This window comes from Podarcis melisellensis, assembly GCF_964234715.1.
Source record: "Podarcis melisellensis genome assembly, chromosome: 4".
NCBI classification, from domain to species: domain Eukaryota; kingdom Metazoa; phylum Chordata; class Lepidosauria; order Squamata; family Lacertidae; genus Podarcis; species Podarcis melisellensis.
Window position 1 is genome coordinate 16,676,009 of NC_138531.1, and position 72,089 is coordinate 16,748,097.

Sequence of the window (72,089 nt, forward strand, 5' to 3'; positions counted from 1 at the left end):
GTTCCTGCACCCAGTTCCTCCACCCAGTTACCCCTACTCCCTCCTAGTTCCCCCACCGTTCCTCACTCAGTCCCCCCTAGTCCCCCCTAGTTCCTCCACCCAGTTCCTCCACTCAGTTCACCCTAGTCCCTCCCAGTTCCTCCACCCAGTTCCCCCTAGTTCCTCCACCCAGTTCCCCCTAGTCCCTCCTAGTTCCTCCACCCAGTTCCTCCACCCAGTCCCCCCTAGTTCCTCCACCCAGTTCCTCCACTCAGTTCCCCCTAGTTCCTCCACCCAGTTCCCCCTAGTCCCTCCTAGTTCCTCCACCCAGTTCCTCCACCCAGTTCCCACTAGTTCCTCCTAGTTCCTCCACCCAGTTCCTCCACTCAGTTCCCCTAGTTCCTCCACCCATTCCCTCCTAGTTCCTCCACCCAGTTCCTCCACTCAGTCCCTCCTAGTTCCTCCACCCAGTTCCTCCACTCAGTTCCCCCTAGTTCCTCCACCCAGTTCCCCCTAGTCCCTCCTAGTTCCTCCACCCAGTTCCTCCACTCAGTTCCCCCTAGTCCCTCCTAGTTTCTGCACCCAGTTCCTCCACTCAGTCCCCCTACTCCCTCCTAGTTCCTGCACCCAGTTCCTCCACCCAGTTACCCCTACTCCCTCCTAGTTCCCCCACCCAGTTTCTCCACCCAGTTCCCCTAGTTCTTCCTAGTTCCTCCACCCAGTTCCTCCACTCAGTTCCCCCTAGTCCCTCCTAGTTCCTCCACCCAGTTCCTCACCCAGTCCCCCTAGTCCCCCCTTGTTCCTCCACCGTTCCTTCACTCAGATCCCCCTAGTCCCTCCTAGTCCCTCCACCCAGTCCCATTAGTCCCTCCTAGTTCCTCCACCCAGTTCCTCCACTCAGTCCCCCCTAGTTCCTCCACCCAGTTTCCCCTAGTCCCTCCTAGTTCCTCCACCCAGTTCCTCCACTCAGTTCCCCCTACTCCCTCCTGGTTCCTCCACCCAGTTCCTCACCCAGTCCCCCTAGTCCCCCCTAGTTCCTGCACCCAGTTCCTCCACTCAGTTCCCCCTAGTTCCTCCACACAGTTCCCCCTAGTCTCTCCTAGTCCCTCTACCCAGTTCCTCCACTCAGTTCCCCCTAGTTCCTCCACCAGTTCCCCCTAGTCCCTTCTAGTTCCTCCACCCAGTTCCTCCACCCAGTTCCCCCCTAGTACCTCCTAATTCCTCCACCCAGTTCCTCACCCAGTCCCCCTAGTCCCCCCTAGTTCCTCCACCCAGTTCCTCCACTCAGTTCCCCCTAGTTCCTCCACCCAGTTCCCCCTAGTCTCTCCTAGTCCCTCTACCCAGTTCCTCCACCCAGTCCCCCCTAGTTCCTCCATCCAGTTCCTCCACTCAGTTCCCCCTAGTTCCTCCACCCTGTTCCCCCTAGTCCCCCCTAGTTCCTCCACCGTTCCTTCACTCAGTTCCCCCTAGTCCCTCCTAGTCCCTCCACCCAGTCCCATTAGTCCCTCCTAGTTCCTCCACCCAGTTCCTCCACTCAGTCCCCCCTAGTTCCTCCACCCAGTTTCCCCTAGTCCCTCCTAGTTCCTCCACCCAGTTCCTCCACTCAGTTCCCCCTACTCCCTCCTGGTTCCTCCACCCAGTTCCTCACCCAGTCCCCCTAGTCCCCCCTAGTTCCTGCACCCAGTTCCTCCACTCAGTTCCCCCTAGTTCCTCCACACAGTTCCCCTAGTCTCTCCTAGTCCCTCTACCCAGTTCCTCCACTCAGTTCCCCCTAGTTCCTCCACCAGTTCCCCCTAGTCCCTTCTAGTTCCTCCACCCAGTTCCTCCACCCAGTTCCCCCCTAGTCCCTCCTAATTCCTCCACCCAGTTCCTCACCCAGTCCCCCTAGTCCCCCCTAGTTCCTCCACCCAGTTCCTCCACTCAGTTCCCCCTAGTTCCTCCACCCAGTTCCCCCTAGTCTCTCCTAGTCCCTCTACCCAGTTCCTCCACCCAGTCCCCCCTAGTTCCTCCACCCAGTTCCTCCACTCAGTTCCCCCTAGTTCCTCCACCCTGTTCCCCCTAGTCCCTCCTAGTTCCTCCACACAGTTCCTCCACCCAGTCCCCCCCTAGTCCCTCCTAGTTCTTCAACCCAGTTCCTCCACCCAGTCCCCCCTAGTTCCTCCACCCAGTTCCTCCACTCAGTTCCCCTTAGTTCCTCCACCCCGTTCCCCCTAGTTTCTCCACTCAGTTCCCCCAGTTCCTCCACCCAGTTCCCCCTAGTCCCTCCTAGTTCCTGCACCCAGTTCCTCCACCCAGTTCCTCCACTCAGTCCCCCCTAGTCCCTCCTAGTTCCTCCAATCAGTTCCTCCACCCAGTTCCCCTAGTCCCCCTTAGTTCCTCCACCCAGTTCCTCCACTCAGTTCCCCCTAGTTCCTCCACCCAGTTCCCCCTAGTTCCTCCACCCAGTTCCCCCTAGTCCCTCCTAGTTCCTCCACCCAGTTCCTCCACTCAGTTCCCCCTAGTCCCTCCACCCAGTTCCCCCTAGTCCCTCCTAGTTCCTCCACCCAGTTCCTCCACTCAGTTCCCCCTAGTCCCTCCACCCAGTTCCCCCTAGTCTCTCCTAGTTCCTCAACCCAGTTCCTCCACCCAGTTCCCCCTAGTTCCTCCACCCAGTTCCCCCTAGTCCCTCCTAGTTCCTTCACCCAGTTCCTCCACTCAGTTCCCCCTAGTTCCTCCACCCAGTTCCTCCACTCAGCCCCCCTAGTCCCTCCACCCAGTTGCCCCTAGTCCCTCCTAGTTCCTCCACCCAGTCCCCCCTAGTTCCTCCACCCAGTTCCTCCACCCAGTTCCCCCTAGTTCCTCCACCCAGTTCCTCCACTCAGCCCCCCTAGTCCCTCCACCCAGTTGCCCCTAGTCCCTCCTAGTTCCTCCACCCAGTTCCTCCACTCAGTTCCCCCTAGTCCCTCCACCCAGTTCCCCCTAGTCTCTCCTAGTTCCTCAACCCAGTTCCTCCACCCAGTTCCCCCTAGTTCCTCCACCCAGTTCCCCCTAGTCCCTCCTAGTTCCTTCACCCAGTTCCTCCACTCAGTTCCCCCTAGTTCCTCCTAGTTCCTCCACCCAGTTCCTCCACTAAGTTCCCCCTAGTCCCTCCGAGTTTCTGCACCCAGTTCCTCCACCTAGTTCCTCCATTCAGTCCCCCTACTCCCTCCTAGTTCCTGCACCCAGTTCCTCCACCCAGTTCCCCCTAGTCCCTCCTAGTTCCTCCACCCAGTTCCCCCTAGTTCCTCCACCCAGTTCCTCCACCCAGTTCCCCCTAGTTCCTCCACCCAGTTCCCCCTAGTCCCTCCTAGTTCCTCCATCCAGTTCCTCCACTCAGTTCCCCCTAGTCCCTCCACCCAGTTCCCCCTAGTCCCTCCTAGTTCCTCCACCCAGTTCCTCCACTCAGTTCCCCCTAGTCCCTCCACCCAGTTCCCCCTAGTCTCTCCTAGTTCCTCAACCCAGTTCCTCCACCCAGTTCCCCCTAGTTCCTCCACCCAGTTCCCCCTAGTCCCTCCTAGTTCCTTCACCCAGTTCCTCCACTCAGTTCCCCCTAGTTCCTCCTAGTTCCTCCACCCAGTTCCTCCACTAAGTTCCCCCTAGTCCCTCCGAGTTTCTGCACCCAGTTCCTCCACCTAGTTCCTCCATTCAGTCCCCCTACTCCCTCCTAGTTCCTGCACCCAGTTCCTCCACCCAGTTCCCCCTAGTCCCTCCTAGTTCCTCCACCCAGTTCCCCCTAGTTCCTCCACCCAGTTCCTCCACCCAGTTCCCCCTAGTTCCTCCACCCAGTTCCCCCTAGTCCCTCCTAGTTCCTCCCCCCAGTTCCTCCACTCAGTTCCCCCTAGTCCCTCCACCCAGTTCCCCCTAGTCCCTCCTAGTTCCTCCACCCAGTTCCTCCACTCAGTTCCCCCTAATTCCTCCTAGTTCCTCCACCCAGTTCCGCCACTCTGTTGCCCCTAGTCACTCCTAGTTTCTGCACCCAGTTCCTCCACCCAGTTTCCCCTAGTTCCTCCACTCAGTTCCCCCTAGTCCCTCCTAGTTCCTCCACCCAGTTCCTCACCCAGTTCCCACTAGTTCCTCCACCCAGTTCCCCCAGTCCCTCCTAGTTCCTCCACACAGTTCCTCCACTCAGCCCCCCTAGTCCCTCCACCCAGTTCCTCCACCCAGTTCCCCCTAGTTCCTCCACCCAGTTCCCCCTAGTCCCTCCTAGTTTCTGCACCCAGTTCCTCCACCCAGTTCCCCCTAGTTCCTCCACCCAGTTCCTCCACCCAGTTCCTCCTAGTTCCTCCACCCAGTTCCTCCACTCAGTTCCCACTAGTTCCTCCCCCAGTTCCCCCTAGTCCCTCCTAGTTCCTCCACCCAGTTCCTCCACTCAGTTCCCCCTAGTCCCTCCTAGTTCCTCCACCCAGTTCCTCCACTCAGCCCCCCTAGTCCCTCCACCCAGTTGCCCCTAGTCCCTCCTAGTTCCTCCACCCAGTTCCTCCACTCAGCCCCCCTAGTCCCTCCACCCAGTTGCCCCTAGTCCCCCTGGTTCCTCCACCCAGTTCCTCCACTCAGTTCCCCCTTGTCCCTCCTAGTTCCTGCCCCAGTTCCTCCACTCAGTTCCCCCTTGTCCCTCCTAGTTCCTGCCCAGTTCCTCCACTCAGTCCCCCTAGTCCCTCCTAGTTCCTCCACCCAGTTCCTCCACTCAGTTCCCCCTAGTCCCTCCTAGTTCCTTCACCCAGTTTCTCCACTCAGCCCCCCTAGTTCCTCCACCCAGTTCCTCCACTTAGTTCCCCTTAGTCCCTCCTAGTTCCTGCACCCAGTTCCTCCACTTAGTTCCCCCTAGTCCCTCCTAGTTTCTGACCTAGTTCCTCCACTTAGTTCCTTCTAGTTCCTCTCCTAGTCCCTCCTAATCCCTCCACCTAGTTCCTCCTAGCTCCTCTCCTAGTTCCTCCTAGCTCCTCTCCTAGTTCCTCCTAGTTCCTCCTCCTAGTTCCTCCTCCCCTTGTTCCGCCTAGTTTCTCTACCTAATTCCTCCTCCTAGTTCCTCCTTGTTCCTCCACCTACTTCCTCCTACTTCCTCCTCCTAGTCCCTCCTAGTCCCTCCTCCAGATGGACTTAACTTGGTAGGTTTACCTTTGAACGGAAATTGTTCATGTCACATGGTTTCCCTTCATGGTAACTCCTATGCATGTTCCTTTTCTCTTTCTACACCAACCACATTGTGTGTTGTTTCCACCCTTCCAGCTAACAACTGACCTGGCCTCCAATATTTTGACCGCCATTGGCTCAGTGAAAAGGAAAATCATCCCTTTGTTAAATGAAATGTGGAAAGCTTCCAGAATTGTGGGTGGGGGTGTCATAACTTTATTTCTGAAGTCTAATACAGTTGGGTGAGAGTTACCAGGATGAGGGTTCTAAATACACACATACACAAACAGTGTCTCACGCTTCATTCCAATAGATGTGACTAGTCTCCGTGCAGAATTCTTTTTTTAAAAGAATATTTATTAAAGTTTTCAATAGTAATACAGTAAAAATCAAAAAGAAAAAAGAAAAGAAAAATAACAAAAAACCAAAAATGAAAATAATTAAATGCACACAAAATTTCCATTACTTATTTCCATTAACTTATTTCCCAGACCTCCTCATACCCCCCTTTTTTGTATTCCAATTCAAATTGTTAGTTCAGCAAATCCTTATCAATAAATTTTAACCTAATTCTAAACCTTATTTTCCATATTCTCTTAGGGCATTACAGCTGGAAACCACTTAGTTTCTATCCAACATCCTTCTAACATTCATTAATTTCCCAATATTTCTGTAAGTAATCTTTAAATTTCTTCCAATCTTCTTCCGCCGACTCTTCTCCCTGCTCTTGGTTTCTGCCAGTCATTTCTGCCAATCCCATATAGTCCATCACCTTCATCTGACATTCTTCCAGAGTGGGTAGATCCTGTGTCTTCCAGTACGTTGCAATGAGTATTCTTGCTGCTGTTGTAGCATACATAAAGAAAGTTCTATCCTTCTTTGGCACCAATTGGCCGACCATGCCCAGGAGAAAGGCCTCTGGTTTCTTCAGGAAGGTATATTTAAATACCTTTTTCATTTCATTATATATCATTTCCCAGAAAGCCTTAATCCTTGGGCATGTCCACCAAAGGTGAAAGAATGTACCTTCATTTTCTTTGCATTTCCAACATTTATTTTCGGGCAAATGATAATTTTTTGCAAGCTTGACTGGGGTCATGTACCACCTGTAAATCATTTTCATAATATTCTCTCTTAGGGCATTACATGCCGTAAACTTCATACCTGTGGTCCATAACTGTTCCCAGTCAGCAAACATAATGTTATGTCCAACATCTTGTGCCCGTTTGATCATAGCAGATTTCACCGTTTCATCCTGAGTGTTCCATTTCAGCAGCAAGTTAAACATCTTTGACAAAAACTTAGTTTTAGGTTCTAACAACTCTGTTTCTAATTTTGATTTTTCCACCTGGAAGCCAATTTTCTTGTCCAATTTATATGCCTCCATTATCTGGTAATAATGAAGCCAATCTCACACTTTATTTTTTAATTTCTCAAAACTCTGCAGTTTCAATCTATCTCCTTCTTGTTCCAAAATTTCCCAATACTTCGGCCATTTGGCCTCCATATTGAGCTTTTTCTGAGCTTTTGCTTCCATTGGTGACAACCACCTTGGGGTTTTATTTTCCAATAAATCCTTATATCTTATCCAAACATTAAACAATGCTTTCCTGACAATATGGTTTTTAAATGCTTTATGTGCTTTAACCTTGTCGTACCACAAATATGCATGCCAGCCAAAAACATTATTAAAACCTTCTAAGTCCAGAATGTCTGTATTCTCAAGAAGCAACCATTCTTTCAGCCAACAAAATGTGGCTGATTCATAATAAAGTTTAAGGTCTGGCAGGTCAATCCACCTCTTTCTTTTGCATCAGTTAGTATCTTAAATTTTATTCTGGGCTTCTTGCCTTGCCAGACAAATCTAGAAAAATCTTTCTGCCACTTCTTGAAACAGTTCATCTTGTCCACAATTTGCAGAGTTTGAAACAAAAACAACATTCTAGGCAATACATTAATTTTTATAGCTGCAATTCGACCCAACAAGGAAAGCTTCAAATTTGACCAAATTTCTAAGTCTTTTTTCACTTCCGTCCAACATTTTTCATAATTATCTTTAAATAAATTCCCATTTTTAGCTGTCATATTAATCCCCAGGCAGTCTCCGTGCAGAATTCATACAGTAGACAGGGGTCAGCAAACTTTTTCAGCAGGGTGCCGGTCCTCTGTCCCTCAGACCTTGTGGGGTCCGGACTATCTCTCTCTCTCTCTCTCTCTCTCTCTCTCTCTCTATATATATATATTTGGGGGGGATGAATGAATTCCTATGCCCCACAAATAACCCAGAGATGCATTTTAAATAAAACAGCACATTCTACTTATGTAAAAACACGCTGGTTCCTGGACTGTACACGGGACAGATTTAGAAGGCGATTGGGCTAGATCCAGCCCCCAGGCCTTAGTTTGCCTATCCATGGAGTAGAGCCTCCCTTATTCAGAGTCAAATATGGGGCAGCAATGAGGGAATCTGTGGCCTTTCAAATGTCATAAGACTCTACTGCTCATCATCTCCAGCTAACATAGCTAATGACTGGAGATTATGGGAGTTGCAGTCCAGCAATATATAGGGGGTGGGGTGGGTAACCAGGTCCCCCCCATGCCTGATGCATAGGGGTGGGGTGCATCCTTAAGTTTTAAAAACAAGCCTCATGTCCCCCAAGTTAGCAGGCTTATCAGAGATGGAAAACAACCCAGAGGTTAAGCCTAGTTTAAGCGCAACGTATTGGTTTGTACCCTAGTTCCTCCTCCTCCTCATTCCTCCTGCTCCTCATTCCTCCTCCTCCTCGTTCCTCCTCCTCCTCGTTCCTCCTCCTCCTAGTTCCTCCTCCTAGTCCCTCCACCTAGTTCCTCCTATTTCCTCTCCTAGTTCCTCCACGTAGTTCCTCCTAGTTCCTCCAAGTCCCTCCTGTTTCCTCCTCCTATCTCTCCTGGTTGCTCCTAGTCCCTCCTCCTAGTCCCTCCTAGTTAACCCTCCTAGTTCCTTCAAGTCCCTCCTGGTTCCTCTTCTAGTCCCTCCTGGTTCCTCTTCTAGTCCCTCCTGGTTCCTCCACCTAGTTCTCCTAGTTCCACCTAGCTCCTCCTCCTCCTCCTAGTTCCTCCTCGTTCCTCCTCCTAGTTCCTCCTCCTAGTTCCTCCTCCTACTACTGTTCCTCCTCCTCCTAGTTCCTCCTCCTACTACTGTTCCTCCTCCTCCTAGTTCCTCTTCCTCCTCATTCCTCCTCCTCCTGTTCCTCCTCCTCCTAGTTCCTCCTCCTCGTTCCTCCTCCTCCTAGTTCCTCCTCCTCGTTCCATATTACAAAATATGTAATAAAACAAAATAAACCAATAGCCCCCACAAACACATTTAAAGACCATAGATTGGCTAATCAGCTCAACGTTCCCTAAAAAAAGGGGGATATAATAGCAGTGTAACAATCCTGCAGATGGATAGTTAAGAGTCACATGTGATTTACTCCCAGGTAAGTGTGGCCAGGTATGTGTGCATAGACTTGTAGCCTTCGGGGGGGGGGGTTGAATCCCTTTCACAACCAGTTTTTCTGTTGTCCCCCTCAAGACCTCACTGATTTTGGCCGCCATGGCAAACAGAAAAAAATAAATGGAGACAGTGTTCTGGTGTGTGCAACTGTGTGGCATGTGATTCTCCAGAGGGTTGACCACTGTGGATGAAGGACTCAGGCCAGGAAAGGCTAGGCATGCTGGTATGTGATTCGACTGCCAAACCTTTCAGGGGAGCATTTGCAACCGTTTGGCGCCATTTTTGAGTGAATTGGCGAATGTCAGATTTTTTATGAAAAAAATCTTTTTCTGCCGGTTAAGTTGTCAAGGACTGATTTCGTTTCCTGTGATAAAAAGCCTTCTGTTTCTACCGCCAAAACTCTCAGGGGAGCATTTGCAACCATTTGGCACCATTTTTGAGTGGATTGGCCAAAGTCAGATTTTTAATGCAATTTTGACCCCGGGGCTTAGGGATTTTTTTAAAAAAATCTTTTAAATTTTTTTTAATTAAATTTTAACTTATTTTAACGTATTTTAACTTATTGAACTTCCCTCAACTCCTCTGACAATCATCCATAATTAATTTTCTATCCTCGCATTCCTTAATTATAGTATCGCCTATCAATAAAATATTTTATACTCATTTACATTTATGCAATATTCCTTATTTTTTCACAAAGCTTCTTTGAAGCACATTAGCGTTGTGTGTTCCACACATACAGTCGACCCCCAAAACTCTCATGGGCGTATTTCTTGTCCTGTGATAAAAAGCCTTCTGTTTCGACCGCCAAAAATCTCAGGTGAGCATTTGCCTCCATTTGGCACCATTTTTGATTGAATTGGCCAAAGTCAGAATTTTTATGAAATTGTGACACCGGGTATTAGGGATTTATTCAAAAAAATCTTTTTCTGCCCGTTAAGTTGTCAAGGGCTGATTTCTTTTCCTGTGCTAAAAAGCCTTCTGTTTTGACCACCAAACCTTTCAGGGGAGCATTTGCAACCGTTTGGCGCCATTTTTGAGTGAATTGCCAAAAGTCAGATTTTTGATGAAATTGTGACCCCGGGCCTTAGGGATTTTTTTCCAAAAAATCTTTTTCTGCTGGTTAAGTTTTTGAGGGCTGATTTTCTTTACTGTGATAAAAGGCCTTCTGATAGGATCGCCAAACCTCTCTGGGGACCTTTTGCAACCGTTTGGCAACATTTTTGAGTGAATTGCCTAAAGTCATATTTTTTATGAAATTGTGATCCCGGGGCTTAGGGATTTTTTCAAAAAAATATTTTTCTGCCCGTTAAGTTGTCAAGGGCTGATTTCTTTTCCTGTGATAAGAAGCCTTCTGTTTCGACCTCCAAACATTTCAGGGGAGCATTTGTAACCGTTTGACGCCATTTTTGAGTGAATTGCCCAAAGTCATATTTTTGATGAAATTGTGACCCCGGGCCTTAGGGATTTTTTTCAAAACAATCTTTTTCTGCCGGTTAAGTTGTCGATGGCTGATTTCTTTTCCTGTGCTAAAAAGCCTTCTGTTTTGACCGCCAAACTCTCTGGGGACCTTTTGCAATCGTTTGGCACCATTTTTGAGTGAATTGCCCAAAATCAGATTTTTGATGAAATTGTAACCCCGGGGCTTAGGGATTTTTTCAAAAAAAAATTTCTGCCGGTTAATTTGTCAAGAGCTGATTTCCTTTCCTGTGATAAAAGGCCTTCTGATTCGACCGCCAAACCTCTCTGGGGACCTTTTGCAACCGTTTGGCACTATTTTGGGGGTGAATTGCCGAAAGTCAGATTTTTTATGAAATTGTGACCCCGGGGCTTAGGGATTTTTTCAAAAAAATCTTTTTCTGCCGTTTAAGTTGTCAAGGGCTGACTTCTTTTCCTGTGATAAGAAGCCTTCTGTTTTGACCACAAAACTCTGTGGGGACCATTTCCAACCGTTTGGCACCATTTTTGAGTGAATTGCCCAAAGTCAGATTTTTGATGAAATTGTGACCCCGGGGGTTAGGGATTTTTTCAAAAAAATCTTTTGTTGCCGGTTAAGTTTTCGAGGGTTGATTTCTTGTCCTGTGATAAAAGGCCTTCTATTCAACCGCCATACCTCTCTGCGGAGCTTTTGCAACCGTTTGGCACCATTTTAAAGTGAATTCCTGAAAGTAAGATTTTTAATGAAATTGTTACCCTTAGGGATTTTTTCAAAAAAATCTTTTTCTGCCGGTTAAGTTGTCGAAGGATGATTTTTTTTCCTGTGAAAAAAAGACTTCTGTTTCAACCGACAAAACTCTCAGGGGAGCATTTGCAACCGTTTGGCACCATTTTTTAGTGAATTGGAGAACGTCATTTTTTTTATGAAATTGTGACCCCGGGGCTTAGGGATCTTTTCAAAAAAATCTTTTTCTGCCGGTTAAGTTTTCGAGGGCTGATTTCTTGTCCTGTGATAAAAAGCCTTCTGTTTTGACCGGAGAAACTCTCAGGGGATTATTTCCGACCGTTTGGCCCCATTTTTGAGTGAATTGCCCAAAGTCAGATTTTTGATGAAATTGTGACCCCGGGGCTAAGGGATTTTTTCAAAAAAATATTTTTCTGCCGGTTAAGTTGTCATGGGCGGGCTTCTTTCCCTGTGATAAGAAGCCTTCTGTTTCGACCGCCAAACCTCTCTGGGGCCCTTTTCCAAACGTTTGGCACCATTTTTGAGTGAATTGCCCAAAGTCATTTTTTTTTTAATGAAATTGTGACCCCGGGGCTTAGGGATTTTTTCAAAAAAATCTTTTTGTGCTGGGTAGGTTTTCGAGGGCTGATTTCTTGTCCTGTGATAAAAAGCCTTTTGTTTCGACGGCCAAACCTTTCAGGGGAGCATTTGCAACCGTTTGGCACCATTTTAAAATGAATTACTGAAAGTCAGATTTTTGATGAAATTGTGACTCCGGGTCTTAGGGATTTTTTCAAAAAAATCTTTTTCTGCCGGTTAAGTTGTCGAGGCCTGATTTCTTGTCCTGTGATAAAAAGCTGTAATTGTGACCCTGGGGCTTAGGGATTTTTTTTCAAAAAAATCTTTTTCCACCAGTAAAAAGTTGTTGAGGGCTGATTTCTTGTCCTGTGATAAATAGCCTTCTGTTTCGACCGCCAGACCTCTCAGGGGAGCATTTGCAAACGTTTGGCACCATTTTTGAGTGAATGGCCGAAAGTCAGATTTTTTATGAAATTGTGACCCCGGGGCTTAGGGATTTTTTCAAAAAAATCTTTTTCTGACTGTTAAGTTGTCGAGGGCTGATTTCTTGTCCTGTGATAAAAAGCCTTCAGTTTCGACTGCCAAACCTTTCAGGGGAGCCTTTGCAACCGTTTTGCACCATTGTTGAATGAATTGCAGAAAATCAGATTTTTGCTGAAATTGTGACCCCGGGGCTTAGGGATTTTTTCAAAAAAATCTTTTTCTGCCGGTTAAGTTGTTGAGGGCTGGTTTCTTGTCCTGTGTTAAAATGCCTTCTGTTTTGACGTCCAAACCTCTCAGGGGATCATTTACACCCGTTTGGCACCATTTTTGAGTGAATTGCCGAAAGTCAGATTTTTGATGAAATTGTGACCCCGGGTAGGGATTTTTTTCAAAAAAAACTTTTTCTGCTGGTTAAGTTGTCGAGGGCTGATTTCTTATCCTATGATAAAAAGCCTTCTGTTTCTACCGCCAAACAGAAGCATTTCCAACCGTTTGGCACCATTTTTGAGTGAATTGCCGAATGTCAGGATTTTGATGAAATTGTGACCCCGGGGCTTAGGGATTTTTTCAAAAAAATCTTTTTCTGCTCGTAAAGTTGTTGAGGTCTGATTTCTTGTCCTGTGATAAAAAGCCTTGTGTTTCAACTGCGAAACCTTTCAGGGGAGCCTTTGCAACTGTTTGGCACCATTTTTGAATGAATTGCTGAAAATCAGATTTTTTCTGAAATTGTGAAATTATGTGTTTTGATCATTTAAAACCCGCTTCAACTGCTTCCAAGCAGTCTGAACCGGTTCCAACTGGTCTGAACCAGTTCCAATTGGTCTAGACCGGTTGCAACCTGCTTGGACTGGTTCAAAGTGGCTTGAACCGGTTCAAACCTGTCTGGACCGGTTCCAACTGACTTTGACTAGTTCAAACCGGCCTGGACCAGTTCTAACTGTCTTCAACTGGTTCAAACCGGTCTGGACCAGTTCCAACCAGATTGGACCGGTTCCAACTGTTCTAAACCGTTTCAAACTGGATTCAACCGGTTCCAACTGGCTTCAACAGGTTCAAACCGGCTTCATTCGGTTCCAAGCGCTCTGAACCGGTTCCAACTGGTTTGAACCAGTCCCAACTGGTCTAGACTGGTTCCAACCAGCTTTGACTGGTTCAAACTGGTGTAAACAGTTTCAAAGCAGTGTGGACCGGTTACAACCAGCTTGGACTGGTTACAACCAATCTAGACCGGTTCCAACCAGCTTGGACCGGTTCTAACTGGTGCAAACCGGTTCAAACCGGCTTCAACTGGTTCCAACTGGTTCAAACCAGTTCAATCGGTCTGTACCGGTTCCATCCAGTCTAAACCAGTTCCAACCAGTCTAGACCAGTTCCAACATGCTTGGACCAGTTCAAACTGGCTTCAACCGGTTCAAACCTGTCTAGACCGGTTCAAACCGGCATGGACTTGTTCAAACCTCTTTGGACCTCTTCTAACAGACTTTGACCGGTTCAAAGCAGTCTGAACCAGTTCGAACCAGTCCAGACCGGTTCCAACAAGCTTGGACCGGTTCAAACTGGCTTCGACTGGTTCCAACCAGTCTGAACCGGTTCCAACCCATCTGAACCGGTTTCAACCAGTCTGAACCAGTTTCAACCGGTCTAGACCAAATCTGGAGCTGGGACGAAAAGGAGAGATCCCAGGGCCGCGCCGGCCTTACACGACCCAGGCCACGCCCCCAGAGGCAGCTGATTGGCTGGCTCTGGGCTGACGCGGCCCGAGGATTCCCCTGATTGTGCGGGGCTGCAGCCAGCCCCGCGCGATTGTTGGGGGCCTGAGCTCGCAACACTACCTCCTCCTTATGTCAGAAGTGGCTTTCCCAGTGCTATGGCAATCTTTGACCACACTGAGATTCTGAGGGCAGGAACAGCTAATGCAGGACTCCCACCTCCCACAGGATGTTTTGGATTACAACTCCTGTCAGTCACAGCCACCGTGGCCTGAAGTTGTGATGGATGATCGAATTTGTAGTCCACTGGAAAGAGCCACGTTGGCTCCTCAGAATCATAGAATTGTAGAAGGGACCAAACAACTCATCTAGTCCAACCCCCTGCAATGCAGGAATCTCATCTGAAGCATCCATGGCAGATGGCCATCCAACCTCTGCTTAAAAACTTCCAAGGAAGGAGAGCCCACAACCTCCCAAGGGAGACTGTTCCACTGTCAAACAGCTCTTGCTATAAGGCATTCCATTGTCTCTTGAGACAGACAGATGCCAATAAGTTCTGGATGATGATGAGGAGGAGAGAGAGAGAGCGCATTTTTAAAGGATTCAGAAACTGAAAGCTCTACAGGACTAAAGAGCATTCCCTAAGCATCACCGTCTGGAAATGGCTATCGAAGTAGAACCACTGCAAAGCAGTGACACCCGCACCTAACAACTTGGACACCCTCTCCAGAAAGACACCATGGTCGATGGTACTGAAAACCACTGAGAAGTTGAGGAGAATTAACAAGTACACATTCCCCCCTCTCGACAGAGGTCATCATACACGGCAAACAAAGCAATTTCGGTACCAAAAACGGGCCTAAACTCAAATCAAAATGGATCTGGTAAACAAATTTCCTGCAAGTGCACCTGGACTTGGTCCACAATCACCTGCTCAAATGCCTTGCCCAATGAGAGATTGGCAACTGGCCAGTAATTCTTTTTATTTTCTCAATCCAGCGATTGTTCCAAATCTACATGACCACCTCCCCCCCAAAGAATGCATGTCATTGTTCCTCATGGGCAAGATCTCCCAAGTGGGAGATCTTGTGACATCACCTGTTGAACTCTAGAGGATCAATCATACTCTAAAGTTGGTGGGGATGAAGCATTTGACATGAGTTGGTGCCCTTATACTACTTGGTCTTATTACAAAAGAATTTCAGAAATAGACTGGAAAGAGAAGTTGCTGAATTGCAACTTATTACCAAACTTAAAACCATGGAGAGACCTGGTCTGAATAGAGACATTGGATTCTTATCTCATTATACATGATAAAGCTATTTTTAGCCATCTCACCCCTTGCTTTTTCCTGTAAGACCAATTGCAGTCATCAACAGGTTTACCACACCTATCACCCATTCCCACCACCCTTCTGAGTAATACCCCACCCCACCCTCTGGGTCTGGTGAATTCTGTTTCAATGTATCTGAAGAAATGTGGAAGCACACGAAGCTCATACCAATAACGAAACTTAGTTGATCTCTAAGGTGCTACTGGAAGGAATTTTTTATTTTATTTTATTTCGACGACAGCAGACCAACACAGCTACCTACCTGTAACTTATACTACTTAAGTAATTTATATTTAGATGGGCATCTGAATCGTGAAATTAACCTGGGCCTCAATGAATTTGATGGGCAGATTTGTTGAAGTGGACCTGGATATCAATTGTCACAAACAATTAAAGAAAGACAACTTACTTTAATTAGAGCTGCATCCTTTCCCTCCTCCTCCTTTTTTCTTTCTTTCTTTGGTTGTATTTCCTTTCTTTTTCTTTGCATTTTTTTTAAAGAACTTGACTCATTGTAGATAACTCTAGAGTTAGTTCAAAAATATTATTGTAATCCATCCCTCTCAAAACCAAATGTGAATTGTAATGGATGTGAGGGGTTACTTGTGCGTAACCTTACTTCAGTTCAGTTATTTTGCTTGCCCAACCATGCTTAGGGTCAGAGCTCGCCCTCCGTGACCTGTTAGTCACTTGCAGAATCCGAGAGTGGGCGTCTCTTGAATCTCTTCCAGCATAGAAGCTGTTTGACCCCGAGTCTCCGCCTATGTTCTCTGCGCGGAATGCATCTGCGCAAGTAAGGGGAAGGCAGGGGCATCCCAGCGCTCTCTCCACTAGATTCGGGGGAAGGGTCTTGGAGCCCTGTCACCAATTCCTCCATCTCCCTCTCTGCTCTATGGGTGTTACGTTGAAATCCTTCCCCCCTGCTCGTCCCCTCTCCGGCATTGCTCGGGAGCCCTGCCTCCGTTTCTTGCTCTGATGGCAATTCCCTGACATGAATTCACGAACATTTTTTCCCCTTCTGAAAGATGTCTGTATAGTAATAAATATAGACTTTCTTATTCCAACTCAAGTAGGGAACTTTACAGTAAGAAGTGTAAAATGGAGACTATTATTTGTCCCAAGAAAATGGGGAAAAGGTATTCATCTGTTTTGTTCTTTTTTTTAAGTTTAAGTATTGTAAGGCATGTTTAATATATTCTAAGAGGGACGTCGTGCAAGGTGAAACTATTTTTCAACCCCATAATGTTCCTGGCTTACCATATTTATCAAGCTAAGCAAAACTGTAACCATTAAACTTTGGAAAATTTCCCAGCAAACTGTAATGAATTTGCTGGATGCAACCATCAATGTCATCAAAAATATAAACTGTAAAAAATGTAAACATTCAGAGTCCACAAGCCATTTCAATGGCAAGGTAATGTCTATTTTATGTCTAGAACGCCTTCTTCAGGTGTTAGATTTAAGAGTTAACTAAAAACATGGTAGGGAGCATGCTTCCTCTTTCCCCTCACCGCCATTCCCATTGCCCTTCAACTTGTGGAAGGTGACTTTCGGAAGTGGAGAGCCTTCTGTACTCGTGACAGCTCTCCCCCCCCCCCACATTTTAGGACCCTGGAAAATTGGGATTCTAAAATGTGTAGGAAGCCAGTGCACACTGTATGTGAAGTTGGCCCTTGCTGTAGTCCCAAAGGATACAACTCATCGTTAAAACCCTGTGTGCTTGGTCCTGAAGTGGGAGAATAGTGTTGGAATTCTGCCTGGGTCAGAGGAATGTGCCAGATATTCCTTGGCGACCTCCCCGGTGCTACTCCCGGCAGATAAGCAGGCGAGGTCTCGGCGATTCTTCCCAGATGTGAGAAGAACACACCGTTCCTTCTCTCTCCCCTTTGGTGTCCCCCAGGGAGGGGAAAGAAGCAGACAGAAATCTATTTACATCTTTTATTTCTGTCTCTTACATCAGTACAGAGAAACATGTCTGCACTCCACAGCAGTAAGAATAAACTCCACCCATGTACTTCCAGTACGGGTCATATGACACACACACTGAGCTAACATCCGGTGCTCAGTACAGAATGGACTGCCCCTTTGTTCCCATGGCAACAGTCACAAACATCCTGTTTGGCTTTGCAGTCACAAGCAGCTGACTGAGCTGCTAGAGCCTTTGCTTGCTGCAGCATTGGTGCTTTATGATAACAAATAACATGGTTTATGACATATAAGTTGATGCTGTTGCAATGCTCTGATTCATCACAACTAATTTCGCTGGAAGGTTTGCAATGGATTGTTTATTTGGCAAAAAAGAATAAAAAAAAAGTTGCCAGCACAAAATCCTGGGTGAGATTTGACTCAATTTAAGTGTTGTTGTAGACCAAGTTTCCTCAACCTCGGCCCTCCAGATGTTTTGAGACTACAATTCCCATCATCCCTGACCACTGGTCCTTCTAGCTGGGGATCATGGGAGTTGTAGTCAAAAACATCTGGAGGGCTGAGGTTGAGGAAGCCTGGGCAAGATGAACCTAGCTCATATATCTGTATAGCATTGGCAGTGAAAAAAGTCATGTGCTGTTGTTTCCAGTTGCCCAGAGGCACATGGACATTTCCTCTCCTCGTACGGTGTCTTCCTAAATTTGCCTTCCTGGATGGCTGAGGGGCCAGGACATAGAATTTTAGGTAAGTAACAAGGACAGGAAACCTATTGATTGGAAATGTTGCATTAGAATATCCTTGTGTAGTGTGCTATCCAATCTGGTGTTAGAGGAAGTCATGTCAGAGTTACACAGCTGAATTGTTCATTGTGTCCCTAGACTGGAATGCTGTACATAGAACAATTAAAGCCGGACCCTAAGGAAGCCAGACTATCCTCCACCAGGGCCAGGGCTTTTTCAGTGATGGCTCTGACGTGGTGGGATGCTCTGTCCCACAAGACTAGGGCCCTGCAGGACTTGATCTCCTTCCGCAGGGCCTATTCCGCCTGGCCTTCAATTTGAATTAGCCTGATCCTCTATTCCCTTTCCCCCTTTCCTCTTCTATGAAGAAACCCTTTCTGGGACCCCACACTTAAATTCTTCCTTGGTTTCCTTGCTGGACCTAGTAGGACCAACTTGGCCAGTTAGCCCTGGCAATCATAAGACTAGGGCCCTGCAGGACTTGATCTCCTTCCGCAGGGCCTATTCCGCCTGGCCTTCAATTTGAATTAGCCTGATCCTCTATTCCCTTTCCCCCTTTCCTCTTCTATGAAGAAACCCTTTCTGGGACCCCATACTTAAATTCTTCCTTGGTTTCCTTGCTGGACCTAGTAGGACCAACTTGGCCAGTTAGCCCTGGCAATCATCTGATGTCTACTAACTGGGGTTTTTTTTCCCCTTCCCAAAATGACCCCTCAATAGTTTTTATTATTATTGATATTGATGCTGCATTTTATGTTGTATTTTATGCTGTTTTAAAGTCACATTTTAATCAATGTTTTTAAACCGGGAAGGGCAGGGTATAAATAAAATTATTATTATTATTATTATTATTATTATTATTATTATTATTATTATTAATGTGCATTGTAAGAATTTGCCACAAATGGGTTCCTTTTCCTTTTTTCCAGTTAGCATTATCTTTAGTCATTCATTCATTACATTTCTCTCCTGACTTTCCTCCCAAAAATTCAGTTGCTGCATATACTGTATGAACATAAGAAGAGCCTACTGACTCCAGCACACTATTCTCACAATCAGATGCCTGTAAGAAGACCACAAGCAGGGTCTGAGTATGACAACACTCTCCCCTCTTGAAGTTCTGAAGCATACTGCCTTCAGCTGTGGAGCATGCCAGTTTAAATCCAAATCCATCAAGTATATGAACACTAATGTAGACCAGGCTTTCTCAAACTTGGGTCTCCAGCTGTTTTGCGACTACAATTCCCATCATCCCTGGCCACTGGTCCTGCTAGCTAGGGATGATGAGAGTTGTAGTCCAAAACCAGCTAGAGATCCATGTTTGGGAAACTCTGATCTAAATAGCTGGATGGAAAGTGCTGCAGTACCTTTATGTGTGGAGTTTTGGTGGCTTTAATCTTTTATTGGTGCTTTTATTGGAGCCAGTATGGTGTAGTGGTTAAGAGCGGTGGACTTGTAATCTGGTGAACCGGGTTCGCTTCCCTGCTCCTCCTCATGCAGCTGCTGGGTGACCTTGGGTTAGTCACACTTCTCTGAAGTCTCTCAGCCCCACTCACCTCATAGAGTGTTTGTTGTGGGGGAGGAAGAGAAAGTAGATTGCTAGCTGCTTTGAGACTCCTTAGGGTAGTGATAAAGCATGATATCAAATCCAAACTCTTTTTCTTCTTTTATTTTATTGTTTATCAATTCCTGCTCTTTGAGTCCTCACCATTTATTTTATGTTTGTTGCTTATTGTTGTTTTAACACAGTGGTGCAAATAGTACAGTACTAAAAATGAAAGCGATGGGGAATGATTTTATCATGAGCCAACTACATTTCTTATTCATCTCAGGAAAAGGCAACTGTATTGTGCAACGGTGGGTACACTTATCTAGCAAGGAAGCCTATAGTGTAAGAAATGCTTTATTTTTCTTCTGAAAATATCTGTGGCTAACTACGACAGCTAGGCAGAGCTTCTGTATATCGGCAAGAGATGAGCAAGAGATGTGGGACATAACATACTATTTGGAGTCTGGGAAAGATTGTGGAGGAAAGGGGTTAGGTTCACTGCATATATGGTGCTAAAGGAAATATTATGAAAATGATGTATAGATGGTACTTAACTCCTGTAAAATTAGCAAAGATTTATCACAATAGTGATAATCTATTTTGGAAATGTAAAACAAAGAAGGTACCTTTTATCATATGTGGTGGACCTGCCCCAAGGTGAAAGACTTCTGGGAAAAGATTTATAATGAATTGAAAAAAATGTTGAACCATGCATTTATTAAGAAACCAGAGTCCTTTTTTCTTGGAATAACAGGTTTGGAATTGCCCAAGAAAGATGTTAGATTGTTTTTGTATGCCACAACTGCTGCTAGGATTTTGTTAGCCAAGAATTGGAAAACACAAGAAGTGCCAACAGTGGAGGAATGGCAGATGAAGATGATGGACTTTTGGGAGCTAGCCGACCTGACCAGAAGAGTCTGCGACCAGAAGGAGGAGGATTACCAGGAGGAATGGATGAAATTTAAAGAATATCTAGCTAAATATGCTATGATAATTTAAATAGAAATATTTGCAAATATCAGATTGGCTTAGGATTTAAATATGTGATTTTATATAATAATATGTTTAAAGTTTATATGAAAAGTAAGAAAGGAGCTAATTGACTAAGTAAATTTTATGAGAAATTAGTTTTGGGAAACTGTTACAATGATATACATTGAAATTCAGCCAGGGGAATTCGAGGAAGTCACCTAACAATGTTAATAACAGTGGAATAATTACAGTTAGGATTTATGTTTGTTTGTTTGTTTATAAATAAACAATAAAAAATTGGGGGGGGGGACCAATCAGGTGCTGTGAGGCTGAGTTCCTGAAGCATTTGAACCAGTGCATGCTCTTACTGCCATAGGCCTTTTCTCGCTTTAAAACCTGAGCTGTTGCTTCCTTTGTAGAGCTGGAAATGAATTTTTATCTCACACCAACTGGCCTGTTATTCAGCTCCATGACAGGTCTCTCCATTTACCTCTTCTTTTGCTTTGTAAGAGATTATTGTGTTTTATTTTTTAGGAGTGGGTGCTGGCTATATTTTTTTAGATGAACCCATTTTTTTGGTAGCATCCTTTGGGCCTGAGCGTAGTGAGGAGGAGAGTTGGGCGTAAGGGTAAGGTTGGGCTTAACTATGGTGAATTTCCAATACAGTTACAGCTTTAGGTGTCAGACAGCATCCCAAATGGATTTACCCCAGCTGTAAAGGTCTTTTAGATTCCCAACCCTAGACACAGGTGTGGAGTTCTTAACTATACTCCTTTTACTTTCTGTATTTCATTCTGAAAAGTATCCCTAAATTTTAATCTGGTAAAATCCAATGGGGTCTCCATTTTGGGCAGCTGTCAAGGTATCTTAGTATGAAGCCTGGCATGTGGGTGTCTTATCACTATGTGGCAATATGTTCATTTATACCACACTGGTTTTATGGCAAATTGCTTTGGCCAATCCCACTGACCCAATTCTTTTGTCAGCCCCAACAATAAACAATGTGGCCCAATAAAAATCTGTTTTATGTCTAGTAGTCTTCTTCCCACTTTCCTCTTCAGCATACTACAGCTATCATATGCCGAAAAGTAAAAACAGAGGATTTCCTGATTTTAAGCAGCAGCTGGAAACAGAATGCTAGACTAGTAGACAGACCTCAGTCTGATCCAGCAAGGAAACTGTTAAGTTCTGATGCTCTGTCTCCTGGTAAATGCAGTCAGATTTGTTAATGAATTCCATTTTTGCAATGCTCTCGCTCCAACAGTCCTTTGATTCCCCTCCTCCCTTTAATTATTATACTGATCCTGCCTAAGTGACTACTCTTGAGACCCTATATTTATATATTGGTGCATGTCAAGAAGACTCATTTTTGTTGGGATGCTCCAGTTGAAAAGAAAACTGACCGGTTTAATGTTCAGGTCATTTCAGTGAGCTTTGCAATAACAGGCATAAGCCATCCTACTCCGTAATAATGTGGCTCTATTACAGAAATATCATTTTAGCAGTTTTCTGCTGAAGGAAAGTAACTTGTATGAAGGGGTAAGTTTATTAGGTGTGAAATGGGATTTCGGTCCCAAAGATACAGCATATTTCAACTATTTTCCATTAATTCTATTAAGTGCAGAAGCTGTTTGGGTGAAAAATTTAATGGTTCATGTTTGAAAAGATAAATCTGGGAGAGACTCTTGTAATTCTCCAAAAGGAATTCAGAGCTTGATTTGCTCTGGTCTGATAGTTTGTGTCTGCTGCTCCAGCCATACAGAAAACTTGGTCACTTTCTAAATTTTGTCTGGAGAGAAGAAAAACATTCACTCAGAGCACATTATCTGAGAAATGTGCAAAGTTTCATGGACATGAAAATATTTTCATGACACCTCTGAACAGCTTTCACATTAAAATTTATTCTCAGATCAATGTTGTTTGCTCTCTTATCAAGAGGACATAATCTTCCTCTTCTTTGAATAAGTAAATATATGTTGGCAACAGTCTCTCTTCCACAGATAATGTGCTTTTCCTTATTCCTCTAGGGGTAAGCAAGGATAACTTGTTCTCGCTATCTGGACTATTTCAAAACCCTGGGCAATTGTATGGATACTCTCATTTGCTCTGCATCTGATTCTTTGTATTAAACTCACATACCCAGAGAAGGGCAGCTACCAATACATTTAAACAGTGTTTTTTTCTAGGGGTACGCAGGGGTATGCATACCCCTAAACATTTTGTGAATCTTTGTACTTTTGTCCATTCACTGCATTTATTTTTCCCAATTTGAACTATAAAATGTGATTTTCTTGAATCAAAATGAGAGTACCCCTAAACATTTTTATTTTATTTTTTTGGGAGGAAAGCACTGCATCTAAATCAGACTATACGTCAGAGATGGGGAATCTTTTTCAGCCCAAAGGCCACATTCTATTTTGGGCAACCTCTGAGAGTCATTTGCCAGTGGTGGGTGGAGACAGAAGCAAATGTGAGCAGACTGACTCCACCCACATAGGTTGGTTATTGGGTTCTTCTAAGCAGGAAGACAGGAGTGCCTTGCGTGCTCTGGTCCATGGGGTCACAAAGAGTCGGACACGACTAAACGACTAAACATCAACAAGCAGGAACATGTTTAAAGGGCTACCTTTGCCTGCTAAGCCTTTATTGAGCAACAAGGTCTACCTGAGCTCTAAATTGCTTCTGGTCTTGCTCTTCAGGTCTGATCTTGATTGCTCCATTGTCCTGACTCCCAGTTCCTGGCTCCTGCCTTATTTCAGCTCACTGCTCTCCGACCAGGCCTTACAGTGAATACTCATGCAAACTGACTTTATCCACGTTTGAAATTAGTTATCCACTTGCTTAAATGCTTCCCAGGTGATTGAATATAATCCCAGCTCAATAAAATATATTTTTCTAATACAGGTTTTTTTGGGGAAAACATGTTGAAAAAACATACTTAAATATGGATTTACAGTGGTACCTCGGGTTAAGTACTTAATTCGTTTCGGAGGTCCGTACTTAACCTGAAACTGTTCTTAACCTGAAGCACCACTTTAGCTAATGGGGCCTCCTGCTGCTGCTGCGCTGCCGGAGCCCGATTTCTGTTCTCAACCTGAAGCAAAGTTCTTAACCTGAAGCACATTTTCTGGGTTAGCGGCGTGTGTAACCTGAAGCGTATGTAACCTGAGGTACCACTGTAATAGCAAGTTTAAATGTGGATTTTTAAACTGTATTTATTTTCTGTTTCTAATTAATGCAAAGATAGAGAGTTGGGGGCAAACAAACACAAATGTGATGGAAAGTTACTGGAAACAGACTGATTCATCTGTCATAACTTGTTTGATCTCATAAAGGATTATAAAGGCGAGGCACCATGTGGCTAAACCAAAGAGAATGTGATGGAGGGCATTGTTTTTGCAAACAATTTTCATCAATGAGACCTTGCTTGAGAGCTCTATAATTTCAGCTCTTTTGTGAGATAAAACACAATTGTCTGGAGATGAAACTTAAATGGACAACATAAAAACATCTAATTAATCTCTCTAAGAACACCTGGCATTTATGAAGAAAAGTAGCCTTGTTTGCTCTCCAAAGTGGCTTATCCTATTATTTATTTGCCAGGGCTAGAAATGTTTATATATTTTCAGCCAGGATTATTACAACAATCTTGTTCTAATATATCCAATGCAAATAGCCAGGTAGACTCAAATTGTTTGCATCATTAGCGTTTTGCTTAGAGTTGTCAATCAATGAAATGAAATTGCAGTTCATTAATCATCCGACTTTTAACCACATTGAGAGTAGATTTTGGACTTGAGTGCTTGAGATACTGAAAAAAACATAGCTTAAAATGCTATAGCAAACCAACACGACCACTCCGTGGGCATGATCTAGGCAAAGCTAAGCAACTTTAGTCCCATTAAAATATTGGGATTTAGAGGTACTTGACTTTGGGTGGTGTGTAGCCTCTCTTAAAAGATAAGCTCATCTTTAAAATATTTGCTTCCATTCTCCACTATAATTATCAGAACTAATTAAAAAAAAAAGGCTCAGAACCACAAAGTTATTTAAATTAATTAAAAAATAATCCTCAGATTCCCCACCAGTTCAAATTGACCAAAATTTAACAGCCAAGTTAGCTCTTGCATTAATTCATCCGTTCAGTTTTCCCCGTGTAGTTTGGAAGAACAACCATCTTCAGAATGGCTAATCTGGAACATAGAAAATCTTAATAAAATTTCACACCAATGAAAAAATACATCCAATCAGAGGAACAAGCACATGGAATCTGTGGGGTAATGACAACCACCACCACCCTGTAAATAGTAGCCAAAATAAAAGAAAGAAAGAAAGAAAGAAAGAAAGAAAGAAAGGAAGGAAGGAAGGAAGGAAGGAAGGAAGGAAGGAAGGAAGGAAGGAAGGAAGGAAGGAAGGAAGGAAGGAAGGAACTAGGAATTGCCACACTTGCTAACATTGCTTGTCAACACTGACTATCCCTGGAGTCAAGGAGATAAGTAACTACACAACCTTTGAAGGCAGCCCTGTATAATAATTGAATACAAGTATTATTATTATTATTATTATTATTATTATTATTATTATTATTATTATTATTATTATCTCCACCAAATGTCCCACCCCCTTGTCAATCCCTCCCTTTACACCTCACACAAACCCCACCCCCTTACAACTTCTCCAGCCACTTCACAGCTCCTTCATCCCCATCCCTCAGAGCTCCTTTAACCCCTTATCCCCACCTTGCCACTACGCCCACCCTGCTTGCCCACAATGATAGGGAGTGAATGTAGACCTCCCTCTGCCACTTGCCCAGCTGCCTGCTTTCTCCACCAGGCATGGTTGCTCACTCACACAGCCGGGCTGCCCACTTGCTAAGGCCATGGGCTTCACTCACTCTGTTGTGCATGCATGGGAGGGCCCACCTAGGCCATCTATCTGCCTGCCCGCTTGTCTGCCAGCTTGGTCGCTTCTGCCACTGCCTTGCTTGCTTCACTCCCTCTGCTGACTGTTGTCATGCTGCTCCTAGTGGTGGGCATGCATACTGCAGTGTGATGACTTTCTTGTTACAAAAATACTATATAGTAAGAGATATGGAAGGAAAGATGGAGACTAGTTTGAAAAATTCACATGGAATTGCATTGGTGTAACAGATCTCTTAGAGCCAATGTGGGGTTTCTCCTTCTGCCACTCAGGCTAACAATAGATTGTGTAAGACCTTTCCTGTAAGACCTATTGCAGTCGTTAAGAGTCGTCAACAGGCTCATCACAGCTATCTGCCAATCACCCATTCCCACCACCCTTCTGAGTAATACCCCTCCCCACCTTCTCACTATATAGAAGGGTCTGGAAACTTCTGTTTCAGTGTATCTGAAGAAGTGTGCATGCACACAAAAGCTCATACCAAGAACTAACTTAGTTGGTCTTTAAGGTGCTACTGGAAGGAATTTTTTTTGTTTTGACTATGGCAGACCAACACGGCTACCTATCTGTAAATAGATTGTGTTGTCACTCAAAGCAGGACCCTCTTTGATGTCTGGAATTTGATGGGAGGTGAATAAAGTAATGTTTTGCAACACTTGCATTTACAAAGAAAAGCAGCCTTGTCTGATCTCCCAAGTGATTCATGATTTACTGTTCATATTTACCTAGAACGTAAATCTCAGTGATTGCAATGGCATTTACTCTAGAGCAGACATGTATGGGATTGCATTGCTGAGACAGCTAACCAGCAAATTAGACCATCAGCATTAATGTTTTCCAGTACTGTTGAAAAATAGGTTCCAGAACTCACCATGAATTCCTCCCTTGTTCTCTTATAATGGCAAAGGTGCCCACCTGAGAGGTGCTGGAACTGAGTTCCAGTGAGTTCCAGCTGGAAAAAGCCCTGAGGTTATATCCTCTGAATTTGTGCTCACACAATCTCTCTCACACACTGTGGGGCAACGTAATCCAGGCTAAGCACTCTGAAGTCCCACTGGTTTCAACACAAAAAAATTAGACTTTGATGAGAATCAATTGGACTCAACACCACTTAACTTTGACAAGAAGTTGCTTTAATCTTTTCCCTACATTGTCCTGTCCTTGGGAAGTTTCATCTCGTCCAGCTTTCAGGGTCACCTCTCCTCAAGTCCTTCCAACTTGTTCCCTTTATATTAGTGTAATTATTCAAACTATCAATCATTTTGACTTGTTCTTTGATCACGTTGTTTTGGTTGTGTTCCTCACCAGGTGTCTACTTTGCATGCTGTGTTGGACTCTTTCAATCTTCCTTTTATAGTGGCTTACATTTCCTATGCTGACCTGCCCTTCACCGTAGGTGCCAAATGCAATTGAATTCTTATTTAAAAATCTCATCACAATTTGTTGCTCTAAAACAGATATCCACCTCCTCTCCCCTCTACAGTATTGCTTTGCTAGTGTGCTGTGTTAAAGTTACAGCTCCAAGGCCCAGAATTTAGGTACCAAATTGGCAGGGAAAGAGGCAGACAAGAGTGAGGGACCAGTCTAGATGCCTGTATGTTTCACATAGCCCTGTGTCAAAGACCCATAATTGACAATCAAAGAGGCTCCAGGATGTTCACCAGCCCACCTTCCACCATCCATAAAAATCTAAGCTCTTCATCAGATCTGTTGGTTCCACAGAAGCTGTGTCTTATACTTCTCCTGGCCAATAAGAAAGAGCTAGGTACCCATCACAAACACTTGGGGCCTAATCTCTCCATTTCTGCCTTTTCTATGTTCTTCTTTCAACCTGAGGGAGAAGACAGAGAAGACTGGGAAGAGGCAGTGTCAGAAGTTGAAGAGTTAGAAGGGCTTAGTGAGCTGGGAGAGTCAGTGGCAGAGAAAACTCCAGAATCAGATGTAGAAGCTGAAGCAGGCAAGTGGGAGGAGGGAAGCCCTCCTACTGTGACAAGCTCCACTCCATCTCCCAGAACCAGAAGAGGGCTGAAACAGGTGGATCAGTGACAGTCTGCATACAGGCACAGTCTCTGGTTGCTTGGGAAAAGCCCTGGATCAGAGAGGACTTAGACAGCTGTGGGGAGGCAGGGACTTTCATGGAGGGAATGAGCTGCTGTGCTCATTAGGCCTCAAACTCAGCCAAGTCTGTGGAGATTGTGTTTTTGCTAATAAAGAGTTAGCTCCAACTTTGAACTGTGGGTGATCTGCTGACCAGAATGCTCTGTGACACTTTGCTTTAGCCTTTGCTATAAGAAAACCTTCCAATACCAGTGAGGAGTCTCAATTTCTGCAATGGACATTGAGCTTGCAATTCATCTCGGCCTTGAAGTCACCATCAAACTCCCAAGAAGACTAAATTAATAGTAAGCCAAACCACCTTGCAAAACTATTATGCCATTTTAACTGCTTATGAAATTGTCCTGGCCGTTGGCTAGTACAATATTGAAGTGAATATTATTACATTTACTCCATTTGGAAGGTCTACAGTAGGCTTCCTCAACCTCGGCCCTCCAGATGTTTTTGGCCTACAACTCCCATGATCCCTAGCTAGCAGGACCAGTGGGCAGGGATGATGGGAATTGTAGTCTCAAAACATCTGGAGGGCCGAGGTTGAGGAAGCCTAGTCTACAACAACACTTACATTGAGTCAAATCTCACCCAGGATTTTGTTCTGGCAACTTTTTTTTTTTTTTGCCAAATAAACAAAGACATAATTGGTTTCCCAATGATCATTTCTGTTATGCTACGGTCACTATTTACCGGGCATTTTCTGCCACATATTGTATATGAGGGCACATTTGGCATTTATTTTTTAAAAGTAAGTTCAGCTTGTCTTCTCTGACCGATACATTGCTTATGCATTGCACTCATAATAGGTGCATCGTGTATGTGTTTGTATCAGAGCAGATTTCACACAAATTGCTTTCTTGCTACTCGGACAAAGAATTTATGTCAACGTGCCCTTCTGCGGAACATGGCACTGGTTCTTTTGTCTGGAACACTTTGTGCTTTGTATCTGTTTGGTGTTTCTCTAGGATGAAATCTACTGTCCCATTTATAATCCTGCATTTCAACTTGTGAGGCTCGAGGCCTGCATTTTCATTTTGGTACTACCATTTTCTTGACCAATGAAAGTTGAACAAAATCTGTGGTGAAAGCTTGGGGGAAATGACAATTTTCTTTTCTTAATGCAAGGTTACAGAAGCTGAGAGCTTCCCAAGCCAAATGCAGTTCATCTGTGTACAGTGATCTGCCAGGTACCTGACAACCTCTTTATTTTCAAGTTCCAGAATGACTTGCAGAATAGGTTTATTGATACACTGATGGACCACCACCTTGGAATGAGTTGCATCCTTTGACCTAGAGACAATGCAGGAGTTTGTGGAGTTCCTTACCCCTGCTTTATATTTTGCTTGACTTGGCTGCTGTGAGCCTTTGGGAAATTGCCCTCAATTATAACCATTTGCGTGCTGAGGTCCCCTAAATCACCCTTCCCCAATAATTCACACATCACACGTTATTTTTGTTTAAGGTTTTTGGCATAATTTTGGCCACAACTTTATTAACATACAAATTGTGAGTGGTTGCCTAGGCATTGGTTTTGACTATCTGTCCCCCACCGCCTTGGGGACAGCACTGGCTCCCGGATTCCAGCGAGAGCCAGTGTGGAGGAACAAGTTCAGGGATAACTGGAGCTGCGACACAGACCCTCAGGTTCTCCCTGCATGCTCCTAGGGGCTTCCACGGCCCAAACCCGATTCCAGGGGTTTGGACGAAAGGATGGTAAGTCCCTGAATTCCTTTAACGGAATTCCCGTTCAGCAACCGCATTGGAGGGGCAGGCACAGCCAATCCATACCCCTCCACCAACCAATTTAAACCAATGCCTAACCGCCACTCGAGCCCCCTCAAGCTCGCCGCCAACCACTCACACACTCACACACACCCTCAACTTATCAACCACTGATTTCAACCAAACATCATTCCCAACTTGTGACAGATGAACCCCATCCATCCTAAAAAAACTCAGTGGCTTTGAACGTAATACGGGTGTGTGGAATCACAGCGCCCCCCAACTCAACCACCAACTTGCCCATGGCAGAATTAATCCGCTTCCTAACCCGTTCAGTGGCAGCCAAACAAGGACTACCACGCCACGTACGGCGTTGAAGCAACTGTGACCAAATTATTTTGGTTGCCGGCACCATGGCCGCCAACTCCCGCAAATCTTCCAACATAACAGCACGTAGAACAAAACAGGAAGAAGAAACCATATCATTCTCCCCAAGTTGAATCACAAGCACCGTAGGGGGCCCTTCTTGGAGAACTCGCCTCTGCATAAGCGGTAGAAGCTCCCTCCACAACATCCCACGTCTGGAGATCCATGACACCCGAACGTGCTGTGGAAGGCCAAGGCCGTCACCTACTCCGGACTGTCGTGCTCTGCATGCAGCCCAGTAAACAATACTGTGCCCCACAATCCAGATGCGTATAGCCGCTGGACCTAGGGTGAAAACAAGAAACGTGAGCACACACATCCATCATTTCCGTACATAACCCCTGTATGCACCAGATTTCCACCGTCCCAGGTCCTTGATCCTTTCCACTGACAATCCCCAGTGAGCAGCAGTCGTTGCAGCCCCAATCCGGAAGGAATGGGGCGCAAACTCCGAAGCCGCCAGGCCACAAGCAGTTATCACCTTGCGCAAAACCTTGGTGAACTGGTGACGCGCCAACGGACGCCCATCCGCGTGGATAAACAAAGGGCCCTCACCATGTGGTCGTAGAGCCACATATTTTTTGAGATCCTTAACCGGGCAAGGACCCCCAACTCCTGTCGCTGGGAGGCAAATCACCGCTCCCTTTCCCAGCTGATCAGTTTTAGAACTCCGCACATTGATGTGCACTTCTGACGGAGACAAAGTCACGTCATGCAACAGCAAACCCCTTGAGCCACCACCCTGTTTTGGCTCAAGCACCACTTCCCCCACTCTCAGGGCCCCAAAGAAGGCTAAGGAAAAGGCTGCTGAAAACAACCGAGCCTCAAACCTGGACCAACAGATGCTCCTCAGTTTACTGCGCATCTTAGTCAACAGATGAAACGTGATGGGTCGCCTAGCAGGTGGCCTGGAGGGACAAAGACTCCCCCAGCCTTCAAGTGCCCTCCGCACTACGAATTTCCCACAAGGGCCCTTGTTAAAATACGCCTTGCTAAAGAAAGAGATCGCTGCAGAATGCAGCCTCAACGTCCTGCTCGCCCGCCGTTTCTGAAATAGATGCGCCAGGTATTGTAAAACCTGGGAGGTAGAATGGGGGTTAGCAACTTCGCCCACCCCTGGTTGCCCAGAAAACTGCAAGAAATCCAACCAAGCCTTTTCATAAGACCTCAAAGTGGAGGGGGCAAGAGATGCAGCTACTCCCTGTAAAACTAAACGCTGCCAAGGTTCCAGAGATGATCCGGGAAAAATTCCGGACAGTCTCGAGCCAGTGGTGCCAGGGACCTGAACCGCTCCATCTGAAAACGGGACAGAGCATCAGCAATCTCATTAGACACACCTGGCACAAAACGAGCAGAAAATACAATGTTAGAACGCAAACAATGTAAGACGAAAGCCCGCAACAGGGCTGATACCCTAGTGGATCGTGAAGACTGCTTGGCCAGCAAGTTCACCACCGCCAGGTTATCGGACCAGAAACAAACACGCCGGTCCCTGAAATGCTCGACCCACAAATGCACGGCCACTACAATGGGAAAAAACTCCAGAAAGGTTAAATCCCGGATTACAGATTCCCCACGCCAAGCTGGCGGCCAGCGCTCCGCGCACCACTTACCGTCCCAATACACACCAAACCCCAAAGACCCCGCCGCATCAGAGTGCACCTGAAAATCAGCGTGGAGGTTCAAAGTATCCTGCCACAAAGATACCCCGTTGAATTCTTCCAAGAATTCCAACCACATACGGAGATCTGCCCTCACCTGGGCAGACAGGCGCACCCTATGCCGCGGGGCTTTCAAACCGGACATAAGCCTGGCTAGCCGTGAACAGAACGGTCGCCCGGGGGCGACCACTCTACAGGCAAAATTCAGGTGACCTAGCAACGACTGCAGTTGTCGCAAAGTAACTTTCTTCAAAGGCAACAGCTCTTTAATGACTCCCTTAAGGGCCACAATCTTATCCACCGGCAGCCTGGATGTTTGATCCACTGTATCCAATAAAATACCCAAATAAGTCAGCCGCGTAGAAGGACCTTCCGTCTTCTCCGCAGCTAACGGCACGCCCAGTTCCTCTGCCAAATCAGCAAAGGCCTGCAGCAGCACTACGCGGTGCCCTGAATCACAATCTGAGGCCAGTAAAAAATCATCCAAATAATGAGTGACACCGTGTAAACCAGTCCTTTTGCGCAAGGCCCAATCCAAAAATGAACTGAAGCATTCAAAAGCTGCACAGGCTACCGAGCAGCCCATGGGCATGGCCTTATCAAAGTAAAACCCCCCATCAAACTGGAAACCCAGCAACCAAAAGTCGTCGGGATGAATAGGAAGCAGCCGAAATGCAGATTCTATATCGCATTTTGCCAAGAGGGCACCTGGCCCAAACTTCCGAACCATCTTGATCGCCTGATCAAGGGAGGCATACTTTACCGTACACAGATCCGGGGGAATAACATCATTTACTGATGTGCCTTTGGGGTGTGAAAGATTATGAATCAGGCGAAATTCCCCCGGGGCCTTTTTGGGAACTATGCCCAACGGTGAAATATGCAAATTGGGAAACGGAGGAACTACAAAGGGGCCAGCCATACGACGTAAGGCCAATTCCTTTATGATTTTCTTGCGTGCCACCTCTGGCATATCCTTCACCGATTTTTGATTCGCCAGGTTACCAGCCACCGGGTCAGAAATCACCGGAATTCTGAAACCCACAGAAAAACCTTCTTGCAAGTAGGATGCCGCCTTCCGGTCAGGGTAAGATTGCAATAATGACAACAACGGCTGCAATCGGACCGGGGTATAGGCTAAGGATAGGATACTACTTTGCTGCTCCTGCGGCTGAAGCCAGTGAAGCGGCTTTAGGGGGCTGCTGGGAGCCCCCACCCTTCCGAAAGGACCGACGACCAGTACAAGCTGTCGCCGCGTGGTTCCCTGAACACTTCTCACACAAGTGTGAAAACCTGCAAAATTGTCGCAGGCAAGACCCCTTGTTAAAGTCCCAACAAAACAGCTTACGACCCGCCCTTGGAGTGACCGCCTTAGGCTTCAGTGGATCTGGAACCTTTTTATCAATGCGTGGGGCCACGTAAGTGGTCCAAACGTCCAAATCCTTGCGGTCCCAGCGTGCCGAAGGAATTTTAGCTGCCCTGCGCCTAAAATTCTCATCATACGATATCGCAGCGGATTCTCCAGCCATTGTAAAAGCGGAACGGACGATAGACTGGTACACCCACAGATGCAAAGGTCTGCGAGGGTAAGCAGCAGAGACGACTCCAGCAAACACCTGGAAGCTATCTAACCACCTTTCAAACGTCCTATCCGCTTTGGCCACTACCGCCCGTTTTTTAGGTGCAGCAGAGCCCCTGTCCTGTGGATCCTGACCCTCTAAAGGGGGGGCAAGATCGATATAAAAATCTGGATAGAAAAAATGGGCCCCTTTTTGAGACAGACTCCTTCCAAGATTGGACATTTGTAATTAAATATGACTGGCAAACTACTAGAGGGATATGGATTAAGCGGGTAGGAACTTCAGGAAGACATTAGGATGAAGGGATAGAAGGAACACAACAGAGAAAGGGGGGAGGGAAATTTGGAATCCAAAGGTTGTAAAATTATTTTTTTATCTTTATATCTTTTTTTCTTTTTTTATAAAATTTTGAAAGGGGGAACTCGTGGAAGGGAAAAAATCGATCTTAGGGGATGGGAATTTGGAAAAATTGGGTTATTGATGTTAAGTGAGTCATGGGATAAAAACTTGTTGAATTTAATTGCTTATTCGGAAGATTTGGAACGCAATTGGGGGCGGGAAGGGGAAGTCCTGGCTTTGCTTTTGGAAGAAAGTGTATGAATTGGATCTAATTTGTTTTTAATTTGGAAAATCTTAATAAAAATTATATTTAAAAAAAAATAAAGGGGGGGCAAGATCAAACATGTCAATATAACGGCCATCCAGAATCCTAGACCGCAATTTGGTAGGCAAGTGGGCACCCGGTATGAGGTCCCTAACTGAATTGGTGGCCACCTTTACCTCGGGCACCAGGGCCCCGTCCCGACAATCCAGCACCGCCCCGTACTTAGCCCTATGGGAGTTTGCCCTGCGCTCCCAAGCCCATTTTGGGAGTCCCGTTGATTCCCCAAAACCCCAATAAAGCTTAAGGGAAACTTCCTCATCACTACTTGAACTAGACGAAGACGAACCTGAGCAAGAGGAAGACGTGTCCCTTCGTCTTCTCTTGGCACGCCTCCTGGAGCTCTTCTTCCGACGGCGGTGTCCACCAGAAGAGGCCTTCGGAGGCGGGAGGAGGCTATCCTCAATTGAAGACTCAGGGTCATCACCTTGCTGGAGGACAGACTGAAAAGAGACAACTGGTGAATGACCAGAAACCAAACGCACAGCCGTTGAAGACGGCGAAGCTGCTGCTCGCGCCGACCGGGTTCGAGCCGACACTCTCCTCCTGAGCGCCCCCCTGGCACCACCCCGACCCCCCGGCCTAGCAGCCAGCGGTACAGGTAAACCCGAGGCTTGAGCCGAGGTATGAGGCAGGAAGCCACCAGCTGAGTCCAACCCTCTCCCCTCATCACTAGATGAGGACGTCAGAGAGGATGAGCCGGCAGGAGGGGCTGGCCTCACAGCAGAAGTTGATGGAGTCGAGCGGCGGTGCGACCGGTCATCTATTCCTGCATCAGCATGGGCCACCACTACGGGATCAGCAGCCACCCCTATGGCCGAGGAACGTAGGCGCCTCCGCAACTGGCCAGGGACAGGTGAACGCAAGGCTTGAGATGGTCCCTTTATAGGTCGCTTCGCTGAGGACACAGGACCAGGCTCTTTAGGCATCTTCCTTTTGGGAGACATACCTACTATCAATGGAAAACAAGTAAACAGTTAAAACCAGGAAATAATGCAACAAATTGCTGTAGAAGCAATAACCTGCTGAAGGCCAAAAATGAATCCCCTTTGCGGAGCTGCAATCAAACGAACCACCACCAGGTGGCGCAACCTGCAAGGAGCTGATTATGAGCTGCACTTAGCAAAATGGCCACTAGAGGCCAGCAACCACAAGAGGAAACACAAAATGGCGCTCCCGCCAAAACCGCACCAAAATGGAGGGCCTTTCTGCCCGCCCGCGTCCAGTAGGCCCACCAGGCCCTGCACAGGCCGAAAACCAGACAAAACACCCAAGAACCGCCGAAGGCGTAATGCGCGATCGGAGGCCAAATCAGCGCCCCGATCGCGCCTCTGAACGAAAGGCCGGCCCAGGGGCGCTGTGCGCGCCGAAGCACACTCTCCCCGCCGCTAGCATGGCCGATGAGGCCGCCCAGCTCTGGTAAGTAAGCGGCAGCGGGAAGGCGGCTCCCTCGGCCGATCCAGGCCGCCGCCGCCGCGGCGGGAGGGGAAAGGCCACCGGGCGCTCGTAAGCGCTCCGCTATGGGAAGGAAGAGAGGGCCCGCTAGGCGCCCGCCGCCCAATCCGCCCCGCCCAGACACAGCGCGCCGGAACGGGCGAGGACAGGGGCGGCCCAAACGGGAGGGAATCGGCCTCCGTCGGCAATCAGGACAAGCACCAACCCCTCCTGGCGCCCCAGCCGCGCCCAGGCCGCAGGCTGCCCGGGGTCTAGCACCCACCCCAAATCGCCCAAGGGGAGCCCCGCAGGGCTTTAGGGAAAAGCAGCAGGGATAAAGGAAACTAAAGAAATTGAAAACCAATTAAATTAAGCAGGGGGGAGGTGAAAACAAGGAAATTTAGAATACAACCAGTCCTTCACTGTGTGATCTGATCCGATGTCCACAGCAAAAGAGAAAGTAGCTTCTGTGGACCCTCCTTAAATACCCTCTGTTCCCTCCCCTAAATCTGCAACATTAGATTTTCCCCAACAACACCATCTCCAACCAATGCTAGGCTCTTAATATCAACTTGCCTAGTCATTACAGGGTGCTTTCTCCGGCCCCATCCGCAACACGTGCTCTCTTTTAGTGAGAACACGCTTTTTGGGACGCGGGTGGCGCTGTGGGTTAAACCACAGAGCCTAGGACTTGCTGATCAGAAGGTTGGCGGTTTGAATCCCTGCAACGGGGTGAGCTCCTGTTGCTTGGTCCCTGCTCCTGCCAACCTAGCAGTTCAAAAGCACATCAAGTGCAAGTAGATAAATAGGTACCGCTCCGGTGGGAAGGTAAACGGCGTTTCTGTGTGCTGCTCTGGTTCGCCAGAAGCGGCTTAGTCATGCTGGCCACATGACCCGGAAGCTGTACACAAGCTCCCTTGGCTAATAAAGCGAGATGAGCGCCGCAACCCCAGAGTCAGTCACAACCGGACCTAATGGTAAGGGGTCCCTTTACCTTTACCTTTATAACCATTTTTGCTTTATTATATATTGTAAGTGATGTGAAATACCCAAATGCTTGACAACTCTGTATAAGATTACTATGGTGATTTTAAGATGGAAAACAGCTAGGGATGGCTGAGAAATTTTATTTCTATTTTAATGAGAAACTACACAATTCTTACTTCTTAAATTAATGTACAAACTGAAGCACAGCTCTCCTTTGACATTTGCACTTCATTTTTTTCAGTGCCCTTTTCCTCGATGTGTATAAATGCACATATCAGGTGAAAGTGTACATCTAAAAATAATATTTAAAATAACATACAAACTTGCATTATATTAAGGGAAGTTGCTTGCAAAAATGCATATTAGTCAAATCTACATACAAAAATATTTTTTTATTGGGAGACATTCACAAATTTGCAATGGGGTCTTTTCTTTCTTATTTTTAAAATGCAGAGTGCTATGGAAATGTGGAGAGCTGAATTTAAGATTGGCAGAAATGAGGAACTGTGAGAAACTAAAATGGATAGATATCGTCCCTCCCTATATTACATTTTAACCCCTAAGTAATGGTGTTCATTGTCCAGCTCATGGCCCAAACCTACAAAGTACTTTCTGAAATTCGGCATAAGACTGCTTTCAATGACAGAAGGAATATAAGGAAAGCACAGCTGCTCCTGTCATCATCCTGTTCACAATTCTGGCTAAGCCAGGGAAGGAAAAGACTTGATTGCCTTTTCGATTTCATTTTAGGAACTACCCAAAGCCAGCTGAGAACTAGAAAATCCAATTTGAATGACTGACCTACAGCTTTTCTTGAATTGTTCATTAGCCTCAGTATAATCTGCAATACATCATACATGTTAATATAAGTCAATTTCCTAAGCAATACACTTCACCAAGTCATACATCTGCTGCTTCTCCTTAGTAATACATAAATAATCTTTAATATTTACATAGTACTTGCAAAGCATTTTGCCTGCATTATCTCTGTAAGCCTTCTGACAGGGACCTTCAGATAGCAACCTCAGAGCCAAATGTACCTTCCTGTTGTCAACCCAAACACAAGAGAGGCGATGGTCATGGCACTCTGACATTGGTCAGCAGGCTATTAGTAAAAGTTAAAGGGACCCCTGACCATTAGGTCCAGTCGTGGCCGACTCTGAGGTTGCGGTGCTCATCTCGCTTTATTGGCCAAGGGAGCCGGCGTACAGCTTCCAGGTCATGTGGCCAGCATGACTAAGCCGCTTCTGGCGAACCAGAGCACCGCACGGAAATGCCATTTACCTTCCTGCCGGAGCGGTACCTATTTATCTACTTGCACTTGATGTGCTTTTGAACTGCTAGGCTGGCAGGAGCAGGGACCGAGCAACGGGAGCTCACCCCGTCGCGGGGATTCGAACCGCTGACCTTCTGATCAGCAAGCCCTAGGCTCTGTGGTTTAGACCACAGCGCCACCCAAATCCCTAGGCTATTAGTAGGCAGGTTTGAAATAGATCTTCCTAAGATCTTGGAGAGCTGTTGCAATAGGTAGCTCCAACACTGACCAAAACAAACCAATGGTCCAACTCAGTACCTCCCTTTGAGTAACTTTCATATGCATTCCCATGAATGAAAATAATGAAATGAAAATAATTACTATTCTGTCTGATCATAAGAGTAATATTAGAGGAAAACACAAGTATTTACAAGATATAAAGGCTCTGCTGATTTATTTTATTTTTCTTCTCACATTGAATTCCAGCATAATTCTGTTGGTTTCTGCTCTGTCTTCACTGTGCAGCGAAGTGCTTGTCACGAGACAGGTGTTTACATTCCACAGTCAGTTGCTGTTGGGTTTCCCACGGGAATGGAAGACTGGATGTGACGTACACTGGTTTCCTGTTTTTCACAGTTCTCTCGGAGTTCTTTGTTTCCGAGGAGAGAGGAGTTTTCTTCTCTGCTCCTGCAGAGGCAAGATGCCTGCTTGTAATCTCTCAGCATTGAAGTGTAAATAAACTGAAGTTAAGCATGTGGCATGTACTGCTCATTCTTCTGCTGTGTACGGGACTCTGCAAAAACAACAAATTCTGTTTGCTATTCCTCATTTGTAAATTTATAATACCTAGCTTTTATGATAGTTTTTACATGGGTGGTTTGAGAACCAGAGTTCTGAGCTGATTTCCCAGGACATGCTTCAGTAGTGATGTGTTATTTTGCACAGTTCTGCTGAATGTGAAATATTCACCAGAATTTTTACAGCAATGGGGGGGGGGGTGTTGGAATCTGCTTGCTCCTTTCCTCTCTAGAACAAAGAAACTCAATAAAATATTACCTCCTGCATATACATGATCAGAAGTAACTAAGACACGAGTGATATCCATCTTGACTTTTATCCACCTTGCTGATTGAAAGGAATTTGTTCAATCTTAGGAGTTGTTGTTTAATTAAATTTGTATACTGCCCTATACCCATAGGTCTCAGGGTGATTCACAGCATAAAATCACAATCTAAAAAACATAAAATACATAATAAAAATAAGATATGATTTAATAATAATAATAATAATAATAATAATAATAATAATAATAATAATAATTTATACCCCGCCCATCTGGCTGGGCTTCCCCAGCCACTCTGGGTGGCTTCCAACTAAATATTAAAATACAGTAATCAATCAAACATTAAAAGCTTCCCTAAACAGGGCTGCCTTCAGATGTCCTTTAACAGGTCGTTTTTCTCTTTGACATCTGGTGGGAGGGCGTTCCACAGGGCGGGTGCCACTACCGAGAAGGCCCTCTGTCTGGTTCCCTGTAGCCTCACTTCTCGCACTGAGGGAACCACCAGAAGGCCCTCGGCGTTGGACCGCAGTGTCCGGGCTGAATGATGGGGGTGGAGACGCTCCTTCAGGTATACTGGACCAAGGCTGTTTAGGGCTTTAAAGGTCATCACCAACACTTTTTGTGCTCAGAAATGTACTGGGAGCCAATGTAGTTTGACATAGTTTCAGTTTGATATAAATTCTAAGCAACATCAGAATCAACACATTGCTGTCATTCCTATAGAGTAGGCTTCCTCTATGTTGGTTAGGGCTGATGAGAGATGTACTCAAAACCATATGGAGGGCACCAGGATGGGAAAGGCTGCCTTAACAGCTTAATGAATTTAAAAGAAAATGACTGATGCTGAAGACTGCAGTGTTTTGTGTTGTCTTGTGCACTAAATTGGTCCGAGATACGTGACATAAAAGGAACATAAATGGTAAGTAACAATAACAGCAGTCAACTGAAATTGCAGACTATTTTCAGGAAAGGTCATTGTTGCTTACAATTAATTCATTTTATCTTCCCTTGCCTAAAAGCGGGATAGACATGCTGTGGAGACTCAATTCCCCCCACCCCACCCGCTTTGTAACAAATGGGAATGATGAGACAGTCTAGACAGAAATATGGATTCTAGGCTGATTCTACAAGATATATATGGATCATGAATAAATCATATTTATCCCAAAGCAATAAAATGCTTTGTGGTATTGTCTACTATGAAAGATTATTGGGTGGGGTTGGAGTTTTTTTCCAAGGCAATAAGACTTGCATGTTGTGTACAAGGAATGCATGTATTGTGTGGGGTCAGGATTCTGTCTGCTGAATCCCAATCTCCTTGCATTGGCGAGATCGGCACATGTGTACAATTGTATGAATGCAAACTCTGTTCAGAACTTTCAACAGGTGAGTGTACCATTGCATGCATTTGGGTAATGTATTTGCACACAAAAATTTTCAAGTTCCTCAATATGCTGTTTGTATCAAATCAGACCTGATAAATGCACAGCACATGGAAGTAGGACTAGTCTGTGTGATCAGCCTCCTGTGCACACATCTACAATCACTGACATATCAAAGATGTTCAGACAAATACCAGCCATTTGTGGAAAGGTGAATAGAATCATGTCTGGTGGACACACCCTCTATCAAAGTAATGCATCTGCAGGTATGTTTCCAAGCACAATTCAAAGTGTTGTTGCTGACCTTTAAAGCCCTAAACAACCTTGGCCCAGTATACCTGAAGGAGCATCTCCACCCCCACAGTTCAGCTCAGACACTGAGGTTCAGCTCTGAGGGCCTTCTGGTGGTTCCCTCACTGCAAGAAGTGAGGTTACAGCATGGGTAGGCAAACTAAGGCCCGAGAGCCGGATCTGGCCCAATCGCCTTCTAAATCTGGCTCATGGACAGTCAGGGAATCCGCATGTTTTTTACATGAGTAGAATGTGTCCTTTTATTTAAAATGCATCTCTGGGTTATTTGTGAGGCATAGGGATTTGTTCATTATTATTTTTTCAAAATATAGTCTGGTCCGCCACCATGTCTGAGGGACAGTAGACCAGCCCCCTGCTGAAAAAGTTTGCTGACTCCTGGGTTACAGGGAGCCAGGCAGATGGCCTTCTCGGTAGTGGCGCCTGCCTTGTGGAATGCCCTCCCATCAGATGTCAAGGAAATAAACAACTATCTGGCTTTTAGAAGACATCTGAAGGCAGTCCTGTTTAGGGAAGTTTTTAAATGTTTGATGTTTTATTGTGTTTTTAATATTCTGTTGGGAGCCGCTCAGAGTGGCTGGGGAAACCCAGCCAGATGGGTGGGGTATAAATAATAAATTATTATTATTATTATTATTATTATTACTACTACTGCTACTACTACTACTACCCAACTGGCTGCATATTCCATGTAGATACATAAAAATTATGAGTACTACTACTGCTACAATTTATTACTTGCCCTTCTCTCCATGGTCTCAGGACAGGTTGCAACAATTAAAGCACTTAAAAAAAACCCATCCCAATATAAAACAGTTTAAAATTAAAAAGGTGGGTCCCAAAGAGAAACATCTCAAGTGTCAAAAGCCAGGGGAAAGAGGTGTGTCTTCAGCATTCAGAGTCCTTGCTCCCATATACTCACCCCCCCCTTTATTTCCAGGATGCTTCTTCACCTTATTCAAAACTACAGAGTGGCTGCTGACCCCACTTCATCCCCTCAAAGTAACCTCATTTTGCCAGCATTTTCATTAGCTGTTGTGAAGTGAACAATACTATTTGTGTTGCAGACCCCCTCTTTACCACGCACACACACAAAACCCTTCACTTTTGCCAGCATTCCCGTTCTGCTAACAGAAAGTGCATCTGCTCAGATAAGGAGGATCGCCCAATTTTTGCTGACTTCCCCTCTCTCTGTTACCATATTGTTCCAAAATGTCTCCCAGACCTCAGGAGCAGCTTTCTGGGAAGTGGAGGAGCTATAGTAGTATGAATGAATGAAAACTGAGAATCCCGCCATGCATAAGTGGTAGTTCTTTCCACTAGGCAAAGCTACCATTTGATAAACAACACAATTGCAATGACAGAAACAATATTCCGTACAGTTAAGGGAAAACTGACAGTCTTGCATTCAACACTGGTGACACACAATTTCCAGAAAACAGTTTGAAACAAAGCTGGCGTCTTTCACATTCATTGATTCACTTAACATTTTGATTGACTTGCTTAAACTAAGTAATGGACTCCACTTCCATTTACTTTATGAGGGAAAAGGAAGTGCCAACAGCACTTAAGAAAATGTCATATCAAAGCAGGCACTAGTATGTTGAGCGTCTCAATGTCTCTCCAGCAAAAAAAGAAGAAAACTAAACTTCTAACAATTCAGGAACTCAGGTCAGAATTTTTCTTATTATGATAGGAAGCATTTGGCTTGGAGCCTTTATATCTAGTCTTAGACGCCTTACCAGATTTTGTTACAGATAAATTATGAGGTGAATCAGAGAGCAAAACATCAAAGGGATTTTGAGGGAAACAAAGAAGATGGTTGGGTTGTTGTTGTCTTCAGTCCTGGGCAGCCTGTTTAGGGTAAAGGATAAAGGATATAAACAGTGCTGGATTCCAGGGGAAAAGAGATGTTAGGAAATGAAATTAATAATTAGATCCCATGATGTAGCAGTGTGGCTTGGTTTACTTCTCCCTCCATTTTAAGTTTGAAAATATTCCTAAGGATATTTCCTTTTGTTACTTATGCTAGAGATGGTCAAGTGGCCATATCTTATCCCAGAAATATTAATTCTTTTGGATCCAAGTCCTTGGGGACTTTATCATATTAGACTCAACAGCTGGTAAGCTGTTTAGCTACACTTATAAGCACAATAAACTCTTTCCAAATTATAAGAAACAAATATTTGTGTGCTTGATACTTGATAATGTTTGATACTTTATCACCAGATGGGCAGATATAAATTTTTATTTTTATTTTTTACTTTTCTTTTTGATGTGGTATCCGGTGTTACTGGCTAGCATTTCATAACTATGGTGCTTCTAAATGCTTTACTGAGCCTGAGAACTTGAGACAAGTCAGTTTCTGTGGGGTGAAATGCTCTTCTAACATCCAGACAAATGTCTGAAGGATAAAATATCCCCTGGAATACAAAGGGTGGTCATCCCAAACTCAAATCCTTAATTAACAAAGGTTTTTTTGGGGGGAGGCAAGAGGTACAGTATTTCTGCAAAAGGCTCCTTGGTTTTCCCAATGTCCTTCATCATGTAGCTATAAAACAGTTCCAGGAAAAAAGCTGTGGTACATATACCAATACACTAATTATCAGCCTTGTAAAAACCTCAATATGATTAGATGGGAAACAAGCAAAGTTCAGTCAACAAAGCTCCACACAAACAAAAGGCTGCTACTGAAAGTCTGAAAGAAAGTCTATATGCATGTAACCCTTGATTAATCAAAGGTTTGAAAAATCAAACCTTTGATTTGATTAGGTAATAGAAAAATATAAAACTTTGTTTGCACTTAGCACAAATTTCAGTGGAACATCCTGTATTTGACCTAACAGAACATGTGCAGGCTGAAGATTCATCCATGTACTGATCTAAAAGATTTTGTAAAATAAAAATAAAATTTGCCTCTTTAGTCCTTCATGTAATGTGAGAATTATTGGCTGACCTGGTTAATTCTGCGAAGATGATGAAACAAGAAACAAAGATGGTGTTGCTCTTGAAAGAGACAGCACTGTCAAATCAAATTTGTCAAGGTGGTAGAGAAATCCCATCCAGGTATCCCAGGAATTTGGGAGTATGGAGGTCATAAATGAGAGCATAGCTTCAGTAAATCATAAAACAGAGATGTCACGTAAGCCAAGGATCAACCAAGGCCGTGCTCAGGTTGTGTATATTGTCAGGAAGCTTTTCTTTATTATACCTGCAAACATATCATCATCATCATCATCATCATCATCATCATCATCTTCACCATCAATAAAACTGCTAGCACATTTGCAAAAAGCCACATAGGGTCTGGCATGGTTTCAGATTGAGAGATCACACTGCAGAGGGTTGGACTAGATGACTGTCACTGTCCCTTCCAACTCTAATTTTATGATTCCATCTCATGGAATTAGATAATACATTGAAATTAGCTGAAGATAAATCATTATCTATAGTGTAACATATTTTTTTACTCCTCCACATTGGGTTCAGGAATGGGAGAAATGATATCATGGTGATGGTGGGAAGGCACAGATGCAGTAATAATAATAATAATAATAATAATAATAATAATAATAATAATAATAATAATAATAATAATAATAATAATAATAATAATAAATTATTTATACCCCGCCCATCTGGCTGGGCCTCCCCAGCCACTCTGAGCGGCTTCCATAAAAACCAAAAATACAGTAAAATATCACATGTTAAAAGCTTCCCTGAACAGGGCTGCCTTAAGATGTCTTCTGAATGTCAGGTAGTTGTTTATCGCTTTGACATCTGCTGGAAGGGCGTTCCACAGGGTGGGTGCCACTACCGAGAAGGCCCTCTGCCTGGTTCCCTGTAGCTTTGCTTCTCGCAATGAGGGAACCGCCAGAAGGCCCTCGGCGCTGGACCTCAGCGTCCGGGCAGAATGATGGGGGTGGAGTATGAGTTGAAAGAACCAACAGAAGGATTGAGAAATAAGGAAAATCAAACCAAAACTGGGATTCTGGAGGGAAGGCAACAGAAAAGGAAGATAGCATGGGGGATGGTGAAACAATGGACTGACGACAGGGATGGAGAAGAAATTCACTTTGGTTCACATTTAAAAACCAAACCTATTTAATTCACATTTTCCAAAACAAAACCACCCTTTGAAAGGCATATGCAGTTCTCCAGCCATATAATCTGTGCAAAGATGCACATACTAGGGTAAAGTGTTCATGAAATGTATATATTAGTGAATATAATTTCCAAAATGCAAAATATATACATTATGCAAAATTCACAAAATGTGAATATACATTATGCAAAATTCACAAAATGTGAATATTCAGAGAAATTCACATGAAAATGCTGATGAATTTTCATGAGGAGTAACAATAATAAATCATATTATTAGCACTAATCAAAATTGATGTGGAAATGTGGAGAACTGGACTTAAGGTGAGAAAAATGAGAAACAGAGAAAAAACAAACACTGACAGATTCAACCATCCCTAGCTGAGGATCCATAATTCTCTGAGACTGGAAAGAGGTGGTAGAACATAGATCTAGAATTCACACATAGGACTAAATCATCTTGCCAAATAGTTCTCACAAAGAAAATTGTTTTTTTGGCTAGGATATATATGTTATTAACTGCCTTTCATCAGTAATGTGTTTTTATTGGCCTTTGAACTTAAAATGTAAGCCAGATTTCTCCTGGAACTAAAAATGTTTGATAATCCAACTGGTGATTTGTCCCAGTAATGAACCTAAAACCAAATCCATTCTTCACATCATTATCAAATTCAGTATGCATATGCTTGTAGAGAAATATAGCTCAGAGACAGTACTCTTCCTTGCAGTCTCTAGTCTGGCATCTCCAGTTAAACACTCAAGCAATACAACTAAGAGCCTATGCCAAGATTCTCCAAATTAATGGTAGCTGGTATCTTCTTATATTTCTGAATCAAAATTGGAGCACACTTCATCTTAAATCCAATGTTAGTCATATCCAGAGCAAACCTACTGATATTAATGGGTCTACTCTGCATATTATTACTATTACTATTATTATTATTAAAACCCCACATTTTTCCTTGACTGAAAATCAAGGTTGCTTACAGATAAAAGCAAAAATCACTAAAAACATGGGGGAAACAATTATTAAAAACAATTAAACATTAATAGAATTAAACTACATACATATAAAAATATGTTTTATTAAAGGTAAAGGGACCCCTGACCATTAGGTCCAGTCATGACCGACTCTGGGGTTGCGACACTCATCTTGCTTTATTGGCCAAGGGAGCCAGCGTACAGCTTCCGGGTCATGTGGCCAGCATGACTAAGCTGCTTCTGGCGAACCAGAGCAGTGCACGGAAATGCCATTTACCTTCCCGCTGGAGCAGTACCTATTTATCTACTTGCACTTTGACGTGCTTTCGAACTGCTAGGTTGGCAGGAGCAGGGACTGAGCAACAGGAGCTCACCCCGTGTGGGGATTCGAACCGCCGACCTTCTGATCAGCAAGTCCTAGGCTCTGTGGTTTAACCCACAGTGCCACCCACGTCCCTCAAAAAAATGTTTAAAACATACCAATAATTAATTTTTTTAAAAAAGCACAGCACCAGCCCTTTCATTAAAATCAGTCAGTTCTCAAAAGCCTGTTGGAACAAGAATGTATTCACCTGCTGACAAAGATCAAAGAGGGAGCCAGTCTAACTTCTCTAGGGAGGGAGATCCAAAATCTGGGAGCAGCCACCGAGAAGGCCCTTTTCTGCCTTCCCACCAAGTGTGGTTGTGAGGGTGGTGGAACTGAGAGCTTCCCTTGAAGATCTCAAAATCCAGGCAAGCTCGTTTGAAAGAATACAGCCATTCAGATAGCTTTGACCCAAGCAATGTAGGGCTGTATGTTCTAGATGAATATCTCCGCCAAATAATTTTGCTTTTGATAGGGATGGGGTGAAAGGTCTTCTCTTCTCCCTCGTGGCACAACGTGGTAATGGTGAAGTCAGCTCATGCGTGTTTGTATGGGGGGGTGGTGGGAATCAGTGGCGAGCAACTGCATGCCTTCTCTAGGATTGTGTGTTTTCACAATGCTTTCTTTGAAAATAAGAACACACAATTTTGGGGGGGAAACAATTCCTGTAAGCTGTCTTGTATACTGTTAATTAACCTTTCCTTTAATATTTATTTGGTGCCTAAAACTAAAAGATTTAGAGACCTGGGGAGTTTTTATTCCCCCAACTTAAATGGAGGTATAACATTGGTAATATAGTTCATTCTGCCAGTGAAATATTGATTTTAACTGGATTGGTTGCTGGCGGCTCACATAATTTCATAGCTATGTCTCTAAAATTTTACTCAGCTTAGTCCCTTGCTGGCTCCTTACACTTTAGAATTAGTTTTTGAAGTTGCAATTTCTTTCACTGTAACCTCTCCCCCCGCTTCCTTTAGCATTGTAACAATAAAACACATCATGATTAATACTGGTTGTATGGTTGCTTACAATTTTAGAGGCAGTTAATCTGTGTTTACAGCTGGGATAGTCATGGCAGTTGTCCATTTATTAGTTATTCAAGAAAGCCAAGAATGCTTGAAGTGGTAGAAGGAAACATATCAGTTTAGTATTCCAGTTTTTTGTAGTGGGCAGTGCTGTAGACAGTTGTGTGGCAAGACCCTCAAGCCAACCCCCCATAAGAATAAAGAAATTCACACAGGCACGGATATTTTGTTTAAGGTTTTTCGACAAAATTTTGGCCACCACTTTATTGATTACAGGAATGAGAGCGGTATTGGCTTAGCCATTGACAAGAATATATCTGCCCCCTGCCCCCTTTGCCGGAAGTCTGTAAGGGTAAACCACCCAAAGGGAAACTGCTTCGGGGGAACCCGCCTGCATCTCCCCTGGTGTTCCCAGAGGCCTGGCATGGCCCTAGCCCTTCAAGTGGACTTTGGACAGGATCCAGGCCCCAGATTCCTTAAACGGAATACCCTTGAAATGGAAGAGCAAGTGATGGCCGACCTCCCCTCCCCCACTGAACAATAAGCCAATGCCTAACCGCCAAACCTTGCAAAGTTGTGACGATTGCTAAGGGGTAGGCAAAAACCAAGTGGCCCGTGCCCATTTGACAAATGGAAAAAATTCCTACCCAGTCCTCGACTCAAGACAGGCAACCAACCGAAGGCCGAAGCAAGGCCAAAGGACATCTAAATTACAGGGAGGGTGGGCGGGTGTTCGGCAGCGTGAAGCAGGTGCTTGGCACACATCGCACTGCCGCTTTTATACTTTCCCCCACAATCACCCTTCAAAATGATTGGGCAATAGCCCTGGGTGATTGTGGTGCCACCCCGGTGTAAGGGTGATCGCTCCACCCATGCCAGGGTGGGTGGGGAACCAGGTTGAGGGCCTGCCCGCAACCAGGACCATCTATTAAGATGATCCCATATGAAGAAGTACGCTACAGGGATGCACTAAGAGTGAAAGAGGCTTACAATTAGCAATATAGCTATAGCTTGTGCATGAGGGTTGTGACCCAATTCCATGTGAAGGGTTTCATGACACCTTGTAAATTTAGGGTTACTCCATACACTATATGGGAGGAAACTTTGGTTTGCCATTGTGATCACTCAACAGGAAGCCACAGCAATCTTCCTCTATGAAACATGTTTTAAAATGTGAGCCTGTCTGTACACTGAAAAAGGGGCTCCCATTTCTCAGTCAACAAACAGAGGAAACACAGTCATCATTTCAGTCTCTGAGTGCGATTGTGTATGTCTGTACGTGTTGGGGGTTTTCAATTATCCACAGTCCAATCCCAACCACTTTTCTATCCAAACCTGCCCAGATGTGGTCTGCTCCTGTCCACTATTGGAATGAGGCCCCAGATAGCTTTCTGCAGGGGCAATGTGATCCTCAATGTGAAAAAGATTCGTCTCCTATGGAATTTCAAGGGTGAAAACTTTGCCTTGCCTATTTTCGAGAGGGTTTTTGCAGGACGTTTCAAGCGTTCTCAGCCAACAAGAGACATCACAGTGGGTACCTATGAGAGGAGGCAATCTATTAGAACAGGGCTTAAGTGAATAGGACTCTTGTATTGGGACATCTCTGTATAGAAGAAGAAGAAGAGTTTGGATTTGATATCCCACTTTATCACACCCCAAAAGAGTCTCAAAGCAGGTAACATTCTCTTATCCCTTCCTCCCCCACAACAAACACTCTGTGAGGTGAGTGGGGCTGAGAGACTTCAAAGAAGTGTGACTAGCCCAAGGTCACCCAGCAGCTGCATGCGGAGGAGCGGAGACACGAACCCGGTTCCCCAGATTATGAGTCTATAGATCTAAGTACACAAGTTTCTTTTGTTTCTTAATTTTTGGCCAAATGGACTTGTTTCTAATTAGTATTTATGTGATTATTAACATTTCTACTGTGCATTCCCATATAAGGTTGATAAATCTTGTTTTGTTTGTTTTCCGTAATGGATAATTTAATAGCCAACTCCTGCTGGTGCCAGTAATGAAATACATCATACTGATTAAACCATAACATGTTGGAAGAAATAAAAGATGATTAAAGCATTAAAGTAAAAGGGGGAAAGCACTATATGGCAAAATCCATTAAGGGCCATCAGTAGATGCAAAATAAATAAAGTATGAAGGCACTGTCAATAAAAAAAGCAAACAGCCACCACCAGTTAGCAAATATATCAGGTAAACATCCGACATATGAGGTAAATAGCAGAAATATAAACTCCCAACTGCTACATTTTCCAAATCTACTCCGAATCATATTTTAATTAAATCAGCGACTCATAATCATATTCTCTCTTCAGGGAGTTATTGACAACAACACAGAAAGCACTATAGCTATAACACACAAATTACAAAAGCCAACTTGGCTGCTGTGTAAAAAGGAAAACCCAAAACTACTATGGAAGATGAGAGAAGGTTAGCCTTGCTTTACCCAAAGCTTCAACAACTGCTTCCTTTATATTCCATTCAAAACACAATAATTTTCAGTCATAACTGCTGCTGTCCGTAGCAAAGGAGGAATTAGCTTCTCTCCTCCTGACAGTTCTTCAACAACTGTTCTGATTCTCTGCCATCATAACATCTGCTACCATGACCAAGTTCAAGGTACAAAGTTCTGAATAACTTTGGCCCAGCATACCTTAACCTGCATGCCCCATGCCGGTTAGTAAGATCATCTGGGGGGCACTATTAATGCCCCCCACAAGCCAGAAGTACTACTCGTGTCAATGAGAAATGACACTTGCAGTGGTTTCAACTCTGGACAGTGATGGAGTCACAAAATTTAATTTCTATTTCAGTGACTATTCTAGAATTGACCTTGAAGAGTTCTGGGCCAACATTATAAGACCTTTCCATTGCAGAACTGTTTTAGTATAGAAGATTCTCTAAGTTTCCTGCAGGTTAGAGAAAAATATATACAAACCATGAGGTTAGGTCCTTCAAATCAGACAGCCTATTTAGTAAAACAAAGTCTCCACATTCTGTTGCTACTGAACACGCTGCTACTATTTAGATTTTGATATTGCTCACCACTGTGATCAAGCACCGGGAGCTAAGTAATCATTCAACATTATGCAAAGAAACTATTCCCGTTTGCCATTTTTCTTGCTTATCTACATTCATAATAGACACTCGCCAAGCAGAGGCAAGCATTCTGTAGAATTTGAAACCAGCATTCCATCGCTTGACTGCTATGGTTTCTTAAACAGGAAACATTGTTCTATTGTTTTAAGAGCGGCCTTTGGCAAAATCAAAAGTGTGGCTCAACAAACAGGCCTGTGCAATTAATAATGCTATCATTAAGGTGAAATAAGATGGCGACGACTCCAAGAGTATTGAAATGTCACCCTTCAATGTACTCAGAATATATAACTTTTCAGGTTTTAGCTTTTAGACAGTAATCTATATGCATTTTTAATGAGAGATTGTTCTTTAATATATTCATGTCTCAGTGCAGTGCTGCTGATGGGCTACTTGCTCTATAAACTGATTGCAGTACTCGCAGAAATGGCACATAAAATTCTGTTTTCATATTCTGAGGTTTAATGATCTGTCAGTTAGAGATTCCCCATGTAGGAACGGCAATAGAATAGCAATAGGGAATTTATGAATAAATAATTCCATAGTAATGAAAAGATCTGTGTGGGTCAGGCTTCCTTTACTGATGCAATGCTGTGTCTGAAAACTTGTTATGCTCCAGTGGTCCTCAATACATCAACCAGATAAAAATTCAGAAAGCAGTAGTTGTAACACTTCATATTAAATATATTAACCACAAATCCCCTTTAAATCTAATAGGATAGTCTTGTATGTTCCTTAAAGAATCAACGGATTCATTGGGCATATGGATTCATGAACACATAAAGAATCCTTCGCATGTAAATAAAGTCATTTCGCAGTCCCAGTCGCAGTGCCTTGCCCTTCCACCCCCAACCTAATACTATGTGAGGTATGAGAGTAATAATAATAATAATAATAATAATAATAATAATAATAATAATAATTTATTATTTGTACCCCACCCATCTAGTTTCCCCAGCCACTCTAGGCGGCTTCCACAAACACCAAAAATGCACTAAGATGTCACACATTAAAAACTTCCCTGAACAGAGCTGCCTTAAGATGTCTTCTGAATGTCAGGTAGTTGTTTATCTCTTTGACATCTGATGGGAGGGCGTTCCACAGGGCGGGCGCCACTACCGAGAAGGTCCTCTGCCTGGTTCCCTGTAGCTTTGCTTCTTGTAATGAGGGAATCGCCAGAAGGCCCTTGTCACTGGATCTCAGCGTCCAGGCAGAACGATGGGGGTGGAGATGCTCCTTCAGGTATACTGGGCCGAGGCCGTTTAGGGCTTTAAAGGTCAACACCAACACTTTGAATTGTGCTCGGAAACTTACATGAGTACAAGCTCATGTGGACAAAGATCTGGATTAAAAATGGCCACAGCTATATTGTTGTGGGTGGAACTTTGACTCAGCCATTGGATCATTCCAGCCTCCTACTGGACAGCTGGAACTGCTTCAGGATCATACCATGGATTATGGCCTCCCTAAGACGTCAGTCTACTGAGTTGACCATCCTAAGGCCACTGCCGGAAGACCTATGGCCCATTGACATCTGGACAGGGACTTCCACTGAGATCCCTCTAATGGGGTACCCTGAATACACCACTGATACAGTATTGGGTGATGCATGCTTGAGGACTAGAGTTCCACCAAATGTCGTAACAGACCAAAGTTGTGACATTTGTTCCATAAAGAATCAATGGATTCTTTGGGAATATGAATTCATAAACCCATGAAAAATCATTCACATGTAAATGAAGCCATATTCCCAAACCTTGTCTGATTCTTAGTATCTGCTGCCATTGTTGGTGCACCCACAATTCGTTAAAGCCAAGCCTTTCCCACTAACTGCTATATATCACTGCAACATCAAACACTATATTTTAAAAATAAACATAATGGACTGCCTATATTTAAGTTCCATCCCTTTACCAACTGCACTGGCTCCAGTGGAGTACAGGGTCGGGTTTAAGGTGTTGGTTTTGACCTTTAAAGCCCTATGTGGCCCACGTACCTACGGAACCACCTCTCCTGGTATGCCCTGCGGAGGACCTTAAGGTCCACAAATGACAACACTTTGGAGGTCCCAAGTCACAAGGTGGTTAGATTGGTCTCAACTAGGGCCAGGGCCTTTTCTGTACTGGCCCCGACTTTGCGGAACACCCTGTCACAAGAGACTAGGGCTCTGTGGGACTTGACATCTTTCCGCAGGGCCTGCAAGACAGAGCTGTTCCGCCTGGCCTTTGGATTGGACTCAGTCTGACCCTCATGTTTCCCTCCCCTTATGGTTTTGAACTATGGGCTACTATTAAAATGAGGCTGCATTTTAAATTGTATTTTAAACCGTATTTTAAGTTGTCCCCCCCCCCATTATGTTTTTATTGTAATTTTTCTGGTGTTAGCTGCCCTGAGCCCAGTTCTGGCCGGGAGGGCGGGGTATAAATAAAAAAATATTATTATTATTACTCACAAGAAAACCAAGGCTGCGGCCCTGTACCCATTTACCTGAGTGCTAGCCCCGTGAAACACAAAGAGGCTTCTTTCTGAGTAGATAAGTCCAGATCTTGAACCAGCATGTACACCAAAGTGTTAATTTGTAATACTCCATTGATTGTACTGTATTTGTGTTGATAGAATTTATATCCTTCAGACTATCCAAATTCAATCATTTTACATTACAAATGTAATTACGAAGGAGCAAACCTCCCGCATTGAACACAGTGGGACTTAATTCTGATCAAACATACGGCACAGATTGAGTGGAGAAGAGGTTCCAAGCTGTATTTTAGGTCTTTCTCAAAGTGCAAATATTTGCGTGGTACTTACAGGTTTTCATAATTTCTGTAAAGCAAAACTGAAAAAAAACTCTTCTATGAGGAGAGATTTCAGCATATGGACTTTCAAAAATGCTACACAATAGGGCACATGAACTACCGTATTTTTTGCTCTATAAGACTCACTTTTTTCCTCCTAAAAGGTAAGGGGAAATGTGTATGCGTCTTATGGAGTGAATGCAGGCTGCGCAGCTATCCCAGAAGCCAGAACAGCAAGAGGGATTGCTGCTTTCACTGCACAGCGATCCCTCTTGCTGTTCTGGCTTCTGAGATTCAGAATATATTTTTTCTTGTTTTCCTCCTGCAAAAACTAGGTGCATCTTGTGGTCTGGTGCGTCTTATAGAGCGAAAAATACGGTAACTACTGCCAGATGTTGTGATGGCCACCAGCTTGAGGAGGCTCAATGGTAGCTAGTCTTGATGGATTAGAGTCCCCACCAGATGGTGGGAAACAACAGTGCTATGGTGCTCACATCCTGCTTGAGGACTTCTTGTAGGCCTCTGGTTTGCCAGTGAGGGCTGGACTGGACAGGCTTTTGTTCTGACTCAACAGAGTCCTTATATTCAGGGTCCTTATATACAGCATCTGAATAAAAATAAACTACGTGTGCTTGTGACTGTACATAGATTTTGCATAGAAGCCATTCTATGTGGGAAAGCAATTAAAGCATTCCACATCTGTGGAGAAAACTGTTGTGGGTCAGCTACTGTACTTAGCTGAAGATGCAATTATCTCAGCTGAAGATCTGTTGCTTTGTCTCCCTAAGGAACGTGATAATAAAAAGAGTGTTTGTTGGTTTTCAGTCTAACCAGTTCAAATGTTCCAGCTGCTGGTTGGCATCCGTCTCTCTAGGGAGACAATGGGATAATGTTCCTTTGGGGTTGAAGTCAAACTGTTGCAGAGTCACACCACCTGCTGTGGCTCTAGAAACCGATGTGGAAGAGACCTGTTTCATTGCAGCTGCAGCAGGCGAAGGTGTGTGCCAGCTGCAATTGCTCCATTGTTGATACTGCTAATTCTCTCCTCACCACCATCCCCGCCCTATCATTCTGCACCATAAAGCAAGTCTATTCATAGGTTTGCTCATTCCTGTCTTCGACTAATTCTAATTAAACTAAGCAGGGTTTCTGAATTACTAGCCACGTTTTGTGACTTTACTAGCATTATTTATATGTATTTGACAACTATTCAATGAACATTTAGGGCAGTAGTCTTCAACCATTTCAGACTCAGGGGCCACTTTTAACCCAAACATGCATTTGGGGACCAATTATTATTTATTAATCTTTTACCATATAGCTAATCTTAATTTGCAAGGGGGCACATCCCATAAGTGTGAAAGGAGGGATGGGTTGGATTGTGTTTTCTAAGTTCATATCAGACATCCCAATATCTTTCCAGCTATTGACTGAAGGTACTTTAGGGTTTCTTCCTTCTGAACTACTCAGGAGAACATTGCCTGCATGTTTTCCCCAGATCCTTACTAATAAAGCAGCCAAGGTTTGCTTAAAAACAATCAAACAAACAAAACACCTAAGATTTCAGAGAAGGGAACATACCGTATTTTTCGCTCCACAAGACGCACTTTTTCCCTCCTAAAAAGTAAGGGGAAATATGTGTGCGTCTTATGGAGCGAATGCAGGAGGGAAGCTCTGCTCAGCGCTCCCTTTAAAGAGCCGCGTGGAGTGTGTGCGCAGCTCTTGGGGGCTTTTCCCTGAGGAGGGAGAAGGGCAGCCCATCAGTCCCTTCTCCCTCCTCAGGGAAAAGCCCCCAAGCACTGCACACGGTCCGCTCAGCTTGTGAAAGGGAGTGCTGAGCAGAGTCTGGGATGCATACAGGCTCTGCTCAGCGCTCCCTTTAAAGATTTTTTTCTTTCTTGCATTCCCCCTCTAAAAACTAGGCGCGTCTTATGGTCAGGTGCATCTTATGGAGTGAAAAATACGGTGCATTTTTCCTGAGGGGCTGCTCAGGAATGCCCATAAATGGCTATGGAATTATAGTACATATTGAATTTATTATGGATTAATAGATCATTAATTGTGATACCTAGTTTTGTCATTATCTCCCCCAACCCCTCAGTGATACTTTTTAATGCTATGTCGTTCTCCTCTTCTCCTTTTTATTACCGTCAGTCACCATTAGCCTTCTTACGCTTTTCATACGTAGTCTCAGCATGGCCATTCCCCTCCTTTTCGTATAGAGAGTATTCTCAGGCCTGTCTTACATAAATTTAAATTGGAATTCAGGACACAGCTTCTCATTAACGTTTTAATCATCCCCTCCCCCTCCCTGCCTTTTTCACAGCAGATTTGGGATTGGAACTTACTGTGTCATAGGAGAAAATGGCAAAGACCCAAGGTAAAAATCTATATCATTTTATTTCTATGCTGTTGGCGTCTGTCACAATGCCTCTATTCTATTAAGAATGGCGGAGGGCAGAAACCTGCTATTTTTATTCCAGTCCCATTTAAAAGCTTCCTTCTCTGCCCCCCCACTTATAAAGAAGATGTTTATGGTGCTGAATTTATAAGGTTAGCTGCTTCTTTCTGGAGATTCCATCTAAAAAGCATCCGCACATGGAATTCAATAGAGTGAAAGACATGCAAAGATGCCTTTTTGATGAGTTGTGCTTGTATCTGGATTAGGTCCTCTGAAACACCAGCAGTGGTGCAGCATGGGTGCAAAATTGTTAGGAGTGAAAAATTTCCGGTGCTGCCTCAGATACAGCTGCGTGCTTCCATTGGTGGGCTCCATTGAAAATGACTTCTCCAAGAGAATCAGGAAGTGACCTCACTAGACAACAGAATGACTCTTCTTTCATTATCTCTGTGGCTGCAATCTTCTGGATGCTACAGAGACTGTTAGGCAGTTGAATGTGCATGTGTATTCTGACCGTTTCCCTCCCACCCACCTCCTTGCAGCCCCGGGCACTGGCAACCCACACTATGCCACTGGGCAGCAGGCCACTCTAGGTTTCATGCAGGGCAACCCAGTGCCTGTTTACTTGGCACTTGGCACTTGCCATTGATGTTATTAGTACCAATGATGCCTCTCTGTATGCACTGGCCTGCACAGCACAAACTTTAGGGCAGCTTTTAATTGATTCTAGTTAAATGGATAGTTAGCCTACAAAGGTGCCTATTCCCCTTCCTGGGATAAATTCAGTTCAGTTCAGTTCAAATTTTAATGTGAACCTCCCGAATTCTCAAAGCTATCCTTTGAAATTCACACTTGTCCAAAGTTTGTGATACGGTTCTACAAGATAACTTGTAGAAAAGTGTGTCTATTTAGGAGACAGTGTGTATAAAGATGCATATATTGATGAAAATAATATATAAAAATACATGGAGCAAGGATAGCTTAGTCTGTAGAGCATGAGACTCTTAATCTCTTAATCTCAGTCATGGCTTCTAGCCCCACATTGAGCAAAACATTCCTGTATTGCAGCGGTTGAACTAGATGACCTTTGTGGTCCCTTTCAACTCTACACTTCTATGATTATATCAGGAAAATTGCTTGCAAAAATGTGTGTGTGTGAATCAGGCAAAATTGCATACGAAAAAGTGTGTATTAGGGCAAATTTGTACAACAATGCTTATGAATCTTCATTCGGAATTCCTTTAAAATAAATAATAAATAAATCACAAACTGTAAAGTCTGGAAAAACCGAAATGTACAGATTTGCCCATATTGTAATATATTAGGAAAATTGATTGCAAAAAAATGCATATCGGAGACAACTGTATAAAATGTGTTTAATACAATAAAATGCTGTTGAATTTCCATGAGAATTAAAAAAAAAACTGATGCAAAAATGTGGAGAACTTAACATAAGAACAGAAAAATGAGAAACTAAAATTCACAGTTTTGCTCATCCATATTTGCAACAAACGGGATCAGTATAGTAGTTTTATGGCAGCAGTGGAGAGCCTATTTTAAAGACAATGAGAGGCACAAATACAAGATGGGTGACACCTGGCTTGAGAGCAGTACATGTGAAAAGGATCTAGGAGTCTTGGTTGACCACAAACTTGACATGAGCCAACAGTGTGACGCGGCAGCTAAAAAAGCCAATGCAATTCTGGACTGCATCAATAGGAATATAGCATCTAGATCAAGGGAAGTAATAGTGCCACTGTATTCTGCTCTGGTCAGACCTCACCTGGAGTACTGTGTCCAGTTCTGGGCACCACAGTTCAAGAAGGACACTGACAAATTGGAACGTGTCCAGAGGAGGGCAACGAAAATGGTCAAAGGCCTGGAAACGATGCCTTATGAGGAACGGCTAAGGGAGCTGGGCATGTTTAGCCTGGAGAAGAGGAGGTTAAGGGGTGATATGATAGCCATGTTCAAATATATAAAAGGATGTCACATAGAGGAGGGAGAAAGGTTGTTTTCTGCTGCTCCAGAGAAGCGGACACGGAGCAATGGATCCAAACTACAAGAAAGAAGATTCCACCTAAACATTAGGAAGAACTTCCTGACAGTAAGAGCTGTTCGGCAGTGGAATTTGCTGCCAAGGAGTGTGGTGGAGTCTCCTTCTCTGGAGGTCTTTAAGCAGAGGCTTGACAACCATATGTCAGGAGTGCTCTGATGGTGTTTCCTGCTTGGCAGGGGGTTGGACTCGATGGCCCTTGTGGTCTCTTCCAACTCTATGATTCTATGAGGGTGCACAGAACATCCCTTAATCCTGGGGAGCCTTGGTAATGGGATATTCAGTGCTGCTCAGTTCAGCTGATTGAGTCAGGAGCCATGGGGAACTCTATTTTCCCAGGGTCCCTCATGGCAAAAAATAAAAATAAAAATACTCTTCATCAGCATCCAAGCCTTAAATATGAGGATTTCACTGCTGCTGCAGTCCATTCCCAGAATTCCTCTTTATTGCCACCCACTCTTCACAACAGAAGTTCTTCCATAGCTATTAGAAATGTTCTTAGGCATTAGGTTTACAGGATTTCAATGTAATATGGTTTGGAACATGTGGAAACACCACTAAATCAGAGCTATTTGTTTTGTTATTGAAATTTGAGTTTTTTGTAGGCTTTCAACAATGGTTCATATTCCATTCCTAGTCATAGAAAGAGTGTGAGTGGGAAGATGTGTTTCAGGTCTGAGCTCTGTTTTGAATGTCTGGGTTCTGAATACACAAAATTCTCAATCCAATTCACAATATTCATCCCACTGAAGAAATCCCATGCAAATAGATGGGGAGGGTACTTGGATACACATTTCAGGGTAAATCTGATTGGTGTTTGTGGTTCCTAATCCTGCAGATGATAGCCATATCAAAAGCTGCATGCGTTAATGGATTTCCTCGTGTAGTTTGGGATGCTAATAAATTACTGAAAATTCTGTCCTTCAAATATAAAATAACTTGGACATTTTAACACCTTTTTTCCAAATTCAAAGCTTATTTTGAATATTTGGATAAGCAGTGCCCTCATTTAGAGAAAGGTCTCACTCATCACATTTCCGCTTGTTTTTGTCTTTAAGTGCTCTCCCCAAAGTTGTGAATAGCATTAATTGAGAATGTTGGAATAATTTCATATTATAGTTATTCATGAATGCTCTTAATTTTTCAGCTCTACAGAATGTAGACGAAAAGAACGTGAATAACAATAATTGATATTTGGCATCTATTCACTGAACAATTATTTTCATCATTCAGCTAGCGCTAGTGATGACTATTCAACGCAGAGGAATCAGAGAAGATGAAAAAATCATTTTGCAACTGACAATACTGGTGGAAAATTGTTTAGAAGGCTAAAGGGGAAAAAAAATCTGTTTTTCAGAAAATCTCAACTAATAGCAGCAGCTACCATGTGTAGTATATCTCATGGCACCATGAGGAAATTCAGAAATGGAAGCTGGATATCAGAATATAGGAAAATGCCTTATATGAGGTCAGTCTATCTGCCCATCAGTCCCAGTATTGTCTGACAGCTGTTCTTCAGAGTCTCAGGCAGAAGTCATTCCCATACTTGCTGCCTGATCCTTTTAACTGGATAAAAGGTAAATGTGGTGCTGTGGTCTAAACCACTGAGACTCTTGGGCTTGCCGATCAGAAGGTTGGCAGTTCGAATTCCTGTATTGGGGTGAGCTCCGTTGCTTCTGCCAACCTAGTAGTTTGAAAGCACGCCAGTGCAAGAAGATAAATAGGTACCACTGCGGTGGGAAGGTAAACGGAGTTTCTGTGCACTCCGGCTTCTGTCATGGTGTTCTGTTGTGCCAGTAGCAGTTTAGTCATGCTGGCCACATGACCTGGAAAGCTGTCTGTGGACAAACGTTGTCTCCCTCAGCCTGAAAGTGAGATGAGTTCCGCAACCCCAGAGTCGCCTTTGACTGGACTTAACCATCCAGGCAGTGGTGAAGCAACCCGATCGGGCACTTAGGGTGGTGCGTGTGCCCTTCACCCAGGGGCAGGACCAGCCACCCACGGGACGGGGCGAGCTGGGGCAGAACATTCTGTGGGGCCTCTGAGGAGTTTGCCTGCCTCCTCCCACTCAGCTGCCCTATAGCTGAGGGGGAGGCGGCGAGCGGACCATTTGGGGCAGCGCGGAGCCTGTGGGTGCCCAAGCCACTGCGTCACTCCCAGTAGAGATGCATGGCTCAGGCGTGCTTCAGGCCCCACGGTGAGTGCTGCCCAGCATTTTGTCACCCTCCTCAGTGGTGACACCCAGGGTGACCTTCGCCCACCACACACCCCTGTGTTCAGGGGTCTTTTACCTTTTTTTAACCTTTAACTGAAGGTGCCAAAATCTGGACCATCTACAGTCAAAGAATATGCCACCCCAATGAGTTAGCAATTCTACTCTGTAATAGTTTGAGTGGTGCCAGTATTGTTTTCAATGACAAAAAAGTGCCTGTTAGTTAAAGATCAGATTTAAAGCTCATTTCTTGACAAAGTTGAAGCTAAAATGGACATCTTCAAAGACAAGCAGCGATCACATACTTGCCTTGCTGAGTTAGCAGGACAATGTTCTCTATGTTCGTATGATGTACTATCAAGGGAGCAGACCATGCAACTTCGCCCAGAGTGAAGAGCAGAAGGACCAGTGACACCACCTGCTTAGACTGGCCATGTGGCTGTGTGACTCCTTTTTCTATGGACGTTTGCCTTCCAAAGTGTGGAGAGTGGCTGGGTTGGTGGCAAGGACACAACAGAACTGAAGCTAATTAGCATACCTTTGCTCTCCCTGTCATCATTTGAGGTGAAGGATACCCAGGTTGTTGTTTTCTTCCAGCTGGAACTTACTGGAACTCAGTTCTGGCACCTCTCAGGTGGAAACCATTGACATTAAAAGATAACAAGGGGAGGTGTTTGTGGTGAGTTCCAGCACTCTTTTTTTTTCTAGAAAAACAGCACTGAGAATGCTGATGTAATACTATGATTTCAATCCCGTATTAGGTGATCCCTAGGATAGGAGTGGTTGGAACACTGGAAGATGCTCTCCTGGTACTGATCTTGTTGCTGCTTACCTAGATTGGGGATTATATTCTGGTGTAGTTCTGAGCTGGCTTTGCAACATGGTCATGAACACGTTGCCACCCTGCCCTACACAGTCCAGGTGAGCTGCTGTGAGGCAATATAGCTCCGGTCCTGAAAGACCTACATTGGCTCCCTGTGCATTTCTGAGCAAAATTCAGTGTTGGTGCTGACCTTGAAAGCCCTAAATGGCCTCGGCCCAGTATACCCGAAGGAGTGTCTCCACCCCCATTGTTCAGCCTGAACACTGAGGTCCAGCTCCGAGGGCCTTCTGGCAGTTCCCTCCCTGCGAGAAGTGAGGTTACAGGGAACTAGGCAGAACAACAACTACTAGACTTTTAGAAGACATCTGAAGGCAGGCCTTTAATGTTTAACAGACTATTGTATTTTAATATTTTAATATTTTAATATTTTGTTGGGAGCCACCCAGAGTGGCTGGGGTATAAATAATAAATTATTATTATATTATAATGTGTGGTGTCTGTCTCCACCCCCATTGTTCAGCCTGAACACTGAGGTCCAGCTCTGAGGGCCTTCTGGCAGTTCCCTCACTGTAAGAAGTGAGGTTACAGGGAACCAGGCAGACGGCCTTCTCGGTAGTGGCACCCGCCCTTGTGGAATGCCCTCCCATCAGATGTCAAGGAAATAAACAACTATCTGACTTTTAGAAGACATCTGAAGGTAACCCTGTTTAGGGAAGTTTTTAATGTTTGATGTTTTATCCTGTTTTTAATATTCTGTTGGGAGCCGCCCAGAGTGGCTGGGGAAACCCAGGCAGATGGGCGGGGTATAAATAATAAATTGTTAGTAGTAGCAGTAGTATCTGGAGGGCTGATAAGCAGAACTGGTTTGTGACACTGGTCACCTCTGCCCTGGGATCATGTAATGAGGAATAAGAAAATGGCACTGGAGAAGCAGAAAGAAGGGCAACTAAAGAGGCTGAAAATCACCACAAACATGGAGCACTTTTCCTAAAGGTTTTCTTACACTCACCAGAGGTTTTTGACCTTTGGATTTGAACCAAAGCCACCACATTGTTCCTCACAAAACACCTATTTTGTGCTTCCCCCAGGGCTCCATGTTTAGTACTCCCTTTAGTGATAATTCATGTCAGCCGCAAGTATCTGTTTTGCTTTATTGCTTCAGTGGTGAGGTAACTTAGAGCAGATCCACACCATATATTTAAAACAAATCCAGCACACATTGAAAGCATATGGAGGCTCCCCCCAAGAACTCCTGGGAGCTGTAGTATGTTAAGGGTACTGGAAAATTGTAACTCTGTGAGGGGGAAACTACAGTCCCTAGGTTTTTTTTTATGGAAGTCATGTGCTTCAATGAGTGTTATATGTGCTTTGAATGTATGACGTGAATTTACTCCCATTTTCTCTGACACAAAAATAAACCAGTGCAGCATAATAAGATGTCTGTTCTCATGTCCTGTATTAGAACATATTTTGAAGTTCAACCCTGGTTTGTTTTAAGTTACCACAGCAATATCTGCCAAGGATTTGCAGTGTGAGAGATGACCATGATTAAGCAGTATACAAATTGCTGAAATAAATAAATGTGCCATTCACGTAATGTGTTTACAGATCAAAACGTTAGAGGGTTAAGAGATCATTCTTTTTGCATTTTTAATGTATGCAAGATTAATTAATGATGGTAGGTTCCATATTTCAAACAGCATCTACATCCCATTATTATTTTTTCTACATCTGCATTAAAACTCGCTATTTGTGTTAGAAAAAAATATTATTAGCATCTAGATTTATTTTTTTCTAATCACAGCAGGAGGAAACTTGCTGTTAGGAAATGAGACAGCTAAGTAGGCCAGTTGATGAAGGGAAAAAAGAAAACCAATAATCCACAGAGATCTAACCACGTTTAAACAGAAACTGTTTAGTATAAATATTTTTGAAAGTGAACTTTTTTCCCTACCATATTTTGCTTATGATTGCAGGTGAACTTTCCAACACCCTTCTATTTCAGATGCAAATTGTGTAGGTTGGTCGTATGCATTTATACCCAGTGCAGAAACTGTAATCATAATGCATACCCGAGGGACATGCTATTTCATGCCAATTGTGTGCGAACCATAATGTGCTTTTAAAAGCTGTTTATCCTAAAGTGGGCTACATTTGCTGTCCCATAGGACTTCATTATGCACTGTGTATACATGTGCTATATATAATCCATTTAATTGTGTCACTGTGAAAGTCGTGGATTAAATCAATTCATCATGAAGTACCAAAAAAAATGATTGAAAGGGGTAAAACAGAACAAATATAGAAATCCAGAAATGTACATTTTAAAGACTTCAAGCAAAACACATCGTGAAATTAGAAAGGCCGTTGAGAGTTCTGAAAGAGTATGTAAGTTTGCTGTGATTGGCCTGAGTTATATTTCCATTGCCTGAGTGACTTGAAACCTCTTTCTATGCAATCCAACTTTTGTCATGAGATGAGACCCATATTCATGACATGCATTTATTAATTAATTCAATTATTCATGCAGCAATAAAAAAAACCCTGCCAGTTTAAGACCAATACTGAGGCTAGCTCATGTTGACTCAAGCTTCACAAAGCCTTGAAACAAAGGCTGATGTGCCTCATGATTAGCAATGATATTGTGCACTGTCACAAACTGTACTTCCTCACAGGTTGCCCTCTGTGCAACCAGTTTTTCCCTTGGTCATCCAGATGGGGCAGATGGAGGGCCAGCAAAGATTTCCCATACTGTCCTAGACCTATATTGCCTTATGGAGCACCTGAGCCTCACTGTTTGGATAGAAGAGTTTACTCATACCTATTTGTTGCTTCCCTCTGCAACAGGCAGACTAGGTTAAATAGTCTTCTCTGATGCAGTAGATGTGAGAGTGGTGCTGCTGCTTTTGACTTGGGACGTGGGGTGTGCGTCCACATCCTTTGGCACTGTTGCTATTGATGATGGAGCCAGTAGTAAACTTTTTAATATAACCTACCCATTTCATCCATTTTAAAGAATCCAAAAGAATGCCGTTCACCCCATTTTTGGGGAGGGAGCAAATTTGCGTGCTGAGGTCCCCAAGACACCCCAACCCAATAACTCACACATCACACATTATTTTTGTTTAAGGTTTTTGGCATAATTTTGGCCACAACTTTATTATCATACAAATTGTGAGTGGTTGCTTAGGCCAGTGTTTCCCAACCTTGTGCCTCCAGCTGTTTTTGAACTACAACTCCCATCATCCCTGACTAGCAAGACTAGTGGCAAGGGATGATGGGAATTGTAGTCCAAAAACAGCTGGAGGCACAAGGTTGGGAAACACTGGCTTAGGCATTGGTTATGACTAGCTATCCCCCCCGCCTTGGGGGACAGCACTGACTCCCTAGTCAGTGCGGAGGAACAAGATCAGGGTCAACTGGAGCTGCGATACAGACCCTCAGCTAATCTCCGCATGCTCCTTGGGGTCTTACGCGGCCCGCACCCTGCACCAAGGGTTTGGACGAAGGGGATGGTAAGCTCCAGAATTCCTTTAACGGAATACCCGTGCAGCAGCAGCATTGGAGGGGCAGGCACAGCCAATCCATACCCCTCCACCAACCAATTTAACCAATGCCTAACCGCCAACCTTACAAGTTGTGATGATTTGCTACGCAGTAGGCAAAACCCAATTGGCACACACTAATCAGCCAAAAGGAAAAATTCCTACCAGGCCCCTGCACCAAGGCAGACGACCCCATGACAGGCATAGCAAGGTCAGAGCAAAGCCCAATCAAGGGAGGGCAGGCGGGTGATCCGGTGTCCACAGCGAAAGAGAAAGGAACAAGCTGTGGACCTTGCTTAAATAACCTCTGATCCCACCCCTAAAATTGGCAACATCAATTTTACCCCAGTAACTCCATCCACCAATCTGATCCAAGCCCTTGAATCTAACTTGCCTGACAACCATGAGGGTGTCTTGTTTGGCCCCATCCGCAACCCGTGCTCTCCTTTAATGAGAACATGCTTTACCACACCCCTCCTCCCTTGGAAGTATAGAAGAGGTGGTATCTCCCTAAGGGGGGCATTATGGCCTGAGGGCAGTTTCACCCAATGGCAAGAGGTCACAACAGGCTATTTAAGCCTCCTCTGCCCCCCCTTTCCTCTTTTTCTTTCAGCACCCTCCCATTTGCAGTGTGGGTCTACAAGGTACCCATCTGTTTTCCATGGGCTGAACCGTGGGGGGAGACCCTAAGTGGCTTCAAGTCTTCTCTTTTTTGCCTACACCACACTGTTGGGTGATCTTTTCTGGAGTGGTGTACCGTCAATTTGACTAGTTGGCATGTAGTCTGGACAGGTGGGGAGATTTCAGAAAGAATGGAACATTTGGGTTGTGGGCATCCCTTACTCACTGTTGCCTGGCATGGCTTGTGGGTACTGTGGGGTGCCCTTTGACCTGATGGACACATTGGGGTGAATGTTGGACAATGGGGCCACGGTGTGCCTGTTTGGCTCTTATACCCAAGGTCCAAGCAGTGGGGAGGGAGGATCTTAGGAAACCTTTCTGCGTGCACTAAATGTGTGGCTGTTAACTTGCCTAGATGATGGGGGTAGAAATTACCCCATCAATTAATGAACACCTGCCCAGACTTAATTTGAGTACATTGGTTGAATCTGACTAGTTAATTTGTTTTGCAGACCCTCAAGTTGTTATATTTAATAAATATAAGCTATTTATCCACATTGGTTGTCTCGACTCTTCTTCTAAGTGTGCTTGTCAAAGGTGCATCCATACATATTGTGAGTGGGAACAGATTGCTTAATTATCCATAAATCAGTGCATTTGTAGGTCTTGCAACCCTATGCATTTTACTCAAAAATAAATCTTGCTATCTTCAGCGAGACATACTTTTATGTGAGTAGGGCTGCCATTTTCAGTGCATAGGATTGAACTTCAAGTGTCTTAAATACACTTAGTCCATGCTCTTTTTCAGAATTGACATAGCCCTGCAGAACACAGGTGTTTGATCGCATAACCAGAGGCAACTCTTTGAAACCCCTTGAAAATCCTATTTATCCATAATTAACTGAGGATCTGGGAACCTGTTCAACTAATTTGCAGTATTTTAGTCAGAAGTAAGTCCCACTATGTTCAGTGGGGCTTACTCTCACCTGAGTGTGTAAAAGATTGCAGCCTCACAATGTATAGGTTATCATAGCTCCGCCTACCATTAGCTGCCATGTTTTATGTGCCACCAACTCTAATTGGCACCAGCCACTACAGTAGACAAGATTTTAGAAAGCAGCAGGGGAAAAACACACACATTAAAAATTGAAATTGTTTAAGGAACACTGAGGGTAGTGTGGTGAAAGCTGAGAAAATAATTGCTAATGGAGTAACTGAGGTTTTCAGGGGTTTTTTTTTTCCTAAAGGGAGAAAGATAAAATAGTATTCCTATCTACTACATTCTCTGAAGAAAAGAGAAGGGGTCCTTTAGGCTGCACATATATTTTCTTGAAAGGGTACTATTCCAATGTCTTGAGTAGCCTCCCAAGATGCTAGTAAAACTTATTCAGTTAAACTAGGAATCTTTAATTAAGGGCCAAGGAAAGTTGCCTGGAAGACCCGCATTGGAAGACTTTAAAGGAACTGCCTAAGAGAAAAGAGTTTTCTGCTTGAGCGATGGCTGAAGATGCAAACAGCGGGTAGCTGGGTTTTAAAACACCATGGAGCAAATGAGGACATGGGAAGGAACCCTATGCACAAAAGCTGGCGGAAAGTTTGGACTTCTCAGTACAGAAAGTATTGAAATGATGTGTAGAGATCTTTCCTATTCTAATTAGTTCATGAGGGCTCTGGGAGCTTCTCTGTGTGAAAGAAACAAGCAGAAGGTTCATGATGTTTGGGTTATTCCTTCAGAGAAGCTGAATACAGCTGGCTTAAACTGGTTCTCTTTCAGTGAAGGTCATGCTGACTATAAAAGTAGGGTCAGAAGGAGCCTGGGTTTCACTTTCTCTTTCTGTCTCCTTTCCTTCTGGTGTGGTGTTCTGTATGCTTAGTGTTAAGGTTTAGACTTATAAGTTATTGTAAGTTTAAGTTGGATCTGCTGCAACAGGATTTCTTATGGACAATTCCAATCCTGAATGTATAGGATTTGTGACCATTATGCTCATTTGCCTTCAGCAGCAGTAAAGCTCTGCTGAATGAAATACAATTGCCTCTGGTCTATTTTTTTTGGAATCCTGAAACATGTTTAAGTTTTTACTCTGCTAACTATACATTGGAATCTACTCTGGATCAATATTGAGTAGAATTCCATGACACAGCTGGCATACAGATACACCAGATCCAAACCCTGTTCAGTTTTGGCTAAGCCTGGCAGAGGGAAAACAATAATTTACAATCATGTTTTGCACTATTTTATATAAGCTTAGGATTCCTCCAAGACCTAGCTGCCTGGTCCTGCACCCATCACACTCTCAGAATGCCCCCCTTTTGGGATTTAGATGTTTGGAGAGAGGTCATCTGAGCAGCCCAGGACCTCCATGTGCACTGCCCAGGCTTGCACCGTGGAGAAGACACTTCAGTGCTGCTAATACAGCAAAAACAATGTGAGAGGCAGCAGTTAGGAGTTACCAGTCACAGCAGGCACTGTGATTCTCCAGTGATTTGACTTCAAGCCCAAAAGTGCCTGCTACAGAAGAAATGGCAGCTGGAGGAACTGATCCAGTCTTGAAACAAATTTTGGAACAACTGGCACTTCTGAATAAGAAGGTGGACGATCAGTCATCTAAAATTGATAGAGCTACATCTACTATCAGCAAGTTAACAGATCAGGTTTCGCAGCACACTCAGGCTATTGAGAAACTGCAAGGAGCTACGGCGGAGAACTACAAACTAGCTGCGGAAGCCAATCAAAAAGCTGAGCAAGCGTGCAAGAAGGTGGAAGAGATCAAAGGGGAAGTAAGACCTTTGAAAAGACAGGTAGGAGAACAGCAAGCCTACCTGTCAATGGTGGAACTGAAAAGTAAGGAATGTAATCTTAGGCTGAGGGCTGTCCCAGAGTTGGAACAGGGCAACCTAGAGAAATTCTTGACGGAGTTGTTTTCTAAATTTTGGGGGGTTGAAGAAGATAAAGATTTCAGGATTGTGACGGCCTTCAGACTAGGAAGATCGGTTAAGAAAGATAAGTCCAGAGACTGTTTGGTTTGTTTGAGAACAAGAGAGGAAAGAGACAAGATATTAGGCCAACATTTTAAAAAATCCCTGGAAGTTGAAGGCAAAAGGGCAGAAATTTATAGAGACATTCCTAAATATTTGTTGGACCTTAGAGCCACATACACAGACTTGGCCAAATTGTTAAGATACAACGCAATCCCTTATAGGTGGGAATTTCCTCAAGGTCTGTCATTCACCTATAGAGGAAAGAAGGTAAGAATTAAAACACCAGAAGACCACCAGAAGTTCCTACACGACAACGAGGAGGACCTCCAAAAGAGAGCTGCAGATTCCTGGCCTCCACCACCGGGATTACCACCAGGATCCATACCATCTGGAGGCGGCCCGGCACCACAGCTTCCGGAAAAGGACGATAAATTAGATACCCAACTGTGATACCCAAGAAGTAGGCCGGGATGTCTCTACAGCTTCTTAGTTGGAATATAAATGGCGGGAATTCTCCAGAAAAACGCAGAAAAGTATTTCATATTTTGAAAAAAGAACAATTGGACATTATTTGCCTGCAAGAAACGCACGTGACAAGACTCCACAGAAAAGTGTTAATCAATAAAAGGTTAGGCCAAGAATTTATTTCATCGGATAAAGTTAAGAAAAGAGGAGTGGTGATTTATGCAAAGGAGAACTTGTCCCCAAAATTTGTATTTAAAGATGAACAGGGCAGAATTTTGGCAATTGAAATCCAGACACAAGGAGAAAAGTTTTTAATTCTAGGAATCTACGCCCCAAATGATGGAAAATCGGAATTTTTTAAGAAGCTGCACGAGATTATGCTGGACTATTTGGACTATAACAACATTATCATGTTGGGAGATATGAACGGTGTCGCCTCAGTGAATATGGATAAGTCACAAAGTGCTAATATAACGAAAGATGGCAGACTACCAAAAACCTTTTTTGAAATGACTGACAATTTGGATTTGATTGACATATGGAGGATCAAGAACCCTCTAGGGAAAGAAGGAACTTTTTTTTCTGAGGCCCATATGACATGGACGCGAATCGACCAAATATGGATAACTAGAGGGCTGGCACCTAAGACCAGAAAAGTGGAAATCTGCCCAAAAACCTGCTCCGACCACAACGCCTTGAGAATGGAATTGAGACTAAATACAACCGGATCGTTCAGATGGAGAATGAATGACGCTTTGTTAAGAGATCAGGAGATTGTTAAGAAGGCCCAAAAAGTTTTAAAGGACTATTTTGAAATAAACTTAAAGACAAATGTGGAAAAAAGAATAATCTGGGACGCAAGCAAAGCAGTTATAAGAGGGTTTCTAATACAACAGAACACGATTAAAAAAAGACTCTGGAATGAAAAGAAGGAGAAGATCTTGGAGAAAATAAGAGAAGGAGAGAGAAAACTGAGATCCAGGCCTAAATCAAAGGAAGTATTGAGAGAAGTGAAGTTTTTCCAGGCACAATATTCGAAACTGATAAATCAAGAGGTGGAATGGAAAATTAAACAAATGAAACAAAGATCCTTTGAATCTGCTAACAAATGTGGAAAATTGTTGGCTTGGCAGTTGAAAAAGAGACAAAAACTTAACACAGTTACAAATCTAGAGATTGAAGGGAGAATGGTTCAGAAACCCGACGAAATTAGAAAGTCCTTTCAGAGATATTTCAAAGAACTTTATTCTCAAAGGCCACAAAAAAGCTCAGAGGTGGACCAATTTGTTATAACTAATGGATTACAAAAAATACCCCAGGAAATGAGAGCAATCCTGAACTGTAATATTACAACTCAAGAAATTGAATGCGCCATTCAGAACCTTCAACTGGGCAAATCTCCGGGACCTGATGGGCTTACTTCCAAATATTATAAGGTACTGAAGGATTCATTGATACAACCATTGCTGGAAGTTTGCAACCAGATTATGGAGGGGAGGAAGGCACCGGAAACGTGGAAAGAAGCTTTCATCACGTTGATCCCAAAACTAGAATCTGAAAAAACTCAACTTAAAAACTACCGTCCTATCTCACTCCTAAATGTGGATTACAAAATTTTTGCAGACATTTTGGCAAGTAGGTTTAAGAAAGTCTTAAATGAAGTGATTCATAAGGACCAAGCAGGCTTTCTCCCTGGAAGGCATTTATTTGACAACACAAGAAACATCATTGACATTTTGGAGTTTTTACAGATTAATTCAAACACAAGAGCGGTGTTGATTTTTATTGATGCGGAGAAGGCCTTTGACAACATTTCTTGGCTGTTTATGAAGAAAAATTTGGAAAGGATGGGAGTAGGGCGGGGGTTTGAAAATGGAATAGAAGCAATTTATTCAGAACAAAAAGCTAAATTGATAGTAAACAACGTGGTGACAGAGGAGTTCAAAATTGAAAAAGGGACACGACAGGGGTGCCCTCTATCTCCTCTGTTGTTTATTTCAGTCCTGGAGGTGCTATTGAACATGATTAGAAATGACCGGTTGACACGGGGAATTGTGGTCGGAGAGAAACAATATAAACTGAAAGCTTTTGCAGATGACTTGGTATTAACATTACAGGAGCCAGCCTCTAGTACTAAAAGAGCGTTAGAATTAATTTCTGACTTTGGTCGGGTGGCGGGATTCAAGCTGAATAAACAAAAAACTAAAGTTTTAGCAAAAAACTTGACAACTACTGAAATAGAGGAGTTCAGAAAAGAAACAGAACTAAATGTGGTCAAAAAAGTAAAGTACCTAGGGGTCCATTTGACCTCCAAAAATTTGAATTTATTTAAGGACAACTATGAGAAATGTTGGTCAGAGATCAAAAGAGATCTGGAAATATGGTCAAGATTAAAACTTTCCTTGCTGGGCAGAATAGCTGCTATAAAGATGAATGTATTGCCGAAAATGCTATTTTTGTTTCAGGCCCTCCAGATCGTGGATAAGGTGGAATGTTTTGGAAAATGGCAGAGGGATTTATCTAAATTTGTCTGGCAGGGCAAAAAGCCCCGAATAAAGTTTAAAATACTAACAGATGCGAAAGAAAGAGGGGGGTTTGCCCTGCCGGACTTGAGGTTATATTATGAAGCTGCAGCCCTCTGCTGGTTGAAGGATTGGATTTTATTGGAGAACACCGATGTCCTTGACCTGGAGGGATTTGATAATGCTTTTGGGTGGCATGCATATTTGTGGTATGACAAGGTTAAAGTTCATAAATTGTTCAAAAACCATATTGTCAGAAGGGCAATTTTCATGGTCTGGTCAAAATATAAAGACTTATTGGAGAGTAAAACTCCGAGGTGGCTCTCACCGATGGAGGCCAAAGCACGTAAAAGACTCAATATGGAGGCCCACTGGCCTAAATATTGGGAAATAATTGAAAAAATTGGAGATAAATGGAGGTTACAGAGTATGGAAAAGTTAAAAAACAAGGTGCGAGATTGGTTGCATTATGCTCAAATCCAGGAAGTTTTTAAAGCAGACAAAAAAGTGGGTTTTCAGGAGGAAAAATCGAAACTAGAAACAGAGTTGCTTGAGCCAAAATCTAAGCTAATTTCGAGAATGTATAACTTGCTGCTTAAATGGAACACACAGGATGAGATTGTCAAACCCTCTATGATAAAGTGGGCACAGGACTTGGGGCATAACATTATGTTTGAAGACTGGGAAAGGTTATGGAACACCGGAATGAAATTCACGGCATGTACTGCCTTGAAGGAAAACATTATGAAAATGATATACCGGTGGTACATGACCCCAGTCAAGCTTGCAAAGATATATCACCTGTCCGATAATAAATGTTGGAAATGTAAGGAAGAGGAAGGGACATTTTTACACCTCTGGTGGACCTGCCCGAAAGTGAAGGCCTTCTGGGAAATGATACATAATGAACTAAAAAAGGTGCTGAGATTCACCTTACCTAAGAAACCGGAGGCCTTCCTTCTGGGCATGGTAGACCAGAGGATGGTCAAGAAAGATAGAACTTTCTTTATGTACGCTACTACAGCAGCGAGGATTTTGTTGGCAAAGCACTGGAAGACACAAAATCTACCCACATTGGAAGAATGGCAGACGCAGCTGATGGACTATATGGAGTTGGCTGAAATGACTGGCAGAATTCGAGACTCGGGAGAAGAAGAAACGGAGGAAGTTTGGGAAAATTTTAAGGACTATTTGAAAAAGCATTATAAGTTGTATGAATGTTAAAAAATGCTCCTTTCTAGGAAGGTATAGCTTCAGTATCGGCAAATTTCTGAATTGATAAATAAGACACTATAAGACAGAAGTGAGATAATGAAATATTTTTATTGTGTGAAAATTAAAAATTAATGCAATTGTACTGAAATGTTTACATCAGATAACACGATAAAATGGAAGATATATTGTTATGTATAAAATAAGTTAACAAATTGCTGAGGTTTTGGTTACACAGGGAATGCAGTGCTCGGGAGATGGGGGGAGTCCATTGGATCTATGGAAGTATGTATTTGAAAGTGGAAATTTGTTTATTAAAAACCTAATAAAATATTTATAAAACAAACAAAAGTGCCCTCCATTGTCTCTTGAGACAGACAGATGCCAACCAAAACAACACTGGCTGTAGCTCAACCAGCTTCAACTCAAATGGCGCAGCAGTAGCATATCTTCAGTGGGGTCAGAGACTTCATGTCTGCTGAGCCTGGCTGAGCTGGAGATCTACTACATCCTAATCTGCTGATCCCAGCAGATCTTGCTGAAGGATCACTCCCTTCGTTTTTGCTTGTTAACAGGGAATCAGTGCATCAGCGCAAGTCATTGCATTCCAATGCTTTCTGTGTTGCCCTCCCTGTCCTGCTCACCACCCCCAGACATTATTACTTGTGGTTTTGATCATCTGCTTCCTTGTCACTATTTTAGCTGTATTGGCAAAAGAAAAACTTGATGATATTCAGGTTCTGCCCATTTTAATGTTCCCTGTTCAGTGTTTCTAGGGGAATTTGTGAAGAAGTGCCCCTTAATTGCCCTTGATTACATGATGCAGCACACACCATGTAAATGACAATGCTCATCAACTTTGTAGGGGTCCGGCCCCCTCAAATATTTTAGGGGGGGTCAAATGTATCTCAGCCCCTAGGAGTCGACTCCTATGCATTAAATCAAGTTATATGGCTGCAATCATATGCATGCTTACAAGGAAGCAAAACTCATTAAAAAAACCCCAACTTAATTCTGAATGTAAATATGAAGGAGCAGTCTGCCTGGTTACAAGCAATCCTAAGTACATTTACTTGAGAGTAAGTCCCATGAACCTCAGTAGACATTACATCCAAGTAACCTGTAGAGGATTCGGCTATAAGTAGCTATTCCTATGCTCACTGGAAGGACAGATCCTGAAGCTGAGGCTCCAATACTTTGGCCACCTCATGAGAAGAGAAGACTCCCTGGAAAAGACCCTGATGCTGGGAAAGATGGTGGGCACAAGGAGAAGGGGACGACAGAGGATGAGATGGTTGGACAGTGTTCTCGCA